Here is a 72089-nt window from a genome sequence, read left to right as displayed (position 1 = left end):
TGACTATGGTGTGGTACTTTATATAATTATGAAAATCCAGAATGAGGTTCTCGTTGACCTCATGTATGCCTATCCCTAATGTATTGTCTGCTGGTTTGCAGCTGTCTTGAGAATGGGACTGGTTTGATTTTGATAGATGAAGTGTATCATAATTACTATACTAACATTACACATCTTCCATAAACGTAATGTATAGCTCAATCATTGATATACTACTAGATGAGGAGTTCCCATACAAGTGTCATTTTAAAAATGTACCACAGAAGAAGATATTACGAATATCGTCTTATAATATTTCCCTGTAGGTATAATGCGTTAAGACCGTTAACATGGATTCCCGAATTTCACCCGTATTTCCCTGGCTGTAAAACTAAATTTGCGTTCTTGGAATAGTGACCCTCAGGGTGCTGCAACCCAAAGCTTGCAAGCTACCAAAAATTCATGTCTGAGCGGACAGAGCAAGTCGTCATGAGCTGACTATTAAGGCCGGTCCGGACCAGCCGAGTGATTTAGTGAATTATTATTATTATTAAACTGGCGCTAGGGGCCGTTCAGGTCCATGGCCGACTGCACAACGTTTTTCCAGGCATCTCTGTCCAGCGCTCTCTCTTCCCAGTTGACTATCCCCAGCCTTTCCGCATCCCTTTGAATGTTGTCCGCCCATCTCCGTCGAGGGCGGCCAAGAGGTCGAGTGCCAGCTGGTGTGCCTTTGTAAATCCTATAGAGAGTTCTAGATCGTTCAGATCGTACAACGTGGCCCGCCCATCTGAGCCTTCTTGACCTCAGAATATTAGTGATTCTAGGTTGGTATCGGTCGAAGAGCTCAGCGTTTGTGAGGATGCGCCACCGGTGGTTCTCATTGACGGGTCCAAGTATTCTCCGGAGGATTCTGTTTTCAAACACTTGGAGCGCCTTTTCTTGTTTTTCTGTTAAACCCCACGTTTCACATCCATACATGACGATTGGCTTGATGACCACGTTATACACCCGGAATTTCGTTTTGATGGCCAGCATTTTGGACCTGAACAGACGACTCAGCGCGAAATACGCTGCATTTCCACTTCTCAGTCGGTCAGAGAGCTCTAGTGAATTAGTAACTGAAAAGTGTCCGAACACAGTGCATTAGTGAGTGACGCATCAAAATGAACAGAGCGTCGAGAGCGACGGATATTTCAAAGAGGACACCATTCGCGCGACACGAGAGTGCTGCCGTCTGTCGTTACTTCAAAAATAATTCAAATGACACTGTGCAAAAACGGCGTTGTTGAATTAAATCGATTTATGCTCGATGAATACTTATTTACATAGGATACCTACCTATTATATTTTTGTGGTTGCATAAATTTTTGTATGCTTACCTATGTATTTTTGTAGTTTGTTTAGGTAATAAATAGGTACTTTATGCACAATATTAAATCCACATCAGACATCTGTCGAGCCGCCAAAGAAATGTTTTGCACATTCCCAATTGTAGAAATATTTTTTTAACAATACCTACCCTTATCCAATGCATCAGGTGAAAGATCGTTTTCTATTTTAAAGCGTGTAAAAAATTATTTGAGAAGTACTATGGGAGAAGAAAGATTTAATAGTATGGCCATTTGACTTGATCCGCCCCTGATTTTATGCTCCATTGTACTTACTGACTACAAAAAATAAACAGAATGATAAATGAATAATTATAAATTATAATTATTCTAATGAACACTAGGATAATGTGTACCTACCTACATCTTTACCTACTTTCAATAACAACAAGTTTTCTGTGAAATATTTCCATTATTTATCAAAGTTTTAATCAACAAATTATCCACTTTATTAAATCACTGGCACAGTCCGAACAAGGCATTAGTTAGAGTAAGATGCAAGCTAGATCGGGCTTACTCATAATTATTGCCAGGTCGTTTTCGAGACAAATATTAAGTGAGCTTATATCGAGATAAGTCCGCTGATAATAAAACAGTAAGTTTTAACACTGGCCGAGTCGCTGAAAATCGGGCGTCATTTTAAGAAGCATATGATTAATCCAGTAGTGTATAAATGAGCTCGATGCTACCTACATAAGACATTTTTTGGAAATCGATGTTACCACCGTTTTTTGCACGAAGAAATAGTTTGACTTTGATAACTGACGAATAACAGGAATGTATATTTATAACAAAAACACTGATAGGTTATAAATTTGATTTGTGATTTTTTTATAATAATTCAATACGAAACGAGAAAGACCTTATAATTATGTTGCTTTGGAGGCAATCTGAAATCTGATTTTGACAGCTGAACAGTGGGATCACTCGTTTGAGAAATGCGTGTACAAAAAGATATGCTGAAGCTTTGTATCTTAAGATGGCGCTGGCACTGTTCACAATATTATGTATGGATGCAATATCGCAAGTAATTTTAAAGTACGCACACGTATAAACTGTTAAAGTTCATTGAAATTAGATCATTCAAAATATTCTGCGGAATGACAAAACCACAGACTTACTTTGTCGCCATGCCAGCATGTGACGTCTTCTGCTACCTATCTACAAACAATAATGTTATCTCAAAAGTACTTTCTGAAAGATCATCATCAGTGACAGACATCACATTCAAATACTGCAGGTCAATGCGCCCACTCACACTAAACCAGATAAATAGGTAAGTGAAATAGTTGTAGGAAGCGTGTATAACCGAGACGAGAAAAAATATCTACCTATTTAAATTTAGTCACAAAGCTGTGATAGGATACATAGCCGATGGAAGAAAATATCGCATAATATACAATTACCTGCTGTACTGGTCCGTTATCTGAATGCGAACATCCAGGCGTTGGATCTTCATCATGGAAAGGGTGTATTGCATCTGCAACGAACTCGCGTTTAACGTCAACCAGCTGGAGGTCAATCTCGGGATTAATTTCAGCGAGTCGCGTTGCTGGATACTGAAGGAAACATTATGCATTTTTGTAATCATATAAAAAAACAATTTTGAGCTCGCGTACCCATTTTATAACAATGCTTACTTATATAATTGAGGTAGGTAGCTGTCTAAATGTATGTCAAAAGGTTTTTGAAAGAAAGTTTGACATCCTCGTATGTTCTTAAACAATTTGTAAAAAATATAAACTTATCGAAGGTATTCTGCTAAAATGATTATAAAAAATCGCAGGAAAGGACTTAATAAATAAAAACTAACCTCAAAATCACAACTGAAATCGTCTGTGTTCTCCTGCATTATATAGGTGAACGTGTCAGTGCTGTTTTGGTGGCTGGTTGTTACATCAAACTTGTCTTCAGTACCAGATTGGTCTCCATCACATTCTCGCTTCACTTCCATGTTTGCGTATCAACAATCGTATGCAATGTGCTAGAGACAACTTTCTGTTGTGTTGTATATAAGTGTTGCCGAAATACAGTTAATAATATTCCGTGTAGCTATTATCTGATAAACAATAATGTAAGTATTGAATTTTGTAGTTATTATGGGACAGATACTAATGTCAAGAACATCGACTACACGTAGAACTTTTATCGTAACTAAAACGTATGTCCTGTCTCTGGAGACTAGTAGAGTGTGGAGCCGTCACGAAAAAGATATCGTCAGTGTTAACATTATAGGAGAAAAAAATGAATTTGATTTATTTGTTATGAATATGATTGATGAAATGCTGACGATCATTTTCGTACCATTGTTTTGGTTAGACAACAAAACATACATATAATTGTGTCACCGTGTCAAGTGTATATTTTTATTATAGGTACCTAGTTTCCACGGGAATACTTTTCAGTATTGCGGCAACACTTTTCTAATATTACCTTGAAAGGATCCTGTCTGTCACTTAACACGTGGCTTCTGGAATATATAGGTACCCTTAGCATGGATGCAAAGCAACGATGTGATGGAGGACACTCCGATATAGAAGGCAAGCCTTTGTTTGACACGCTGAGTATCCATCCAAACAATGCGGTCGTTTCAAGTTGCAATTTCGAGGTTAGTTTTTGGAAACTAATTTTTTTTTACAATAACATTAGATTGAGAATAACAATGATTCGTTTTATATTATAAACTGTGGCTTTTTTACAAACTATGTAGGAACATAGTGTGATATTAATTGTTTCAAAAAAATACATGTTTATACAATTTGACAGCTACAATACATCTGTGATATTTAAGGGTTGGTTTGTTTATCTACTAATTCATGTTAAATATAAATATTATACAATGATATATGGTGATTACGTGACAAGAAACTGTTTTACCGTGTTTACAAAATGTAATAATGCTTTTTTCAGCACTTTAATATGGCGGACCTCTCTAATATAAAATCTGAGACAGATAATCATCCAGCTGTCGTCAAGCGCGAGATTATTGAAGATGTTTCACATCCATTATATGATGAAGATCCTCAACCGGGTTGTTCATATTCAGATTACAGGCCACATCATCAGGTACGTTCAATTGTACGTAGGTATATGTGCCGTTTTCTTCCCTTGATGCCGTCTTATATTGAAGGTTTGAATTTGCAATGCATCTTTGAAACTCATTTCACCATTATTAATTCGCTCCAACTTGTTTCATTTAGTGGTTTTAGCTCACACTGATATTTTAAAACAAAACCATGAGCATTTATTTATGATGATTTATACATCACAATCATTCGAATGTAAAGCAATAATTAAAACGATTATCTAAAATTGTGATCAATTGTATGGTGAATAAATGAAATTAATCGTCCGTGAGTTCTTTTTAGGTAAGTAGGTAATACAAGGTAAGCCTATTGTCTACAAAAAACTACTTGCAGCCATAAAATACAATAAACGGAAGCTATACCTACCTACTTGTGAAATGGGGTGGAAATAGACCAATTCTATTGTCAAAACTTTATGTAATAAATTCATGTTGTAAGCCTCAAATTTTACTAAATTATCTACCATGCTGCATGACAACATAAATTGAGGCGTTCCAGCTAAACAGTTTGACAAGTCAAAACTGGCGTACTGCGCATGCGTTATAAGTAAGCCGGAATAGTTTTAGCGCTTGGCCGTAGTCATGGGGCGTCTTCGACGCGGAATTGGCGCGGGGACGGGCACGGGTAGAGTGTCCGTAGTAGCCCGCGCGCGTCCAGTCGTGTTCAGCGTCAAATCAGGGATAGGAAACCATAAACACAGAAAAGTTTTTACTGGAAAACTCCTACTTGAAATGGCAAAACTTTGCACCAAAATATGGGGCCAATGAAATCAATATGGAAAGCACTAATTTAGCAGAAGAATTTTATAACTTATACAAGAAACTGCGGGAACAACCAGACAAGTTTTTCGAAAAAGAGTAACATGAGAAAATATTTGATTAGGTATATTCTAATTGATCTAAGTTTTTATCTATTCTTTTTGAGTAATTTTTTGCGATCCGACTATCGCCTTTTGGCATCTTCAAACACCACCAATGGTGAATATACACTGTCATCTGATACAGTTAATTCCTGTTTATTTGGTAAATTTATATTTATGAATTTAAATTCAAATTCCATCAAGTACCCTTGGTCGATTTTATAATTTGATTATATATTGGATAATATGTAAGTTAAAGTTTAAAAAAGACTTTTCGGTTCATATGGTGTGAATGTAGGTGTAGAATGTACGCTTCATAACTTTGCACCCCGGCTCTAGGATGGAAATGATGTACCTACTTAATATATTTTATTTTTATTATGTTTATATTTTTTTATTAAGGAAAACAAACAGTTACATAGACTACAAATATGTATAAAATAGACTAGAAAAAGATATTGCAACAAGCAAAGTTTCCATATAAATTATAATAATTATAGTTAATCATATTAAAATTTAAATACAGAGAAATTAGATAAAGAGATAAATGAGAAAGAATATTGAATAATTATAGACAAAAAAAAACATTTTTTTATGTACCTACCTTTATACATAATATATATTTATTTAGTACTACATATTATATTAATACAAGTGAATATATAATTTTTATATATATTTAATATAATTTTATGCGACGTAATAAGGCAAAGAGGCGTATCAGTGTAGTGAAAAGTGCAACGTTATAAAACGTATACCTACTTTACATCACTTCGCACTATCTATGCTTTGTGAAAATAATACCATAAATACACCAGACGCACGCGGTAAGCTCATGATGGTTTGAGACACCCGCAACTCGCTCGTTTCCCGCGTCGGTGCCCGTCCATTCAGTGCGGACACCTCTATGCGCGCAGTATGGGAAGAGCCCGCCGCATGTACGATCTTGCCTGCGTTGAGCTAGACGCGCCAAAACAACACGCGCGAACACCCGTCCCCGCGCATTGTCTACGGACACGTCGAGACGTGTTCATACGTTTGAGTTGCCCGCCCCGCCGCCGCCCCGCGCCCGCCTAACCACCACGGACGAGCACTTAGATTTAACGTTTAGTTCACTGTATCAGCAAAGTGCAAACCATTTTCTGACCGTCAAAAATGATTTGGTCTGAAACGTCAAACCACTTCTCACATCTGTCAAAGTAATAACTCTCCAGACAGGACCTAACCTAAAAATGATAGTCATTTATTATATTCCGTACCTATGTCATTTTCTCAACATAGTATTGCGTTACCTACCTATGAACATTATAATATTTTTAGGATTAAGAAAAACTGAGATTCTTCTGCATTTATATATTGCGCGATGTTCATATTAATATTTTAGTCAGTGGGAGTTCAGTAGAATTAGGTAGGTATATTATTGCGTAGTAACCGATACCTATTATGCATTAGTAACCATATGCGAACAATAAACCGATTTTGATCGTATTCTTCCATGATTACACCCAAATTGTCTATGCATAGAGTTCGATTCGATGTCATCACTTGTTAGGTATTTAGTAAAAGGTGGTGGGGTCGCTACTCGACTGAGAAATTACAACAAAATGGATTGACTCGACTAAATGATTTTACTAAAGTACTCGACTCAATTTGTCTGTTCGTACACGTTTAGTTACTAAATTACTCGCCACTCGACTAAACTACTCGCCTGACCTGAACCGGACTTAGAAAGATGTCTCCATGAGCGCAGCGACAAAATCAAATCTCATTGACGTGCATATTCAATCGTGAAGGCTCAACACCTGAAGGGAATTTTTTTAACGCAGCGGTACCTACGCAAACAAGAAGCAAAACGCAACAGTATCTTCAAAGGAGGTATAGTGCTTCCAACGGTGTCCAATAATGCAACAAAAATACTGAATGGACATTATTGATGGTCGAGTAAGAGCTCTCACAGACGGGATTCCGGTGTCGAGCCACCGAAGAATTCAGCCACTCGACATTCCAGTGGCTATGGCAGCCACTGCAGTGGCTATGGCAGCCACTGCAGTGGCTATAGCAGCCACTGAATTGAGTTGTCCCGGTGCAAAACTTGCTATCCCCAAATTTTTCGATTTTGAGGTTTTGGTACCCTTGGATTCTACTCGTCTCAGGCTACACGACAATATATGAAATGGGCTGCAAACCCATGTATAAACCTTATAAAATTATGTTTAAAAAATCCAGTCGGTTTTCCAAACTTTATTTCTGATCTAGAAATCAAAACTATATTAGGTACTGCTATATTTCTGATAATCTCGGTTGCAAAACGTGAAATATTTTTTCATTTGCAAAACAAGTTAAATAAGCTAAAATCAGGGACGTGAAAAACCTTCTCAGGTTACATTTTTGTGGAGAGTGGGCCAAGAATCAAGGTCTTGATTTTTATAAGAAGGTGTTCGAATAACAGGAAGCAGTGAGTTGTGAAGAATCTAACGAAGCATCTCATTTCGAACTCATGGATGATGAAGATGAACCACCCCTATAATATTATGTTTTTAAATATATTATTTAATCACCTACTACTAACTGTTCATTATACTTTTAATTTTATTCTTTTTAGTGCGATAACTACCTACGTATCTTTAAGAATTTTAATGAACCTATGATGTTTTTAATTTGAATTATTATTGTTTTATTGCCAACTATTAAAATTTTGTAATAAAACAATCATTTTCTACATGTGTATATCAATTGTATTTTATCATTTATCCAATGCTTGTTAATATTAACAAAACGATAGTATTATTAGACTTTTAGTAAAAAAGATTTTATTTTGGATTTTGGATGATAGGATTTGCAACCGAACATATTTGCAAGAAGAGCTGTCATGTTTGCAAATTTTCAACCATAATATCTATTTATTTAATTTCTTTTATTTTGTTAACTGTCAATTCATGGTGGAACTGCATTGTATTGTTTTTATTTAATAAAATGCATTTTTTTGTAGTTCTTATTCCACTTTTAATCAATAGATTACGACCCGTTTTGTCCGCCTCAGAAAATGTCCCTCTGAGGCGGACGAAACTGGTCCTAATATATTGATTAAAAATGGAATAAGTACTACAAAAAAATAATTGCGTTTTATTAAATAAAAGCAACAATCCATTTATTTTAAGGCCCGATTACAAAATACTTTTGTGTACCAACGAAATATTTTTTTTTTAATTTTCTAAGTAAAAGAAGTGTCAAAATTTGTTTTTTTATCATTTTGCCAAAAATCTGTTCAAACCCAGTTAGCAAGTTTTGCATCTGGATGACTCATCATATACGCGGCACTTCAATTAATAAAAAAACATATTATTATTACAGTAGCTCATAAAAAAACACATTATTATTATTATAGTAGGTAAGCGGCATACATCTTTGTTAGCGGCAAAATATCAGATTTCATTTTTGTTTGTTGGTAATTTTATTATGCAATAGTGAACTATTTATACAAATGGTTTAGAATACCTACGTTTTTTAATAATTATCAATAGTTTTTGCGTAGATAGGTACCTATCAGGACCACAATGAAAATATATAATGATCGCTGTCATAATAAATTGTTGGAGAAAATACTTATTCCACTTTTAATCAATAAATTAGGACCGGTTTCATCCGCCTCAGAGGGACATTTTCAACTGAATACATTTTTGAAAAAACAATATTTATCATTCTGTCGCTAAGAAATGTCGTATAAACATACATATTATTACTTATTATTATATGGTATATATATCGGAATATCAACGCCTATAATTATTCGCTACCGGCTAAACGATCAAAATTCATAAATATGATTACGGATTTAGCTCGAAAATATTCCTATTATTATTGTGTTTAGAATTATCATCGATAAATTCCAATTTACTAATAAATTAATACAATGGCATAATCATCAAAAGATCACTTATCTGTGATTTATTTTAAAACTGCTGGGAGGTATTTAGGTAACTACTTATATCTATTGGTAGTAAGTTCTCACATATGTACTTGTTATTTTTCACTTATTAGATCACATGTATTAATGTGACTATTCTTCAATAATTTGTCCAAATACTAAACTATACTAATACCAGAAAATTCCTCGGTATCCATAAAGTCTCTTGTACTATAACCACCAGTGGCGCACCCATGGGGGGGGCAAGGGAACTTGGCACTGTGGGGGGCCCGGCGTGTCGGGTTGACCAGATAAGTGAGAAAAACACACATCATAAATTGGCTGTAATAGTAAAAAAAATATACTTAATGGCCATGAACATTTTTATAATTGTGCAATATATTTTCTATATACTTGACAGCATTTAGCAGACATAGCTTGTATTTAAAATCGCCAATAATTCACTAGCCTGAGGGCCCGTTTCAGGATGTGGGGGCCATGGTGTAGACAAAAGACCGATAAACGAGAAATTAGGCTGTGTTGTGTTGAGTAGGTTTGTGTATAAGTTAAATGCACTAATACTTTTTTTTGTCCATTTTCAATTAAGTAATATTTTGGAACCTCAATATTAAAAAACCAAAAATCGACGATAAGAATTCAGCGAAAAGAACGACTACACCCACTACAGTCAGTAGGTCATACGCATTTGTTTTTATTGAACTAAGACTACAATTTACAGATGGTGTTGGTTAGTTTATAAAAATCAATTGCACCCTGCCCGCACCAAACCATAATAGTTTTGGTATACTTTCGGCGATACGGCTAAATACATACTTATTACACATATTGTTGGTTCATTTTTTAAATTTATTTAACTCTGCCTAACATAATAAAAAAATATTATCCTATCTATAAAATATCCAAAGTGATGTTCATATACCTAATTTAATCGCATAATTTTAGATATGTTTAGAAAGACGAGTATTTTTTGACTATAATTTATTATGGCTTGGTTTTCGCAGGGTTTCATTGAATTTTAAAAACTACCACACCATCTGTAAATTGTAGTATTTTTATTGAAAACAGAATGATATAATTTTTTTTTTCAGAATGTTGATCAGTAGAAAAAATATTTTCATTCATGCATTTTATTCTGATGAAATTCATATGTAGCTAAAAAACATGCCTATTAATATTAATTATGCGCCAATGATAAATAAAAATTTACAAAATAAATAATAGCACTCATGTAGCGCCGAGGAGTTCAATGACTAGACAATAGGTAATGCAATAACAATAATTACACGACAAAGTATGGCAAATACATTGATAGAAAAACTTGTTAGTATTTATTTCTTTATATACCTAGTTAAGTAGGTATTTTGAAGATGCTCGGGCTCTGATCTATTTGATTATAAACTATTGTCAATAATGAATTTCATCAAATCGATCGTAAGAAATATTCTCACCAACACCATCTGTAAATTGTAGTCTTTTTATTGAAAACAGAATAATATAAATTTTTTTTTTAGAATCTTGGTCAGTGCAAAAAACTGTTTTCATGTATGCATTTTATTTTGAAGAAATTCCTATTTAGCTTAAAAACATGCCTATTAATATTAATTATGTGTCAATGATAAAATTCAATTTCAATAATAATAATAGCACACGTGTCGCCGCATCAAAGCGGTCTTTGTATTAATTAATATTATTATTACGATCGCCGGAGTTTCGGCTGAGGCAATGAATAAAAAAAGGTAATAAAAACCGTGCTCGCAAATAATAATGAGTTCGAGCGGCTTGACATTGTGGCGGGCAAAGGAAAAGTGTGCGATTCTCATAAACACGAGTATCTTCCGTCTGAACGCTCCCATTTAGTTATGTGTAAATTCGGAATCTCCGCCACACAGGTGGCTTAAAAAAAGTGCGATACGGGTGTCTTCCGTCTGAACGCTCCCATTTAGTTATGTGTAAATGCGGAATCGAGCCACGCCGGTGGCTCGACACCGGAATCCCGTCTGAAAGCGGGCTAAGAGTTTGCGCTATATTTTTGTCTATGCTCACATGACAGCTAGTTGGGGTTGACATTAGATTTTCCAACCTGTTAATGAATATATCTGCCAATGGTTTCGATATCCGGAATCGTTTCACAAACGCCTCGTCTGTCATTTTGAATGGATCCGTCCGGTTACCAAATCTTAACAAGTATAATTTCAGCGTGAATGACTTCCATTTTGGGTAGGTACGTGTAAGATAACCTAAAATGTAGTAATGACATTAACATATTATTTTATCAGTACTTATTAGTTATCGCTGAATTCTTAAAACGATTGATTGTTGTACGTAGATAATTAATCCTTAAAGAAGCTACTTACTTCAATATTTACCTCATAATAGTGTTATTACTATATTCAGTACCTACGAAAATGTGAACGGAACTTCCGATGTATTTTACAAACCTAATATTAATAAAATATGTATGTTTCTGTATAACAAAACACAATAAATACTTAATTGAGAATTTAAATACAAAACAACACTTCTTCCAACGGTAATATGTAAATGAAAAAAAACAATAAATAAAAAGCCTTTCAACGTTACGTTCCTACTTTTAATCTGTCAAAATTAGCGCCTTAAGGGGGGACATGCTCGTCGAAGGTCAAAATTGAGTTTTTATTGTATATTCAAACCATGATCCTGGACACTCCTTAAACGTTGTAGATGATCTATTTATATACTTTTGAAGCCTTATTATCCTTTATAGTTATTTTAAACATTTGATGACTGCATGAAGTATTTTTGTTACATAAAATAGTATTCTTTTAAACCTCTCGCTCTAATGTTTTAGAATATAGTCATATTTCGGTACATAACTGTGCAGTGGTGTTAAGATTTTTTACATTTCTTAATTTTTAAACGCATTTATAAAACCATTAGTATAATTTATTACGAGATAATTTTTGTAAAATATTCACGATAAAAAATTATTTTGATAATCTCTGTGATCCCAAATTTGACAAGAATTAGGCATTTTATTATTCAAAAAATCGGCAAGATTAACACATTTGAAGATGATTCTAAAGATATTTATTATAAGCTATGTCTTTGACCATTCAAGTGTGATAAAAATCTTATGAATAATGATTGCTTTATAATAATTATTGACCTAAGAATAAGGTAGTGTTTTTTTGAAATACGCCATTTCTTTTGTCATTCCCCAGTGGTTAAGCTACAACATACGGCCGTAGCCATAAATTGACAAACTATAATTGAAGTAAAGAGTAAAATGATATTGACGCGCGTGTTTGAACATGTACCGTTTAAAAAAAAATAAAAAAAAATTCGGTTAGGTACATGTTCAAACACGCGCGTTAACATAATTTTACTCCCTACTTTAATTATAGTTTGTCATTTTATGGCTACGGCCGTATGTTGTAGCTTAACCACTGGGGAATGACAAAAGAAATGGCGTATTTCAAAAAAACACTACCTTATTCTTAGGTCAATAATTATTATAAAGCAATCATTATTCATAAGATTTTTATCACACTTGAATGGTCAAAGACATAGCTTATAATAAATATCTTTAGAATCATCTTCAAATGTGTTAATCTTGCCGATTTTTTGAATAATAAAATGCCTAATTCTTGTCAAATTTGGGATCACAGAGATTATCAAAATAATTTTTTATCGTGAATATTTTACAAAAATTATCTCGTAATAAATTATACTAATGGTTTTATAAATGCGTTTAAAAATTAAGAAATGTAAAAAATCTTAACACCACTGCACAGTTCTGTACCGAAATATGACTATATTCTAAAACATTAGAGCGAGAGGTTTAAAAGAATACTATTTTATGTAACAAAAATACTTCAGGCAGTCATCAAATGTTTAAAATAACTATAAAGGATAATAAGGCTTCAAAATTATATAAATAGATTATCTACAACGTTTAAGGAGTGTCCAGGATCATGGTTTGAAAATACAATAAAAACTCAATTTTGACCATCGACGAGCATGTCCCCCCTTAACCGTCGAAGTTTATGAAGCCCAAAAGCCTCCGCCACTTTCAGACGCGTTTGTCGAAATCTAATTAGAAATTAAATTTCTCATACATTCTAATCACTTTCTCATACAATGACTTCGATACTGTTTTGTCCAAAAATTGCCCTTATAGGTGGTCATAGTCCAGAAACTTTGGATTCTTTATGTTGGTTGATTTTTTTATATTGTTAGTATAAATGTTTTGATTGATTTATGTTTGTATTTTATTTCTTAACAGACTCCGCTAATAAACTGCGACATGGATTGTAATATGATTGCACCTGATATCTTCGAGAGACAATCTGCAGTCTTTTGGTGAAATTGAAGTGCAAGAAATGGCCATCAAAAAGGAAATAGCGATTGCGTCTGCGAAAGAAGTCCATCTGAGGTTGAACAGAGCTTCATTTTTTGTTAGAAATTTTGTTTGCAACGTGTGTTGTAATTTTTTTTCATCAGCGCACATTTTAAAGTGCCATAAACGTATGCACGATGCGTCGTTGACTTTCGATGAAGTGGCTTTTCCATGCGACCAAAGCAGTCACTTGTATGAACAGTTTGATGCGTCGACGTTTGCAAGTGATTCACAGGTAACTCATATAATATACATGCTCATTTGATTATTGTTGTTCGGTATATAATGTATTATATATGCTAATATGCAACATAAATAGTACACACAAAATTTTGTCAGTCATACATATTTGTTTTCATTAGATTAAGGTGACCATAATTTACTGATGTGTTGGTTAGTTTTTAAAATTCAACAAAACCCCGCGAAGCCAATGATAAATAATAGTCCAAAATTATTCGTATATCTAGAAAATATCTAAAATCATGTTATTAAATCATACAGATCTTTGGATACCTATTTTATAGATCGAAGAATATTTTTTATTACCTAGTTATGATTTGGTAAAGGCAAGGCTTAATTAATTTTAAAGCCATCTGTGAAATGTACTCCTAATTCAACTAAAACAAATAAGTATAATCGAAAAAGTGTGCACTATTTTGTCGGATTGCCCATAACATTGGAATGTCGTTCGGTGATTATACATTCACCTGCCAAATAAAGTCAAATATTGGCGACCAATTATTGAAGAAAGAGCTCTGGGAGACCTTCTTTGGCTTATCGTAATGATGATACTATTACTTAATATTTATAATGTTATTTTCAGAAGCGCGAAAACGGTCTGATTAATATTAAGTATGAGAATAATGATGAGGCAGCCATCATCAAAGAAGAATTAGTTGAGAATACAATTCAACAAATCAATGATAAATTAACTGAACCTGGCTGCTCTAATCTTCAATACAAGCCATTAGACCAGGTATGTTTAAAAACAAATGCGGCTTTGTCCGATAGGCTGACGTCAAATTCAGGGCGCCCAGTTCGGACTACTTTTGTTAAAGCACTGCTGGTCTTATTGTACGGGAAATGTTAGGTTCTTAGGCATTAAATGCTGCTGACTTCACGAATCCATTTCTCAAAATCAATTTATATGCAAATCTTGATTCAAATAAAGCGATAGTAGCAGTAGCTATATGGCACTTCCTGTTGAAATCACTGTTCTTTCGAATGATTCCATATTTAAAACAAAATAATAATCATGGCTCGACAAGGATATCCATTAACCTACGTGAGCTTTGGCCCCACTTTTGAAGAATTGTGCGGCGATGCCACCAGCATGTTACCCGCACCAAATGATGCATTTTTGTGGATGTAATGAATTATAGGAAGTCTTCTGGATTGGTATTTTTCCGTGTAGGAAATTTTCCTTATTAACACACCTTTTAAGCAAAAATGAGCGTCATTGCTAAATGCATTTTTTTATTAATAATCATGTCCTTTCTTTTTCGTACAAGGTTGTTGTTATTGCATGCTTGCATGCAGCGTATATTTTTAGTGTGGATAAGTGATTGTACCCCTTACCCTAATCTCTGGCAGACTAGACAAATAAAAGGTAATGGAAATTTGTGTTAAAATAACTCATTATCGTTAAACAACCAATAACTTTAGACAAAAGCAAAGTGTGCCGCAAAAGTGGTCAAGCCAAGCGTTATTAATTTATTTGCACATTAATAATAGTGATAATATTTTAAAGAATCATTTTCAAAATTTACGATATATTGAAACCAACAGTAAAGGTTTCTACTGGGAATTATTGGCCACATTTTCTCCCATACGGAATAGTACCTGTCTTTAATAATCTATTTAATCTGATTTATGTAATATTAAAATACTTTCAATGATCGAGGTTGCTTGATGAATTTTGAATATAATTTTCTAGCTCTGCCTTTCAGCATGGCAGGCACCTGTGCACACTCTCCAACGACACACTAAAACAGAACAACATATAATTATTGTTCTCGAAGATGATGTATACATACATATAAGTGCATTGTTTTGACCCACTTATGGATCTTTCCGTAACAATATTTCACTCTCACTTCGCTCTTTAATATTGTCAGAAAGTGCTGAAAAACAAAAGCGTCAAAAAAACAAATTGAATATTATAACTGATTATAATTTATAATATTGATATCGATTACTACGATTTTTCTAGGTTTCTACCAAGGGATTTTTCACGAAGCATCACGATACAGTTGAGAGTCAACAATCCTCAGGTGATGGCATCCAGGATAGAAAAATACAGTATTCAGAAGTGACGATAGATGAGAATAGCATTAAACAAGAAATCTTAGAACTCCGACTTATTCTTAGAAGAGTAAACCATTTCTCACGAAATTTGATTTGCTGCATTTGTAACGCAGTTTTCGAATGCGAAAATGCTCTAAAAACTCACAAAATGGTGCACATGGACGTGATTCCTGATCAAAATCAGAGCGTATTAGTCTCGCAACATAGTAATGTCAAAGTACATTCAAAGACAATTACTGGTGAAAAACCTCATAAATGCAATGTATGCTCATATAGATGCTCGACATCTTGTCATCTTAAAAGACATAAAATGACACATACTGGTGAAAAACCTTATAAATGCAAACTATGTTCATATAGATGTACGACATCTAGTAATCTTAAAGACCATATAATGAACCATACTGGTGAAAAACCTTATAAATGCAATGTATGTTCATATAGATCCTCGACATCTGGTCGTCTTAAAAAACATAAAATGACACATACCGGTGAAAAACCTTATAAATGCAATGTATGTTCGTATAGGTGCTTGAAATCTAGTTATCTTAAAACACATAAAATGACACATACTAATGAAAAACCTTATAAATGCAAACTATGTTCATTTATATGTACGACATCTAGTAATCTTAAAAACCATATAATGACCCATACTGGTGAAAAACCTTATAAATGCAATGAATGTCCATATAGATCCTCAACATCTGGTAGTCTTAAAAGACATAAAATGAAACATACCGGTGAAAAACCTTATAAATGCAATATATGTTCATATAGATCCTCGGCATCTGGTCATCTTAAAAAACATAAAATGACACATACCGGTGAAAAACCTTATTAATGCAATGTATGTTCATATAGATGCTTGCAACTTCGTCATCTTATAAAACATGAATCGAGACATGTTGGTGAATAACCTTTTTAAAAAAATATAAATAAGCATTCTCTCACATTGTGTCTGCGTAAAGTGTTCAACCCATGCGTGCTACCAACGCTCACGTAAGTGTCTGAAACATGAACTCTTAATGTAAGATAAAATTTAAAAAATGAATAGCTTGCGCAACTTGACATGAAAAGGTGCTTCTTGGGCACAACGGTAAAGATTGCAAAAAAAAACTAATGGACAAGGAAGCACACAAAAAAACGCGATGTGATCGAGCTCGCTAAACAGATGAAATGGAAATAGACTAGAGATGTCTTGTCAGTGAGTGGACAACCGCTGGACAAATGGCGTCCTACAGTGGTACCCAAAGAGCGGAGCACTGAATGCCCACAGGTACACCTTTAAGCCCACTGGATTAATAATGTTTGGAGAATGCACGTGACAATAAAAAAACTAGGTACCGAGTAGGCTAAAGGTAGCTTTACTGGGTTTCGAGAAAAAAACTTCAACAAGCTTCCAGCCAAATAGATTCTGGCTTCCTGGAAAGTAGTTACATACCATCTATCTATGGAGTGCACACTGGAGACCTACGAAATGTTCGTGTGGTTTGTAATTATGCTTAGAGACTTCAGAGCGACATGTTGTTATGTTCAAAATGACCATAACTAACATTCATACCTCTGGCAACCCCGTCGAATATTTATGGTCACGTCATGAAGCGTACGCGATTGCACAGATGTCGCTGTTAGAATTTCCGGCCGCAACGGACGTCGCGAGGTGCGAAAGAAGCAACGAGGCTTTTTGATTATGTCTCTCATCCAGTATAGTCGTGCTCTGCTTTGGTTTTACCTAACCTTTATAATGGACGTTACTTAAAAGAGCACGATCGCAGCCGCAGTGCTGGAAGCCTCTGTTTCGTTCCAAGTTTGGTATTTTAAAACTATTATTATTTGATTCACTACTCTTCCAATGTTTCGTTTAAAACTTAGCTGCGTGCCTATATTATAGTATTTCCTTAATAACCTTTTAATGTAATATTCTTGTTTTTGCTATAATATAGTTTCGGTCAAGTACATAAATTGCTCTTTCATTTATTATTCCCCCTTTCTTCCACACTGTTAATAATTATAATCTTCCACGGTTGCAAGACCGTGTGGCGCCCAGGTACATCTTTAACCATAGACTGCACGTGCCTTCAGCCGTGTAATCCTTTGTTTTTCTAATTCATTTTTACAGTTGTCAGTTGCGAGGTTACGGAAGTAATTATTGTTCAGCTTGAAAAGGATGCCGGTAACTCATGGCCCTTGCTTATGTCTCATGCTCGCTTTTACTTTATACTTTATACTCTAATTCTAAATCCCATTTAGAATACTCCTTCTTTTATTTTGTGATTGTGACGACATAGTTCGCAATCAAAAAATACTATTATATCAATGTATTCTTGAAGGCGCAGTGTCGTGTCTAGCTAACAAGGGAAAACAATTTAAACATATTGAATTATGTCAATTATATATTGGAATTTCTTTTAATGTGTTTACTGTTTATAAATGGCGGAACTCCATTGTGTTGCAAGGGATGGTGTGATGAGGGGTAGGTGATGAATAAAATCAGAAGGTTTTGATGCGTATAAAAGTAATTCCCCAAATTTATTATCCCTTAACACAAATTACAGATTCAATTTACAGCTTGAATAATACAAAGTTCATAAATTAGATTACGACGATAGTGTTTGTGATAAAAGTTATTTTAACGTTGAAGCGAGCGGCGTGTTATTAAGACGAGCGAATTTAAGGTACTGAGTTCTTGTTGGATTGCCACGTCTGTTTTTATATTGAAAGTAGACAAAGGAAATGCTATCCACAGCGTGGGTAAATTTATTGTTTTGTTCCCACATTGCGGATAGATTCCTGGGATTTTGTCTGCGAAATTTGATTAAGGTACAAACGTTATCAGTCCAACAATGGATTTCACACGACACAATGACAGGAATGCACTGTTTACTCGTTCATTCCTGTGATGGACAACTGACACCCGGCACTTAAGCATTTCTTCAGCCGGCGGGAGGTGATCATATGTCCGTTCTCACGGCAGTGTTTTGCTGATTATTAAAAATATTGAATTATTAAAATGTTGTAATTTTTAGGTTTTAACTGCTATCTACACATTGCACTGTCTGCGGACTACTTCCACCCTCATACCCCCCTTCCAGCGAAATGCGGCACGCAAATCGCGATGAAAGTAGGTAGAGGTGGTCGCTTGAAGGTCCAATCAGATCTGTCTCGGTGGATGCTGCGGTGGTCTGCATCCCGGGACGTCTGCTCTCATGTCCTTGATGACTCTCTTGGTGATGTGCTTTTTGCAATTTGTCCATAGCAGGTAGCTGGAAACTGCGGCAATGATGACGATAATCAAGGCAAGCGTTGCCCACGACAGTTGGCCTGTCGACGTGTCGTTGACAATTGCTCCGCCCGACGCAGTCTGTGCGACGATGATCTCTTCCTTTGTCTGTTGTGCACCCATTTTCGTATGCTGGTGTCTCTTGGTGATGATGATGGTAAAATACTGAATAATCCAGTTGGGTTATCCGCATTTATTGTGAATAAATTGTTTATGCCTGCATTTTAAATATTGCGTACACCACTGACCTACATTCTAGGTCGATGTGTGTTCTTGCTTTCGCTAACGTTGCTGTTTTGAAATCGGAAACTCCGCGTGCTGTTTTGAAACACGACCCCGATTGCATTGTTCGGCTCGTGCCTGATGTTGTTGACCGATATTTGTCCTATTGACCTAGAGACGGTCTGGAAAATGGACACGTCTGCCGTATCGGGTAACACGAGCTCCCACGGTGTCAGGATTTTTCTCAGGCTGTTCCATTGTTTTATTTTCCTTGAGAATGTACGCTGGTTTTAAACGGTCGATAGAAACGGTGACGTTTTTTCCTCTCTTGCAAATGACATATGTTCGCGAATTGCGCGTGATGACCTCATATGGTCCGGTAAATGGAGATCTTAGCGGAGTTTTGACTGTATCATCGCGTAAGAAGACATGTGTCGATTTGTTAAGGTCTTTGAAAATGAAAACGCGTTTCTCGCCGTGTTGCTGGCTTTTTACAGGTTGCAGTTGTTGGAAATGTTTTTTTAGGATCGTGACGTAGTTGCTCGGGTCTTGGTTTGTGCTGGTTTGATGGCACAAAAATTCCCCTGGTAGGCGTAAGGGTTCGCCGTACACAAGCTCAGCTGCTGTCGTCTTTAAATCTTCTCTCCAAGCTGCTCTGATTCCCATTAACACTGTCGGCAATGTTTCAGTCCATCTCTCATTCTCGTGGCATTTTATAGCGGCTTTTAATTGACGATGCAGTCTTTCGACCATACCGTTTGCGGCTGGGTGATATGCTGTCGTGTGAATCCTCGCCGTACCAGTCAGACGATTTAATTGTCTGAAAAGGTTCGACTCAAATTGTTTGCCTTGATCCGTTGTCACTCTCAAAGGCGTTCCAAAACGGGCGATCCAACCATTGTAGAATGTACGGGCGATCGTTTCCGCTTCTTGGTCCTTAATCGGAAATGCTTCCGGCCACCGCGTGAATCTGTCAACGCAGGTGAGGCAATATCTGCAGCTTTCAGACATAGGAAGGATGACGATGTCGATGTGGACATGCTCAAATCGTCCTGAAGGTGCAAAGTTTCCGAGTGGTGCTGATATGTGACGTGTGATCTTGTTCTTCTGGCATTGAAGACAGTTGCGGGCCCAATTTCGACAATCCGTTTTAATCGACGGCCAAACAAATCGTTGTGTGACAAGTTTGACGGTCGCATTAATTCCGGGATGTGAAAGTCTGTGGATATGATTAAAAGCTGCTTGTCGGTGCGGTTTGGTTATGAAAGGTCTTGCGATAGGTGTTGACAAGTCACAGAATACTTTTATGTCTGTGTCGGGAATAAGTACTTGTTTCAACTGAAGTACCGATCCGTCACGTAAAAATGTACTCATTTCGTTGTCAGTTTCCTGGTCGGCTGCGAGGTTGGCATAATTCAGTGTGTCTTCAACGACTTCTATCCTAGACAAGGCATCAGCGACGATGTTGTCTTTTCCAGCGACGTGACGTATGTCGGTCGTGAATTGTCCGATGAAATCGAGGTGTCTGAATTGTCTTGGTGAGCACTTGTCCGATTTTTGTTGGAATGCGAACGTAATGGGCTTGTGGTCGGTAAATATGGTGAACGTGTGAGCTTCTATCATGTGTCGAAAATGTTTGACAGCTAGATAGATAGCTAAAAGCTCGCGGTCGTAAGCGCCATATTTTCTCTCCGCTGGACTTAGCTTCTTTGAAAAGAATGCCAGCGGTTCCCATTGATCGTCAACTCGTTGTTGAAGTGCTGCGCCAACGGAAGTATCGGATGCGTCACTAATTATCGCTAAGTGAGTCCCCTCACTTTTCGGATGTTTCAATAGCGTTGCTTCCGCCAAACTCTTCTTGCATTCCTCGAAGGCCTTGATTGCTTCTGGTGTCCAGATGATAGGTTCTTTCTTGGAAGTTTTTCCTTGCAGGAGTGAGTTCAGTGGAGCTTGCGTTTCTGCGGCCTTGGGGACGAATCTCCTATAGAAATTCAAAATTCCCAAGAACCGTCGTAGTCCTTTTTGAGTGTCTGGGCGGGTGTATTCGCGAATAGCGCTGACACGATCTGGAAGTGGTCGAGTTCCGGTGCTGGAAACCAGGTAGCCAAGGAATTTTACTTCCTCTACTCCGAAGTGGCACTTCGTGGAGTTGACAACCAGGCCGTACTCCTGTAGGCGTTTGAACAAAATTTCCAGGTGTTGAAGATGCTCTTGTTCTGTTGTGGAGGCTACCAGGATGTCGTCTATGTAGGCGTAGCAGAAGTCCAGACCCTGCAGAACCTCGTCAATGAAGCGCTGAAAAGTCTGGGCCGCATTCCTCAAGCCGAAAGACATAAATGGAAACTCGAATAATCCAAAGGGTGTTGTGATGGCAGTCTTCGGAATGTCCTCTTCAGCCACTGGGATTTGGTTGTATGCTCTCACCAGGTCGATCGTGGAGAAAACTTTCCTATCACGCAATGTTTGTGTGAAGTCTTGGATATGACGCACGGGGTACCTGTCAGGTACGGTTCGAGCGTTTAATCCGCGGTAATCACCACATGGCCTCCATTGATCTTCAGATTTGGGCACCAGGTGGAGGGGTGACGCCCAAGAACTTTCAGATGGTCGTGCTATTCCAAGTCTGGTCATGGTTTCGAATTCCTTTTTGGCGATGTGAAGTTTGTCGGGAGCTAGGCGTCTAGGACGTTGAGCTACAGAAGGTCCTTCGGTGGTTCGTATGTGATGTCTCGTGTTGTGGATGACTTCTCTACCAGCTCCATCTGGGCGCGTGAGATCCGGAAACTGCTGCAGTAATCCATGATAAAGGGATTTACCTGCGACAGTTTTGACAGTTGCTATCTCAGTGCTGCTGTGGCGTCCAGAGGTTGTAAGTTGAGTCGTCTGATCCAACAGTCTGCGATTCTTGACATCGACTAATAATCCGAAATGGATTAGGAAGTCAACACCAATAATGGGCTTGGTGACATCTGCAATCACGAATTTCCAGGTGAATTCTCTTCGTAACCCCAAATTCAGCGTCAGTGAGATACTGCCATACGTAGCAATGACAGATCCGTTTGCTGCTGAAAGTTCGTACTGTGATTTTGGTCGGCGCCCCTGTACTTTCGTGCGTGGGAAAACGCAAAGGTCCGCTCCGGTGTCGATAAGGAATTGTATTTTCGTGGCGTGGTCGGTGACGAAGAGGCGGCTGGAGGTAGGGCTGTAATCGCTGGCCGCGCTTAGCGACTGCCCGTGGCGTTTCCCTTGTTGAAGGTGCATGGTGTGACGCACTTCTCCGCATCTTGGCCGAATCTACGATGATACCAACACATGCCAGGTTTGCTGTGGCTTTGGTCTCGCGGTCGGGAATGGTTCCTCCTTTGGCTGGCTGATCGTGACTGGTGACGTGGCCTTGATGGTCGGTTTCCTCTTGCGAGCTCTTTGGAGAGCTCCTCGCGAAGAGTTGAGATTTCCTCCCGCAAGGTGATCACCAGCTTGCTGATGCCGCACAGGTCTTCCATCGTGGTTTCAGCAATGGATGCCTTTGATGTGGAATCTGCCATGGCGTCAGCTAGGTCTGCAACCTTGTTGAGATCCGCGTCCTTCTGTGTCGCCAGTACCAATTGCATGGTATGTGGTAAGCGACCCATCCAAAGCGTGCGTAGGATGTCATCAGTAACGGCTGCTCCTGCGAGAGAACGTAGGTGGCGCAAGAACTGTGATGGTTTGCGATCACCAACTTCCTCGTGCTCCAGTAGTCGTCTGGTCTTCTGCTCCTGGGTAGAGCTCAGCCTTCTCGTCAGCTCCGTCCTGAGGTGCTCGTAGGCTCCTTCACGAGGTGGGTTAAGGATGATGTCTCGAACCTCTGACGCGTAACGAGATTCCAAAGCTCCCAGGATGTATCCAAATTTGGTCGCGTCAGTCGTGACGCCAGCTGCTTCGAAGCTTCGCTCCACCATGCAGAACCACATTTCCGGGTCTTCTGGACAGAATGGTGGGATCCTCACTGCCACGCGGCTGATCTGAGGTGTGGTCTGCTGGGCTGGTGCTGGTGTTGTCGTTTCTCCTCCGGCATTGCTGCCATACCCGCTGGAGAACTGTCCATTGGGCATCTTGACAAGGCAAGTGAATTTAAGAAAATTAACGCGGGAAAACGGATGTTGAAAACTGCGCGGGAAAACGAGCTCCAACGAAAAAATAATTCTCTCACAAACACAGTAAAATAGTAGTTAATAAAAAAATTAAACGAAGTCTGTAAAATGAAAATGAATGAATTGAATTTTACTTTACGGGTCACCACTGTTGCAAGGGATGGTGTGATGAGGGGTAGGTGATGAATAAAATCAGAAGGTTTTGATGCGTATAAAAGTAATTCCCCAAATTTATTATCCCTTAACACAAATTACAGATTCAATTTACAGCTTGAATAATACAAAGTTCATAAATTAGATTACGACGATAGTGTTTGTGATAAAAGTTATTTTAACGTTGAAGCGAGCGGCGTGTTATTAAGACGAGCGAATTTAAGGTACTGAGTTCTTGTTGGATTGCCACGTCTGTTTTTATATTGAAAGTAGACAAAGGAAATGCTATCCACAGCGTGGGTAAATTTATTGTTTTGTTCCCACATTGCGGATAGATTCCTGGGATTTTGTCTGCGAAATTTGATTAAGGTACAAACGTTATCAGTCCAACAATGGATTTCACACGACACAATGACAGGAATGCACTGTTTACTCGTTCATTCCTGTGATGGACAACTGACACCCGGCACTTAAGCATTTCTTCAGCCGGCGGGAGGTGATCATATGTCCGTTCTCACGGCAGTGTTTTGCTGATTATTAAAAATATTGAATTATTAAAATGTTGTAATTTTTAGGTTTTAACTGCTATCTACACATTGCACTGTCTGCGGACTACTTCCACCCTCAATTGTATTATTGATTTAATAAATCGAAAAATTATAAGTACTAATTTTACTTTTACTTTTTAATAAATTTGGACCGGTTTCGTCTGCTTCAGAAAGACATTATCAACTTTCGAATTGTCTCTTTGAGGCGGAAGTTGATAAAGCACTAAAAAAATTCCGTTTTATTAAATTAACCAATAATATATATAGGAATATTATATACCTAATTAATTTTTAGGTAGATTATCGGGTGTAACACTTTTTTTTCAAGATGCCTTTATGGATACCTCGCATTTACTATCGAGGTTTCTTAAGGACTTTGGCACGCAAACTACTCTACTTGATGCTAGTCAAATGAAAATTGTGCCGGCTGAGAGCATATGCCTTATTGAAAACTATTATTCTACCCGCATCGGATATTGCTAATTTGAATTCGGCCAGGGCCTATGAAACCACCTTGCAAAAGCCCTGGGAAATGCTTTGTAGCGCACGGCGGTGGTGATGCTGATGAATATTTTGTCTTATTCATTGGGAACTGAGGACTGCGATTTGTAGCCGAGTTTTTTCCCGTGGTAAAAGAAATGTCGCATATGACTGTTATTCTGAGCATATACTTATCCTATCTTATACGATTGCATTCTCTGGATCTGAAAGGCATGAATCATCGTTACATGTCGCCATTTATTGTTTTTATCCTTTTTATTACATCAATAGAGAAATTAAAAGGGCATCTCGTTTGTCACGGTCTCCGAAAGGTCTCGAATGTCTGCTTTTGCCATCTGTAATAAACAGTTCAGGTTGTGCCGCTCCTTGCTAAAACTTTGACAATCTAGGAGTAAATGTAGGACGTCCTGGTCGCTTGGACACTTTCCATAAGATTTTATTTTTAACCGGTGCAGATACCTGAGATCGCATGACTCCGTAGCCTGTAAGAATCTGAGTCATCTCAAAACACAGCCCCTTATGCACCCTGACGTCTCGTGCTGCTGGAATCGAAGGTAAAAACTTTCGGGTCAACTCCCTTGTCGATGAGTTTATGTATCGTGAGTTCCATTCGTGTTTCACCTTATCTGAAATTGTAATTTTCGCGTAGCTCAGAGGAAATTCGTCATAAGCTATCGCGGTCTTGGGTTCAGAGGCACCATGCCGAGCCAATTTGTCAGCTCATTCATTTTCTTCTATCCCGGTGTGTCCCCTTATACACTTGAAGTGCACCTGGGGGTGCTGCCGTCTCTGTATTGCGGACTCGCTGTGAATAGAAAAGGCAATCGAATTAGTAGACAAAAGATCTCCAATTGCTTGGATTGAGCTTTTGGTGTCCGAATAAATACAAATACTATGGTTTTCGGTGAACTTTCGTTTTATTGGATCTGAGCCTGCCCACTCTAGTGTGAGTTAGATGACATAGAGTTCGGCCTGCATTACCGTACAATAGCTAGCGAGGCGGTACTTACGAGCCGCTATCTCACCGCCATTAATGTATGCCATAAACCCTGCTCCAGTACCTCCATCAATTTTGCTCCCATCGTGAAAATCGGCATGTTATTGCATTCGTTGCTTTCCAACGTTGCAGGTTAAGAAAACACTTCAGAAAATAGTCTAGCTGGGTGTGGCAGCTTTCTATAGTTCATCGGTTTTTCCTAAAGCCTATCGTCTGGCAGAAAACCTGCGAGGCCCTCCTCGCCCTTAGCTCTGTTAGTGAGAGCGACTTGTTTTAAACGTAAATCTTGAGCTAGATGCTCCTGCTAGAGCATGCATTGATATTTAGTGAAGCCGTGCGGTAAACTATGCATATTCGTATCGCTAGTGCACGCTGAACCGTATTGAGTTTTTTTGCTGTTTTTTCCGTTTGGCAGCTTCATACCATATGCTGGCCGCATACTTGATCATAGGCTCAATAGCACAAGTGTAGAGAATTCCAAGAGCTTCAGAAGATATACCCCAATGGGGTTTGACCTTTCTTGCTATTTGAGCGAAGTCATTGCTGCTCTTTTGCAGTTGCTGTCCGCGTGCTTCGACCAATTTAGTTTGTCATCGATTACTACCCCTTAAAGTTTAAAATCCTTAGAAAAAGATAGAGGTTACCCATTCATCACCAGCGAAGGCGGAGAGACGCGCCTCCTAGTAAAGAATAAGGCCCAACACTATGGAATATCGCCTTAGACAGTCTATTAACAATACTCTTACCCCACAATACACACATACAAGCCTTTGCTGACGATGTGTTAATATTGATAGCAGCAAAAGACACCGACGAACTGGAATTAAAAACCAATAGCGTGCTTCAAAAAGTAAACTCATGGGGTGAAGACGTAAAACTAACCTTCTCAGATATTAAGACAAATATAATGTTTATCAACAAAAGGAAAATACGAACACCAGAAATCCAGTGGAAAGGAAAACCGAAAGAGTTGGTCGATTCCTTTAAAATTCTTGGCATAATACTAGACAGGCACATCAATTGGGCGAAACACGTCGACTACATATGTAAGAAAGCAGCTCAAATGGGAAAATTCTTTTTAAAAACAGCAAGAGCCACTTGGGGGGCGTCTCCTGAAGTTTTAAAAATTATATATCATGGAGCTGTGGAGCCAACCTTAACTTACGCGGCATCGGTCTGGAATAAAGCAACTCACAGAAAGTCGATCCAAAAAAGACTGAATTCCGCGCAAAGACCTTTCGCAATATCAATTTGCAAGGGATATCGCACAATATCGCTAACGTCAGCACAAGTCCTGGCAGGAATAGCGCCAATAGATATAAAAATACAAGAACTTACAGGAATATACCAAGTTAAAACAAGCCACATACTTCCCCGACACTTACCTACAGACAGAACATACGAAAACAAAATACACTACACACAACTTCCACATCCTGGTAACAGACATCTAGAAAATATAGAACACATAGGAACAGTCGACAAAGACACTAAAACAAAATACCACATCACAGGATTGGAGATCTACACAGATGGCAGTCTAATCGATAACAAAGTAGGGGCAGCTTTTGTAGCCTACGAAAATGGAACATTAATAATCCTCCGAAAATTTAAGCTCGAAAGCTACTGCACTGTTTTCCAAGCAGAAATATTTGCTATCAAAGAATCTCTCGAATGGACACTCAAAAGATTAAAGTTCCACAGACACGACTATGTAAACATATTCTCAGATAGCCAATCCAGTCTGGTAGCTCTCCAAAACCCATCATCGACACACCCACTTGTAAGAGACATTTTAACACTGTCAACACAGCTTCGAATGATAGGAACAAACCCCAGATTCTTCTGGATAAGAAGTCACACAGGGATAGCCGAAAACGAGGAAGCTGATAAATACGCCAAACAAGCCACAACAGACAAAAGACCTTTAACCTATACACACTTCCCTCTGAGTTACGCAAAACAAAAACTAAACGAAGATACCATAGAGCTATGGAACCACAGATACACAACATCCGCCACAGGATCAATAACGCAGAAATTTATTCCAAACATAAACTGTGCCATCACTCTTGCCAGGAACTTAAAAATATCACACGAACTCACACAGATACTAACAGGCCACGGATCGGTGCGAGCTTATCTAAAAAGATTTAAATTGAGGGATGACGACTGTTGTCCATGTGACGGCAACACATCTCAAACTGTATGGCATGTCATCAACGACTGCCCTATACTAGAAAGGGAGCGATGGACTCTCAGGACTCGATGTAGACAACATAATCACGAAATTGACCTCCAAAAGCCTCACGAAGCACTAAGCAATAGAACAACACAAGAACACTACACAAAATATTTAATCCTGGCCATAAAGAAAATTAAAGATATAAATGGAGGCACCTAATTAGCCCCACATCAATGCAACTAACCCACCCAACCACCTTGTACGAAAAAGCAAGGGTATGGTTATTATAAAAAAAAAAAAAGAATAAGGCCTTCATTTTCTCCGCGGAGAAACACAGTTTGACTTTCCTTTCCCAGGCCTCGACGCTCTCCAACACGCTGTAAGTTATGGTTTCTAGAGAACCAAGTTCTTTGGATTCCACAATCAGCAATACATCATCAGCAAAGGCCTGTGCGTGTACACCTTCAGGAAACAGCATAGAGAGAAGATCGTCGAGAACTATATTCCACAGGACAGGGCTGCAAGACGAACCTTGTATGCATCCCTTTGATGTCTCTTTGGTATGTCTTTGGTCTTTGGTCTCTATGGCTCCAGCATATTCAACGAAAACTTCTCGGTCAGGTAGATAGTTTTTGATGAACCTGAAAATGTTAGCGGGACAATTTTTAGATTTTAACTGTTGAAGAAGATATGGCCACCATACGTTTTCAAACGCGCCTTTGATATCAAGTGACACCGCCACTACGAATTGACCATCGCGGTTAGCTCCCCTGAGTCTATTAATTGCTGCATAAGGCGCGTATTCAGTACTTGTCATGTTATTTACACATGACACACTTTATTCATATGGCAACGAAACGCAAAGAACGACTTGAGTACGCATGCGCACGACGATAGTTTCAAGACAGTACGTTAAACTATTTCCGGCGCTAAAGAAGCAAAAGCGGCTTTTTAACATGAAGGCGAGGCAGGATTCAGTCTCTCAGTTTTTATCGTTCGAACGAAGCAGACGTCTCTCTTAAGTTCCGAGCCAATGGAACCGGGGCAGATGGCCTTGATTTCATGACGTTTTGGAGACGTTGATTATGGCCAACCGAAGGACGTCTCCCTCAGGCCAAGAGATCGAAGGAAGCTCATGGACCCGACACAATCGAGGACGGCGAAGAAGCTGAAGAGCATATTTGTATTAGTATTTATTGTTATTTCATCACGTTACAGTCCACTGATCTAGCATTTTATTTGTATTCTAAATTGTCTCAATATTATTCTGCGTTAGGCGCTCGTAATTGACTACATTATTATTCACCTTTATACACTTTCGCCCGCAAACAAATTTTATATCTTAATTATACTTCTGTTCAAATTCTTTACACGCGTTTTATTTTAATTACCCTTATCATTGTCTCTATGCATTTCATAGAGTGGCGCTCAAACCTCATTGCTTTTTGTGTATTCTATTATTACAGGAACATACACAATGAGTAAAGTAACCGGACAGATAACTGAGGTTTTAGAGGTAATGTCAAACCACCCACGACCCTGCATACTTCCCCAGTCTTATGTTCTACCGCATTCCTTTCCCGTCTCCACGATCCCCGTACCCAGGCGCACCTGCCTATATATTTCCCCTCCAATTCCCTTCTTATCCATACATTCATACCCACCCTACCTACTCCTACCTTTTTCCTAGTATGACATTGGCGCCCAACGTAGTCGCCAAATTGTCACGTATATTTCGTGAACGGGGTTTATCTCTAAAAGCGAGACATATATCAAGTATCAAGTAATATAAAAGCTAATGCTGGTAGTGGGCGCCAGCTCCTGGATCTGAAACGATAATGATTTGGGAGACTAGGAGCAAAATAAAAGATAGGGTTAATTTCAACAAAAGAAGTTATATTGTCGCATTAAGTTTGACAACTGGGTTTACATGTTATGACAAAAGAATCTACACGGCGGATCAAACACTATCTAGCGAGAAACAGGGTACGCTGACAATCTTGTGGAAGGGTTTAATAAATAATTATACAAAAATGGAACGAATACAGCTTACGGTTATTCGAGTTTCTGAGGTGAATCCGCATGCGAACGCGGGCAATGATTAGCCTTGCTATTATGTACACGTCGGAATGCCATTTCTTGTTGAGCGGACCGAAATTATGAAATGCCCACTATGCACGTCCGAACTCGATCGTGGTTCCACACGTAAGCCTCGTGTCACCAGCCTCTCGTTTTCTTAATCGTTTCTTTTAATTGATTTCCGCACAATTCGCCAATCACACACAAAACAAACAATCTAATATCCTTCGCAAGCCGCCATCTTGCCTGGCCCTCCATTCTTGTGTTACCAGCGTAAAGACTTATATTCGTTTCAGTGTGTCAGGTTGTAAAATAACATACTCTTTTGAGAAGTAAAACTGTACTGGTATTCGTTGAGCAGGTGTTTAGTCTGAAGTTTCCAGGAATCTCGATTAATAAATATTTTTTCGAGTACTTTGCCGAACACGGGCAGCAATCCGATGGGCCGATATGACGAGACGTTAGCGTAAGTAGTCCTTTCCCGGTTTGGGAATACCCACCACTCTAGCTACTTTCCAGATTGTCGGAAAATGAACAATTCGCAAACAAGCATTATAAAGAACGACTACTATGCTAGGCACTGTTAAGAATGAATTGAGACAGATATCCGCCGTGAAGCTGTTATGTCCCAGAGCTTTAGCTGGATTGAACAGCCTCATTGTCCTGTCGTCATCTTCCTTTGAAGGAATCGAGGCGGCATTTCAGATCAATGTCTGTTGCTCCGTTTCGAAAAAAAACGATTAAAACCAAATAAGTTTCCATTGTTCTTTATTTATATATAAAATATAATACATATTGTCACTAAATACAGTTTTTAGCCAAGCTATGGTCATACTCAGCAGGTTGGTACCTTCCACTTTTCAAAGGACTACAAATCATTCTCATTCAACTCATCCAAAACAAAAACTTCCGTCGGCTGACATTTTATTTAGACAGAACCAAGTCCAATGTCTGTGTACATAACTATTATTACCATAACTAGGCAAACTCTTAATATTTAAGAGGAGCATGCATAGAACATTAAATAACAACAATATTTTACAGGCATAAACGAAAATACGATGACAGTTGTACATTTTTTTGTATTTAGTGACGTCACACGTATTACGATACAATTTAGAGGTCTTTACCTAGCAGTGCATCTATTTTATACACTAGACTGATATCAGAATTACAAGAAATTGGATGTAATTGTTACAATACGTGCTATGTTTTAACAGCACCTCTCTGTATTCAATTTTATAGCGGGATAGAGAGTTTTAACTGTTTAGAAGGCTAACTTATTGTAATTGTTACAAAACATGCTAATGCTTCGATGTGAAAATGAAAAACTACCCTCGATAGCAAAATTGTGTACAGATTAGATGTGTAAAGGCACTTAGCGCAAAATACGAAGCTTGCACACATTTATATTGTTATTAAAGTCGATGTTTTTTAAATGAATATAAAAAGTATTAAAACTATGCATTAGCTAACTGCAGCACATTGCGTACATCAATCTGCTTTTTTGTAAACATATAGCACATTGAGATCTATAGCGTCGTAACTGCAATTATCATGATATTGAATAATTTGAGTTTGAATATAAAATAATTACTACAATTGCAGTAGACCGCAGAAAATTGTACCATGTTAGAATAACTTTATGTACTTTATCCTACTGTAGTTCCTAAATATATAAATATATTTTTTTAAATTATATTGTGGATTTTTGCAGTTGCGGCCATATAGTTTGAGATTTGACGAACAAACTTCCAGATGTGGCTTCAAAGTTTTAATAAAAAAAACAAAATGCACCTTTTTCATATTAATTTTTATTAAAATTAGTATTTTATATTAAAATTCTAATATTATAGAAATAAAAAAAATAATAAAAATAATATAAAAAAGAGAAATTAAAAAAAAAATAGCTTAATCATCAGAAGGATTTGAAATATAATTTATTTCAATGTCGGACAATTAAAAAAAATCGGTGTGTGTACGCACGATAGAAGTTATACTTCTTTGGCGTAACAAAACAAAAACAAAACTTGTGGTAACCTAGATTCTTCGACTAGCTCTTAATTATCATGTTAAATTACACACGTAAGAAAACGGGCCGCTTTTTGAAGCGCCGTTAGTTTATTTCTATAAATTTTAAGTTGCATTACTAAATTATATAATTATTTATCGTTGTTTTTATTTTCAAAGTACCAACTGTCACTGTGACGTTTAAAAGTTTGTTTAGGTAAGGAATTGCTAATGGCCGACAATAATAGATTTGCTGCCTAGGTAACGGTACATTTCTAAACCATAATATTATACTGTATAATCGATCACAATTGCAGTATCGTACTGTGGCGTGAAGGTAGTACATTCGGCTGACAACCGAACAATCGGTGGCACGAATCCAATCGAGTGCGTTTTTTTTCGTGTGATAAAATAAATTATGTGTTACATGTCACACGTCAAAAATAAACTCTGATCTGATTTTCCAAACGCGCCAAAAGAAGTATAACTTCAAAAATATATGTGCGTATGTATTTACTCGATCAGAATGCAATTCATCTGCAAATACGGCGGTCTAGCACAATAAATATTGTAGATACCAAAGATTACATATTTTTTAGGCAAAAGGGACATGTAGTCTCCCAGTTGCCAGTCAACATTGCTGGCAATCTAAAGATGGCGGAGCACTGCACTGCACAGTGCACACAGAGAAATACTCCTGCCTGTACAATTACAGGCTGCCAGAATATTCCCGTAAAGATATTATGGAAAAAGCTGAGGATGAAGTAGGGAAGACAATGGGCTTGACAGTTTGAGGTTATGAGATTATTGGGTTTCAGTAGACTGGTGTGCGAAGCATGTCACTGACCAGTTTATGAATTCCATCAGCAACCAGTTTGTCGGATTTTAGTTTCTGCGTGAGAGGATGGCCTTAGTCTAAGCTCAAGCAATTCAACCTTGGCGTGTTAGGAAAATACTCGCCAACACGCCAGTGTTGCCATAATATAATTTATAAAAACATCACTTGTAAAATTATAACATTGGAATAAATATTCGATATCTGGCAACACTACGACACGCACACTGTAACCCATATTTTCGAATAACCCAGGAAAGGGTCGCGGAGGAAGCGTGAAGGGGGCGAGGCAAGTGCATGAAAAAGTTCGTCATGTTTTGAAGGACAAACACATGCAATAGCTCCATCTATATTTTTCTATAATCAAAGGCGTCCGTAAAGTATAGTAGGATATGTCACCTAGCACGTAGTTCCCAAGCAAGGCACTTGACTATGTGGCCTTAGCCTTAAACATTCACCCCAACCTAACCTTAATCTAGTATAGTTAATATAGAAGGTATTTGCATTAAATTTGTTTGCCGTTGGCTTCCACTAAACAGACAAGAACCGTGATTACTTTTGCAATACTTATTTCGTAAAATCGAATGAAAAAGCTTTGTATAATTACATAGTGTTTGTTCCGTTCGATTTTAAAACAATATTGTCTTCAATTTGTTGTTCACTATGTAGATTAGTCGTGCTTAGTTACTGCGCATTTAAAACAGAATTTTGAATACCCTCGCCTAAACAAATTAGAAATCTGCTTACCTCTTTTATGTGGATACTATCGTGGTCCTCGATGTTTTCCTGTTTGACTGACACGTCAAATCGACCCTTGCTGTTGAAGTGATTTACGTCAATCGATAGGTATGCACCGTCGCTGATTACCTCCGCAGTTTCGTCATGTGATAATTCACCGGTTTCTTCTTCCATTTTATGCGGTATTTGATATTAAAATCTGTCAATAGCTTCACGACCTCAGGCTAACGTGTTACACTGGCAAATACGCTATGGTTTCGAGCATAGACATCAGGACTTCGATTAAAAAAAATAATTGTCTATGCCCTCTGGGGAAAATAAAAAGAGTTCGACGGTATCGTTATGGGGAAAATACAATATTCTTTCAAAACATATTATTCTAAAACATTAGTTAGTTATTGTCAGTTTACATAAAGCCAAAGCAAAGAAATTTTGAAAATAGCCGATTATACTGCATTATTTGCTAGGTTAGGTTAGGTTTGGTTTCCATTCTTTAATTTAATATTATTTATTTTCGCCTTATACCTTACTCACTGTCATTAAAAACAAGCTACTAACACCCCCCCCCTAATTAGCCATAAGTAGGGCTAGCCCAGTCTATTATTGGAGGTGCTTTAATGTAATTTGCAATATTATGTGATTATTATGTGTTGTCATTTTTTTGGGATACTAGGGTAATAATATGTGATAGTTTTAATTAGTGGCAGTAATCAAACATACTATTTAACTGATAGGTATTATAGTTATATTTTCTTCCACAGGCTACTTATTTTTATAAAAGTGACAGACATTGCTTAAATTTTTATTTGTAAATTATTATAAATAGGTAGGTAGGTAAATACTTATATAATTAATTATATAATTTTATGCCTATTTATATTTCTTTAAGAAACAAGACATTGTGGACATAAAAAATCTAAATTCAAGACGTACACAACATGAGAACTACATTATAACAAAATATTACCCTCACAAAAGAGAAGAAGAGAAGGAATAGAAAGTTATTATTAGTATTAGTAGGAAAATAAAATTTATAATTATAAGTAATTACCTACAATTTTATACAGAACAATAAAATAAAATTTCGAATACAAAATACATAGCACTTCACCGAAAAAGTCTACGTCTTTGGGGTGCGCATTGACTAGTCTAGCACCACTCGCTAATTGTTAATGGTAGGCTTGACACGAGGAAACGGTTCTAATCCGGAGGACGCTTAGACTTGCTTAGGGCCCCTTTATCATCTTTAAAAGAGACATTAATCGACCTTTAGGTAGCAGCTACCTACCAAACAAATGGAACCCCAGGTCAATCAACCACGACAAAATACATGTCCAAGACGTGCTTGCTTCCTGTTGCTTGAACCTCGTTTGTATTAGGCCTTTCAATGTTCAGACTTGCCTTAAGACGGTCAATATGACATATTAAACAATTTCGGAGCTCGCGATCTATGTGACTTTTGGCATCGCAACAAATTAATGAGATACCTAATGAAATAAGAAAAATAACACTTTTTAAAATATACTTAACCAAATCATTGTGCAGTAGGTACCTAGTTCTTAGATAAATTTGACCCCATAATAATACAATAAAATGGGTGGGTTCATTGGCATCATGGGAGATGCAGTACAATAGTGCAAAACAATGTTGTCATGAGACTTAAAGCTGTCAAGTGATTATCTGTCTTGCAATTTACCAAAAGATTAGATAATTAAGTAAAGTAGGTAATATAATAATAATGAAAGATTAACAAAATAGATGTACTTTTAAACTCTAATGGATTTAAATTTTATACTATTCCATTTGAGTCATTATTGTGCTCTCAGTTCTAGTCATACAGCCTTATTAATCACCAGCCCGTCCCATTGTTTGACAGTTTACAATTATTATGTGGATTACAATTATTGATGTGGATGTGAACAGTGTATAATATGTATGAGAGAGAAACAAGGTCGCGAATAACGGATTCAAATTTGAAGAATTCTCTGCTGCTCTCAGTAACAAATTCAACACCAAACATTGAAAGACAAGCGAAACCAAACGCTCAAAAGTTCTCAGTGCTCCATCCCGATAAGAGCTCTTTCTCTCTTATCACATCCAACAACAGCTGTAGTCCAGAATTATCTTCACCAAAGGAGGCTCTTCGGCAGCTGCTGTAGCACCATACGCTTGATCCACGATAGCGATCATCCTCTCGTCCAAGAGATCATTTCTGATTATTGTCGAGTGATGCTCCAATAAACGTGTTTTTTAAACTAGAATAAATAAATAAATTTAATTGCGTGATTGAGTTATTCCATTTCCTCCCCTAAGCGAAGCAGATCTTACCCCTATCCCTATTTTCGAGCTCTAACCGTGAACGTAAGAAGATAGAAAAGGTACTTGAGTTGTATGGCGCATAATATGAACTCGTCTGTGAAGAAAATTGACGCATGGTATTCAAAAGGTTGGCTACCCCTGCCATATATTATCATAAACAATAGTAAATCGTGAAAACATAGATCATTAGTAATTATAAACAATAAAAATAATACATTCAAGAGGTGTCAATAGTCTATTCTGGCTCATTACTGCATCTTCTTTGCTCTGACGGCAGAATATGGCAATAACTATATGGGTTACAATGATGAACGTCATATTGATGTAGTTTCCTTGTGCGAACCGGTGCTACTTATTATGAATGGGATAGGGTGAATAAAAACGATTAAAGCCAAATAAGTTTCCGATTTTCTTTATATATATATAAAATATAATACATATTGTCACTAAAAACAGTTTTTAACCAAGCTATCGTCATAATCAGGAGGTACTTTCCACCTTCAAATGGCTGAAAATGTTGGGTTTATTCATTCAAAACAAAAACTTCCGTCAGCTGACAGTTTATTTGTATTCCAATCTCTTTGGACATACCTAACTATTATTACCATAACAAGGCAAACTTTTAATAATTAACAAGAGCATGCATAAAACATTAAATAACACCAATTTACAGGCATAAACGTAAATACGTTGACAGTTGTACATTTTTTTGTACACACACACATCTATTCTATACACAAGACTACTGTCGGCCGCTATCGATAACTATCGAGGGTAGTTTTTAATTTTTTTGTATCGAAGTATTAGCACTTATTGTAACAATTACAAGAAATTGGTTGTAATTGTTACAATGCGTGCTTTGTTTTAACATCACCTCTCTTTTTTTAAATTTTATAGCGGAATAGCCAGTATTGACTGTTTAGACGGCTAACTTATTGTAATTGTTACAAAACGTTCTAATACTTCGATATAAAAATGAAAAACTACCCCCGATAGCAATCTTGTGTACAGAATAGATGTGTAAAGGCACCTAACGCAAAAATACGAAACTTGCACACATTTAAATTGTTATAAAAATCGATGTTTTTTATCAAATAAATATAAAAAGAATTAAAACTATGCATTTGCCAAAAAGTGCAACATAGAAAACTTAATAAACTAAATTTTAATAATACCTAAATTTTACCAACCTAATAATAAGATGGGGTCCTTTGACAAATTTACATTTTTGTACAATTGTAAGTTTACTTTAGACTTAAAATATTTATTTTTCAATGTTTTCATATACATATTTATTAATTAATACAGTTAAAATATTGTAAATTATAGAAAAAATGTATATCGCCACCCTGCGAATCCAAACCAAAACAGAATATACTTTGTCAAACAATACTCATATAATATAAATTTTCTAAAATTATGCCATATTCATACGTAAAATAAGATATTTTATAGATAGAATAATATTTGTTACTATTATAGTTTTGTTTGAGCAGAGCATAACAATTTAAAAAAAAATAACAAACAACGTGACACGAGTGGTATGTATTTTTAATTCAACTAAAATAAATAAATATGAATGAAAGAGTGTCCAACATATTGCCGGATCGCCCAAACAAAGCTATGAACTAGCTAACACCCACGATGGACGCGCAGCTTAAGCGTCGGCAGTCCCAAGTTCAAATCCTTAGTCTGGCATGTACACATATTATTTTTCAATTTTTGTAGGGTCAGAGTATGGACTTAATAGGTTGAGCAAGTGGCTGACACCCATTTCTCGTAAAAACAAAATCTGTTGGAGGCCCATGTCTTAACAAAAAAAAAAACTAGCTTACGGTAGTGGATTTTGGTACACTTCAATTTAACGTCCACTTACACAAACCCAAAATACACCAAACAACAAACGAGATTTCTTAGAGCAAGTGGGTTTGAAGTTTTCAAAAACTGTATTTAGCACAGAGTCAATAATTAATATTGTATGGTTTAAAATATTATTACATACGGTTACATAATAATATTATGTCGCTATAGAATGGGCTACAAAAATATTAATTGTTTACGTTATCGGTTGATGATAAAAATGACGTACGCACGTTCGGTCCCTTCTCGACTGACCATTATTTCAAAGTCTTTACTACAGATACTTTATCCTAGCTAAGTAGTGAACGGGTAGCCAATGCCTTTATTGGTATAATATATTATATTGAAATAATGTATAAATAAATACGTTGTTGTGAAATATGCTACCAGAAGTTATGCATGAGTAATTATATCATACTCAAATGGCCTTGTCTGAATACGCCAATTAGGATGGCCCTAATACAACGGATAAATTTCTACCCACCTGACAATTTGACCCTTGCCTGGCGCAACAAATAACGGTCAGTCATTCATCAACTGTGCGCATATAAACACTTACCTAAACTAAAACGTCAAGTTCACGCACCGGATGACCCAATGAACAATACCGAACGAGACTGATATTACGACCTGGATTGACAACCAGGCCATGGAGCAAACCTCAATAGCATAAAAGGTCAGTGCCTGGCATCCTAGACATATCCTCCCCTCCCTACATTCAAATCATTCCTTCACAGTATACAGTTCACTGAAAAGCAAAGCCAGTGTCTTTAATTTTAGAGTTTTTACAGACAATTTGCATGCGTATAAGAATTTACACGAATTGGCTTTTTACCGGAATGGGTCCATCATTTAATTTCATCTTATTAAAATATATGCATGGGTAATTGCATTTATCATAAAAATTATGTGAATGACTTTTCACTAGAATTAGTTCTTTTATGCAATTTCATGCTACCAAACGTTGTGGATGCGTAACTACACTTATCTCATTAAAATGGCTTTTCAACAGAATGAGTCAATTTTTACGATATTAAAACACTGGACGTTGTGCGTGAGTAATTACATAAATATGAGATTTAAATGGCTTCTCACCAGAATGAGTCTTTTTATGCCATTTCATGCCACCAGATCAAATGCATGAGTAAATATTACATAAATCACATTTAAAAAGCTTATCACCAAAATGAGTCTTTTTGTGTATTTTCATGCTACTAAACGTTATACATGAGTAATTACATTGATCACATTATGACTTTTCGCCAGTATGTGTCTTTTCATGCTACCAGACGTCGTGCATGAGTAATTGCATTCATCACATTTAAATGGCTTTTCACCAGAATGGGTCATTTTGTGTGTTTTCATGTGACCTGACTGTCTGCATGAGTAATTGCATTTATCACATTTAAATGGCGTTTTGCCCGAATGAGTCATTTTATGTTTTATCATGTTACCTGACGTCGTGCATGAGTAATTGCATTTATCACAGTTAAATGGCTTTTCACCAGAATGAGTCATTTTGTGTGTTTTCATGTCACTTGAACGTCTGCATGAGTATTTGCACTTGACACATGTAAATGGCTTTTCACCGGAATGAGTCATTTTATGTATTTTCATGGTACCAGAAGTCGTGCACGAGTAATTGCATATAACACATTTAAATGGCGTTTCGCCCGAATGAGTCATTTTATGTATTTTCATGGTACCTGACTGTCTGCATGAGTGAGAATTACATTTATCACAGTTAAATGGCTTTTCACCAGAATGAGTCATTTTGTGTGTTTTCATGTAACTTGAACGTCTGCATGAGTAATTGCATTTATCACATTTAAAGGGTTTTTCCCCAGAATGACTCATTATATGTGTTTTCATGACATCTGATCGTTTGCATGAATAGTTGCATTTATCACATTTAAATGGCTTTTCACCAGAATGACTCATTTCGTGTCTTTTCAAGTTACCTGAATATCTGCACGAGTAATTGCATATATCACATTTAAATAGCTTGTCACAAGAATGTGTCATTTTGTGTGTTTTCATGTGACTATATTGTTTGCATGAGTAATTGCATTTATTACAGTTAAATGGCTTTTCACCAGAATAAGTCATTTTTAGTGACTTCATGACGTGACCAGGACGACATCTTGAAAAATGACTATCGTCACATTTAACCAGCCTTGCAACGGAATCAATCGTTTTCGCAATTGGGTTTTTGTGTATCGCTTTGTGATGCAACATTAGGTCGAACGATGAAAAAAAATCAAAACAGATACTGCACACAAAATTTTCTTTATGAAATGATTTTTTTTCCAGTTGTATAACAGCCACTAATAATTCTGTGTTTAACATATTATTAGATTGAAAAATATCACGTTTAATATTGCGACAATCGACATCTTTGAACCTTTCTATATATTCCTTGAGTTCTTGCTTAATATCTTGTTCCTCAATGTGTAGGTCTTTGCTAGACGCTTGTGCTTCAGTCACGTCCCAGGACGATATGAGGCTCGCAACATTGGCCGGAACAGTGCTTCTAGCGATAATCTAAAAATACATTTAAAAGTATGAATAAATTATCAGAATTTTGGTCATTGAAGAATTTGATTTTGGTCATTGAGAATATGGGTCATTGTTCCCATTATGCACCATGTCAGTCGTAGCGATTCTAAACATGCACAAAATACTTCCGGCGAATTATGGAGATTTAGTGAATATACTTTCATTAACGAGATTTTTCATAGAGCGGATCACAATCAAAAATAAAATAATACCTATTACATGTAAAAATATATATCCTATTAAAATTCTATTAAAAAAGGTTTAAATATTACAATGAGAGATTCTATCTTTCACCGTGTATCTAGACGAATGCATATCTTTTATTATTTGAATATATTATTTTTGCTTGTTTTCAAATTTTTCAAAAAGGTCGTGGGAGTATTTTAACCACGCTTCTTTTATAGATTTCAGAATTACTACTACTAGCTCCACCAAGTTTTTGCTTCTAATTTGGTACAGGCATTTGTGTTGGTACCATTTAAATTGTTTATTACTGTTTTACTTAGCTTGGTTTTTTACACACAAAATGACACTAGAATTCGCTGCGATCAGATGAGGCATTCTCTCGCTACAGAGGTCTCAAGCATTGTAAATCGATCAAAATCAGAAGTTCGCGGAGCGGTTTCCACCGCCGCCTGATGAGGTGAGTGCGATAATATTACGTGTCACGCATAAAGCATTAGGAGCGATTTGTTCAATTATATATTTACGATAAACGTAAATTCTTGAAGAGAATTTGCCTATTATTAATTTGTATATAATACGATCTGTCATTTATGCACGAGTTTCGTCGGTTCCGTTTGCGCATCGATTGGTAAATACCACTGGTAAAAATAGTATTAAAAATTCTATAAAATACGCATAGCTATGTTGTCATTATTTTTTAATAGTGTATTTGTATCACTTTTTTGGATTTTTCTTTATTATTATATTAGGTAATATTTTTTTCTCTTCAATATAAAACATTCGCGTGCCATAGGTTCACCATCACTGTTATAGAATAATGATTGGTCAGCAGTGGGAGGCCCAGGAGAGGTAAGACCACTCGTTGTCGGAAAGTTTCCGAATGCTTAGGCTTGTACTTGAGTCGGCGTTGCGCGGAGTGATCGATCGATTAAAACCGATTGTGGTACTGGGTGGTGTAAATTGGTACCTACATAAGCTTTGTTTTTACTTCGATTTTTGGAGTCCCGAACATACTTCAATTTAAATCAAGCACAATCTTAAAAAGCTTGACATAATCATAATTATGAATAGTAACTTATATCATTTTCTAAAACGCGTTTTCTATCAGAAACCGTGTTTTTTCAGATCATTAATTCCATCGTGTACAAATAACTATTGTAAGGTCTCTTAAGACGTTCTATAAACCTACTCGATATATGTGAGAACGTGAATAGTGTGGTAAAGTATATAATTATGAAAATCGAGAATGTGGTTCTCGTTGACCTCGTGTATGCCCATCCCTAATCTATTGTCTGCAGGTTCGCAGCTGCCTTGAAAATGGGATTGGATTGATTTTGATAGATGGGGTACTTCATAATTACTACACTAACATTAACGCATCTTCCACAAACGTAATGTATAGCTCAATGCTAAAGAAGACATTTTTCGGAAATCGATGTTACCACCGTTTTTTGCACGAAGAAATAGATTGACTTTGATAACTGATGAATAACAGGAATGTATATTTATAACAAAAACAATGATAGGTTATAAATCTGATTTGCGATTTTTTTATAATAATTCAATACGAAACGAGAAACACCTTATAATTATGTTGTTTTGGAGGCAATCTGAAATCTGATTTTGACAGCTGAGCAGTGGGATCACTCGTTTGAGAGATGCGTGTACAAATATGTACAAATGTGTACAGATATGCTCAAGCTCTGTATCTTAAGATGGCGCTGGCCTGTTCACAATATTATGTATGGATGCAATATCGCAAGGAAAGTAAACGCACACGTATAAACTGTTAAAATTCATTGAAATTAGAGCATTCAAAATATTCTGCAGAATGACGAATCCACAGACTTACTTTGTCGCCATGCTAGCATGTGACGTCTTCTGCTACCTAGGTACCTACAAACAATAATGTTATGACAGAAGTACTTTCTGAAAGAAGAGATCGATTGGTCATCATCAGCGACAGACATCACATTCAAATACTGTAGGTCAATGCGCCCACTCACATTAAACCAAATACATTGGTAAGTGAAATAGTTGTAGGAAGCGTGTACAACCGAGACGAGGAAAATATCTACCTATTTAAATTTAGTCACAAAGCTGTGATAGGATACATAGCCGATGGAAGAAAATATCGCATAATATACAATTACCTGCTGTACTGGTCCGTTATCTGAATGCGAACATCCAGGTGTTGGATCTTCATCATGGTGTTTTGCGTCTGCAGCGAACTCGCGTTTAACGTCAACCAGATGGAGGTCAATCTCGGGATTATTTTCAGCGAGACGCGTTGCCGGGTTCTGAAAGAAAAGTTATACATTTTTGTACTCATATATAAAAAAAAATTTTGAGCTCGCGTACCATTTTATAACAATGCTTACTTATATAATTGAGGTAGGTAGCTGTCTAAACGAAGGTCAAAAGGTTTTTGTAAGAAAGTTTGACATTCTCGTATGTTCTTAAACAATTTGTAAAAAATATAAACCTATCGTAGGTATTCTGCTAAAATAATTATAAAAAATCGCAGGAATGGACTTAATAAATAAAAACTAACCTCAAAATCGCAAATGAAATCGTCTGTGTTCTCCTGCTTTATATAGGTGAGCGTGTCAGTGCTGTTTTGGTGGCTAGTTGTTACATCAAACTTGTCTTCAGTACCAGATTGGTCTCCATCACATTGTCGCTTGACTTCCATGTTTGCGTATCAACAATCGTATGCAATGTGCTAGAGACAACTTGACAACTTTCTGTTCTGATGTATATAAGTGTTGCCGAAATACAGTTAATAATATTTCGTGTAGCTATTATCTGATAAACAACAATGTACTTATTGAATTTTGTAGGTATTATGGTACAGATATTAATGTCAAGAACACCGACTACACGTAGAACTTTTATCGTAACTAAAACGCGTGTCCTGTCGCTGGAGCCTAGTAGAGAGTGGAGCCGTCACAAAAAAGATATCGTCAGTGTTGACATTATAGGAGAAAAAAACCCTATTTCATTTATTTGTTATTATATACCGAGATGCGCTGTTCTCGTTATGATTGAGAAAATGCTGACGATCATTTTCGTACCATTGTTTAGTTTAGACAACAAAACATACATATTATTAAATTGTGTCAACGTGTCAAGTGTGTATTTTAATTATAGTTAGTTTTCACGGAAAGACTTTTCAGTATTGCGGCAACACTTTTCTAACATTACTTTGAAAGGATCCTGTCTATCACGTAACGCGTTGCTTCTGGAATATATACCCTTAACATGGATGTAAAGCAAGAATGTGATGGAGAACACTCTGATATTGAAGGCAAGCCTTTTGACACGCTGACTAACCATCTGAACAACCCGGACCCTCGCACTCGTGTAACGCAAGAGAATGCGGACGTTTCAAGTTGCAATTTTGAGGTTAGTTTTTGGAAACTAAATTATTTTAAAATAACATTAGATTGAGAATTATAATTAGTTTAGTATTATAAACTGTGGCTTTTTTACAAACTATGTAGTTGGAAGGAAGTTGTCACCTTGGACGATTGTCGTCAGCTCCAACTTGATATAGATAATACATTAGATTGGGGCAGGCGTAACAAACTAGAATTCAATATTGATAAATGCAATCTTTTCTCGTTTACCAGAGCCTTAAAAGTGTTGTTTTTCCAATACTCGATGCATGGCAGAGTTCTTTCACGAATATCATCTGTAAGGGATCTTAACATTACGTTTGTGAGTAAACTGACATTTATTAGCCATATAGTTACCATTTGTAACAAAGCGCTTAGAATGTTGGGCTTCGTCATGCGTACTTCCCGGGTCTTTTCGGATGTTAAGCCTCAATTACATTGAGCTTCTTTACGAGCTGTGTGTTGGCGAATTTATAATCTGCCTGGAAAGTCGCCCAGTGTAATCATCGAACAAGCTAACATGTTCGATGATTACACTGGGCGACTTTACAGGCAGATTATAAATTCGCCATCAAACAGCTCGTAAAGAAGCTCAATGTAATTGAGGCTTTACGGTGTTAAAACTTTTATTTAATTCTTTAGTTCGAAGCAGACTTGAGAGTGGGTCTATTGTTTGGGCACCGCATCAGTTGAAGTATAGCCTTATGGTGGAGAGGGTTCAGAAGAAATTCTTGAGACTCCTTTATTTGAGGTTGTACGGATACTATCCGTGGCTTTATCCAACCGACTTTCTCTTAGGCATGCTTACATATTGCAGTTTGCAATTTAGAAGAAATCTTTATTAATTTGGCTACTAGAAGCAAAACGCAACAGTATCTTCAAAGGAGGTAGGTATAGTGCTTCGAACGGTGTCCAATAATGCAACAAAAATACCGAATGGACATTTATGGTCGCGTAATAGTTTGCATTATATTTTTGTCTGTGCTCACATGACAGCTAGTTGGGGTTGACATTAGATTTTCCAACTTGGAAATGAATATATCTGCCAATGGTTTCGATAACCGGAATCGTTTCACAAACGCCTCGTCTGTCATTTTGAATGGATCCGTCCGGTTACCAAATCTTAACAACAAAATTTCAGCGGGAATCACTTCCATTTTGGGTACGTGTACAATAACTTAAAATGTGATAATGACATTAACATATTATTTAGTCAGTACTTATTAGTTATCGCTGGATTCTTTAAACGATTGATTGTTAATACTAATTAATTCTTAAAGAAGCTACTTACTTCATTATTTACCTCATAATAGTGTTATTATAATAATCAGTACCTACGAAAATGTGAACGGAACTTCCGATGTATTTTACAAACCTACTATTAATAAAATATGTATGTTTCTTTATAACAAAACACAATAAATACTTAATTTAGAATTAAAATACAAAACAACACTTCCAACGGTAATATTATGTAAAAGACAAAAAACAATAAATAAAGAGCCTTTCAACATTACGTTCCGACATTTAATCTGTCAAAATTAGCGCCTAAACTGTCACTGCCACTTTCAGTTGCGGTTGTCAAAATCTATTTAGAAATTAAATTTCTCATAAATTTTAATCACTTTCTCATACAATGACCAGCGCTCGAAATAGAAAAGTTTACGAACCGGAGCGCTCGACAAATTTTTTGAAGATATTTACATAGTCATCAAGTCGTATGTGTATTTCATAAAAATAAGTGTGTCAGATTTTCTATTCTATGGCCTATCTAGCTCAGACTGTCAACGTATTTTTTCCACGAGACGGAGCGATAATTTTACAAATTTCACGAGCCGGAACGGCGCTCCGGTGCGTTCCGTTCCATTTCGAGCCCTGACAATGACTTCGATACTCATTCGTTTAAAAATTGCCTTTCTAGGTGGTCATAGTCCAGAAACTTTGCATTCTTTATGTTGGTTGATTTTTTATATTGTTAGTATAAATGTTTTGATTGATTTATGTTTGTATTTTATTTCTTGACAGACCCCGCTCGTAAACCGCGACATGGATTCTATGATTGCACCTGATATCTTTGAGAGACAATCTGCACAGTCGTTTGGTGAAATTGAAGTGCAAGAAATGGTCATCAAAAAAGAAATAGCGATTGCTTCTGCGAAAGAAGTCCGTCTGAGGTTGAACAGATCTTCATTTTACGTTAGAAATTTTGTTTGCAACGTGTGTTGTAATTTTTTTTCATCCGCGCTCATTTTGAAGTACCATAAACGTATGCACGATGAGTCGCTGACTTTTGATGAAGTGGCTTTTCCATGCGAACAAAGCAGTCACTTGTATGAAAAGTTTGATGCGTCGACGTTTGCAAGTGATTCACAGGTAACTCATATAATATACATGCTCATTTGATTATTGTTGTTTGGTATATAATGTATTATATATTATCATCTGAAACGTATATGAATAACATACTACTTTGTATATTTTTATTTGTAATCATAATAGGTATCATCTAGTGGCGAAGGGTGTACATAGGCTGCTAATATGCAACATAAATAGTACACACAAAACTTTATCAGTCATACTTATTTGTTTTCATTAGATTAAGGTGACCATAATAATCATACAGATCTTTGGATATTTTATAGATCGAAGAATATTTTTTTATAGTTATGGTTTGGTATAGGCAAAGCTTAATGAATTTTAAAGCCATCTGTGAAATGTACTCCTAATTCAACTAAAACAAATAAGTATAATCGAAAGAGTGTTTACTATTTTGTCGGATTGCCCATAACATTGGAATGTCGTTCGGTGATTATACATTCACCTGCCAAATAAAGTCAAATATTGGCGACCAATTATTGAAGAAAGAGCTCTGGGAGACCTTCTCTGGCTTATCGTAATGATGATACTGTGACTTATTATTTATAATGTTGATACCGCCACGTTTATACGTGTATGGAGGACCCCTTAAGGGCAAAGTACGAGCGAAGATATGGATGCCACATTCATGTTTCTTGTATTCCGCCAAGCTAAATTCCTTCTATCGCCGTTCTTTGCATAAGATGCTTATATTAATTAACTGAAAATGTTCAAATTAGCAGATACGCGAGATAGAGGCTGATCACACAAGATTGATAATAATTCGAAACAAAATGTAATGAGTACGTAGTTAAAGGACACAGCGCGGGAATTTAAATTTAAATTTTTACAAAATTTTTAACAATGATACTTAGGTAAAACCTTGGGTCGTTATTAAGGCAAGAGAAAGCGGGTTTTTTTTTAATAATATACCTGCGCAGGTAAAGAAACTCTCGGTAACCCAGGGGTGTAAAACTTTACGAGTGAATTGTTTTATTGTGTTGCCCCAGTGGGAGGTATTGTTTTTATTAACATTTGATTTTGATATCTCTTGCAACTAACTAATAATTTATTGATTGTTATAGATTACATTCTTTACGTGAATTTTCGTTGTGGATTACCCATGTTAATTTTTATAACTCCCAATTGAAGCCGACGGCCAATCTGTATCAATTGTAGTAATGATAACTATTATTGTAGGTATTTCAAAATTAGTAACACTGTTGGTGAAAAGTGAAATTAAATTTATGTACCTATGTCGACAAGTATCTCGAATTATGTATCGCGGAATTTCCTTGCGAAAGTGTTCTTCTGATAAATATTTTTAAATGTAATAGGTATTATTTTATTATTTTTTTTTGTTCGTAATCCACTATATGTAAAACCTCGTGAACGAAAGTGTGTTCGCGGAGTTTTCAGTCCAGGATTTTTTTTTACCCCTGCCAAGTGCAGTCGGTAGCCGCAAGCGGATAAGCGGTTGGATTAACCCGCGAAAGGCCTCCTGGGGAATTCCTAAAATTGACGAATAAAAATTTCTTCGCCTGATCTGACCGGCCAATCAGAGAGGTGGAGACTCTCGCCTAATCCATCTAAGGATACGAGGGGTCGAAAAAGGGAAAAGAAAAGGGGTACCACCGAGATCGTTGGATAGGATGGGCTGTGTGCCCCCGCGTACCATTTTCTAGGGTTTTCGCCGACTGTGAAAAATAATTTGAGAGTTCGCGTGATACGTACGTGGAAGGATTCGATCCTTATTTTTTAATTGCCATAGTCTGCGGTGCTCATTAATAACAAATTTAGGGCTGTGGCGAAATTATTAATGTGTATCATTGTGTTGTGTATGTAACTTTTGTTGTTGTGAACCCTAATTAATAATAAAACTTTCGGCAACGATTTGTGCTACGAACAACGTGCGTTCATCATTTTTCCATCCTGTCAATCCTGCATTTACCCCCAACTGTCAAGACCTACCGTACACTGAACGTGCTCTACCGAACTAAAAACCAGCTACTATTGACCGCCTTGAACTATTCTGAGCTAGTCGAAGGGTGGAAGCTGGTCGTGTAGCTCACGCGTTCTGCCGACGGCACGCTACGAGGGCGTCATTAACGCCCGGTTGACCGGAGAGTCGAGCTCTGAGGTCGGATCGGCCGTGCGGCCCCGACTCCCCTCCCTACCCGGACTTCCGGGGTGTCAATGTTATTTTCAGAAGTGCGAAAACGGTCTGATGAATATTAAGTATGAGAATAATGATGAGGCAGCCATCATCAAAGAAGAATTAGTTGAGAATGCAATTCACCAAATGAATGATAAATTAACTCAACCTGGCTGCTCTAATCTGCAATACAAGCCATTAGACCAGGTATGTTTAAAAACAAATGCGGTTTTGTCCGAAAGGCCGAAGTCAAATTCTGGGCGCCCAGTTCGGACTACTTTTGTTAAAGCACTGCTGGTCTTATTGTACGGGAAATGTTGGGTTCTAAGGCATTAAATGCTGCTGACTTCACGAATCCATTTCTCAAAATCAATTACTCTCCAAATCTTGATTCAAATAAAGCGATGTTTGCGGTAGCTGTATGGCACTTCCTGTTAAAATAACTGTTCTTTCGAATGATTCCATATTTAAAACCAAGTAATAATCATGGCTTGACAAGGATATCCATTGACCTAAACGTGAGCTTTGGCGCCATTTTTGAAAAATTGTGCGGCGATGCCACCAGCGTGTAAACCGCACCAAATGATGCATTTTTGTGGATGTAATGAATTATAGTAAGTCTTCTAGATTGGCATTTTTCCGTGTAGGAAATTTTCCTTATTAACACACCCGTTAAGCAAAAATGAGCGTCATCGCTAAATGCATTTTTTTATTAATAATCATGTCCTTTCTTTTTCGTACAATTGTTGTTATTGCATGCTTGCATGCAGCGTATATTTTTAGTGTGGATAAGTGATTGTACCCCTTACCCTAATCTCTTGCAGACTAGACAAATAAAAGGTAATGGAAATTTGTGTTAAAATAACTCTTTATCGTTAAACATCCAATAATTTTAGACAAAAGCAAAGTGTGCCGCAAAAGTGGTCAAGCCAAACGTTATTAATTTATTTGCACATTAATAATAGTGATAATATTTTAAATAATCATGTTCCAAATTTACGATATATTGAAACCAACAGTAAAGGTATCTACTGGGAATTATTGGCCACATTTTCTTCCATACGGAATCGTACCTGTCGTTAATAATCTATTTAATCTGATTTATGTAATATTAAAATACTGTCAATGATCGAGGTTGCTTGATGAAATTTGAATATAATTTTCTAGCTTTGCCTTTCATCATGGCAGGCACTGTGCACACTCTCCAACGACACACTAAAACAGAACAAGATATAATTATTGTTCTCGAAGATGATGTATACCAGTGTCGAAGGCTCCATACTAAGCGATTATTTAAAGCTTACCTTCTATTTTCAAGTATTCAATTTTAATAAATAAATATCTATATTGTCTAGGACAGGGTTATAATAAAAATATTGAAGGATGATTAAAAAAAATAATAACTATTGTGTTCGATCACATATAATTTATAAATTGTTATTAAAAATAAATATTGTATTAATTCGCGATTATTAGTTAGGTGACTTTAGTCATAGACAAACATAACATGCTATTCACAGTTCATGTCATTTTGAAATTTCAAAGCGGTGATAAAGGTTTATTTTATAATACAAAATTCAGCGTGTTACTGTGTTTTGAATGTGGATAAATTATCTCATATTGTACCGAAATCATTCGCCCGTGCTTTAAATATATAAGTATTTATTAAATTGTGTAGTGTCCCCATAGAAAATGTGCGAACGATTGCATTTAAAAATTATCAAAGCTTGACCTTCCAAGGGTTCATTTAGATTTGAATACAGCAAAAAAACTTATATTAGACATTTTCACAACAATTTATATGATAAATATTTGTTTTTAACTGGCAGTTATACATTAAACAAACTTTTTTCTTGGCGATGCGTATAGTTTGGTAAAGAAAAGTATGCGTGGAATTCTACTGCCATAAGTGATTTAAATAATTTGACCTATGACCATTTGAAACCTATGACCAGTGTGTCGTTGTCATTAGTGTGCACCTATTCATCAGTAGTAATATCGTAAGTATTATCTTCTTATTTCCCGTAAGTTACCTGACAAGTGTGCTCTTTTTCTCTGATCTCCACAGCTTACCTCTTTCCAAAAGTCAACCTTCGCCACTGATGTATACATACATATAAGTGCATTGTTTTGACCCACTTATGGGTCTTTCCGTAACAATATCTCACTCTCACTTCGCTATTTAAAAATGTCTGAAGTGCTGAAAAACAAAATCGTCAAAAAAATAAATTGAATATTGCTATCGATTATTACGATTTTTCTAGGTTTTAACCAAGGGATTTTTCACGAAGCATCACGATACAGTTGAGAGTCAACAATCCTCAGACGATGGCATCCAGGATAAAACGATACAGTATTCAGAAGTGACGATAGATGAAAATAGCATTAAACAAGAAATCTTAGAACGAGGTGCTCCGAAGAAAATTCGACTTATTCTTAGAAGAGTAAACTATTTCTCACGTAATTTGATTTGCTGCATTTGTAACGCAGTTTTCGGATGCGAAAATGCTCTAAAAACTCACAAAATGGTGCACATGGACGTGATTCCTGATCAAAATCACAGCGTATTAGTCTCGCAACATAGTAATGTCAAAATAAATTCAAAGACAATTACTGGTGAAAAACCTTATAAATGCCAACTATGTTTATATAGATCTACGACATCTAGTAATTGTAAAAGACATAAAATGACACATACAGGTGAAAAACCTTATAAATGCAAACTATGTTTATATAGATCCTCGACATCTTGTTATCTTAAAAAACATAAAATTACACATACTGGTGAAAAACCTTATAAATGTAATGTATGTTCATATATATGCTCGCGATTTAGTAGTCTTAATGAACATAAAACGAGACATAGTAATGAAAAACCTTATAAATGCAATGTATGTTTATATAGGTCCTCGACATCTCGTAAGCTTAAAAGACATAAAATGACACATACTGGTGAAAAACCTTATAAATGCAATAAATGTCCATATAGATCCTCAACATCTGGTCATCTTAAAAGACATGAAATGACACATACTGGTGAAAAACCTTATAAATGCAATGAATGTACATTTAGATCCTCGACATCTGGTCATCTTAAAAGTCATAAAATGTCGCATACCGGTGAAAAACCTTATAAATGCAATGTATGTCCATATAGATCCTCGAGATCTTATTATCTTAAAACACATAAAATGACACATACTGGTGAAAAACCTTTTAAATGCAATGTATGTTCATATAGAAGCTCGCAACTTGGTAATCTTATAAAACATGAAATGAGACATGTTGGTGAATAACCTTTTTTAAACAATATTATTCATATTATGCAGGTGATACTTTTCGCATTCCTGAAAAGTATTCTTAAGTGACCTACCTCACATTGTGTCTGCGTAAAGTGTTCAACCCATGTGTGCTTCCAACGCTCACGTAAGTGTCTGAAACATGAACTTCTAATGTAATGTAGAATTTAAATAAAATGGATAGCTTGCGCAACTTGACATGAAAAGGTGCTTCTTGGGCACAACGGTAAATATTGCAAAAAAACTAATGGACAAGGAAACAGACAAAAATACGCGATGTGATCGAGCTCGCTAAACAGATGAAATGGTAATAGACTAGAGATGTCTATCAGTGAGTGGACAACCGCTGGACAAATGGCGTCCTACAGTGGTACCCAAAGAGCGGAGCACTAATTGCCCACAGGTACACCTTTAAGCCCGCTGGATTCATAATGTTTGGAGAATCCACGTGACAGCAAAAAAACTAGGTACCGAGTAGGCTGGAGGTAGATTTACTGGATTTCGAGAAAAAAACTTCAACAAGCTTCCAGCCAAATAGATTCTGGCTTTCTGGAAAGTAGTTACATACCATCTATTTATAGAGTGCACACTGGAGACCTACGAAATGTTGGTATGGCTTGGAATTATGCTAAGAGACTTTAGAGCGACATGTATTCTTGAGGGCGCATTTTTGTATCTAGCTAACAAGGGAAAACAATTTAAAAATAATGAATTATGTCAATTACACATTGGAATTTCTTTTAATGTGTTTACTGTCAATAAATGGTGGAACTGCATTGTATTATTGATTTAATGAAACGCAAAATTATAAGTACTTATTTTAATTTTACTTTTTAATAAATCTGGACCGGTTTCGTCTGCTTCAGAAAAAGCCATCAACTTATCAACCTTAGAATCGTCTCTCTGAGGCGGAAGTTGATAATAAAAAAATTGCGTTTTATTAAACTAACCAATAATATACATAGGAATATTATATAATTAATTTTTAGGTACATTATCGGGAGTAACACTTTTTTTTTCTAGATGCCTTTATGGATACCTCGCATTTACTATCGAGGTTTCTTAAGGACTTTGGCACGCAAAATACTCTACTTGATGCTAGTCAAATGAAAATTGTGCCGGCTGAGAGAATATGCCTTATTGAAAACTGTTATTCTACCCGCATCGGGTATTGCTAATTTGAATTCGGTCAGGACCTATGAAACCGCCTTGCAAAAACCCTGTAAAATTCTTTGTAGCGCAAGGCGGTAGTGATGCTGATGAATATTTTGTCGTATTCATTGGGAACTGAGGACTGCGATTTGTAGCCGAGTTTTTTCCCGAGGTAAAGAAATGTCGCATAGGACTGATATTCTGAGCATATACTTATCTTATCTTATATGATTGCATTCACTGGATCTGAAAGGCATGAATCATCGTAACATGTCGCTATTTATTGTTTTTTCCTTTTTATTACATCAATACAGAAATTAAAAAGTGCATCTCGTTTGTCATGGTCTCCGGAAGGTCTCGAATGTCCGCTTTTGCCATCTGTAATAAACAGTTCAGGTTGTGCCGCTCCTTGCTAAAACTTTGACAATCTAGGAGTAAATGTAGGACGTCCTGGTCGCTTGGACACTTTCCATAAGATTTTATTTTTAACCGGTGCAGATACCTGAGATCGCATGACTCCGTAGCCTGTAAGAATCTGAGTCATCTCAAAACACAGCCCCTTATGCACCCTGACGTCTCGTGCTGCTGGAATCGAAGGTAAAAACTTTCGGGTCAACTCCCTTGTCGATGAGTTTATGTATCGTGAGTTCCATTCGTGTTTCACCTTATCTGAAATTGTAATTTTCGCGTAGCTCAGAGGAAATTCGTCATAAGCTATCGCGGTCTTGGGTTCAGAGGCACCATGCCGAGCCAATTTGTCAGCTCATTCATTTTCTTCTATCCCGGTGTGTCCCCTTATCCACTTAAAGTGCACCTCGGGGTGCTGCCGTCTCAGTATTGCGGACTCGCTGTGAATAGAAAAGGCAATCGAATTAGTAGACAAAAGATCTCCAATTGCTTGGATTGAGCTTTTGGTGTCCGAATAAATACAAATACTATGGTTTTCGGTGAACTTTCGTTTTATTGGATCTGAGCCTGCCCACTCTAGTGTGAGTTAGATGACATAGAGTTCGGCCTGCATTACCGTACAATAGCTAGCGAGGCGGTACTTACGAGCCGCTATCTCACCGCCATTAATGTATGCCATAAACCCTGCTCCAGTACCTCCATCAATTTTGCTCCCATCGTGAAAATCGGCATGTTATTGCATTCGTTGCTTTCCAACGTTGCAGGTTAGGAAAACACTTCAGAAAATAGTCTAGCTGGGTGTGGCAGCTTTCTATAGTTCATCGGTTTTTCCTAAAGCCTATCGTCTGGCAGAAAACCTGCGAGGCCCTCCTCGCCCTTAGCTCTGTTAGTGAGAGCGACTTGTTTTAAACGTAAATCTTGAGCTAGATGCTCCTGCTAGAGCATGCATTGATATTTAGTGAAGCCGTGCGGTAAACTATGCATATTCGTATCGCTAGTGCACGCTGAACCGTATTGAGTTTTTTTGCTGTTTTTTCCGTTTGGCAGCTTCATACCATATGCTGGCCGCATACTTGATCATAGGCTCAATAGCACAAGTGTAGAGAATTCCAAGAGCTTCAGAAGATATACCCCAATGGGGTTTGACCTTTCTTGCTATTTGAGCGAAGTCATTGCTGCTCTTTTGCAGTTGCTGTCCGCGTGCTTCGACCAATTTAGTTTGTCATCGATTACTACCCCTTAAAGTTTAAAATCCTTAGAAAAAGATAGAGGTTACCCATTCATCACCAGCGAAGGCGGAGAGACGCGCCTCCTAGTAAAGAATAAGGCCTTCATTTTCTCCGCGGAGAAACACAGTTTGACTTTCCTTTCCCAGGCCTCGACGCTCTCCAACACGCTGTAAGTTATGGTTTCTAGAGAACCAAGTTCTTTGGATTCCACAATCAGCAATACATCATCAGCAAAGGCCTGTGCGTGTACACCTTCAGGAAACAGCATAGAGAGAAGATCGTCGAGAACTATATTCCACAGGACAGGGCTGCAAGACGAACCTTGTATGCATCCCTTTGATGTCTCTTTGGTATGTCTTTGGTCTCTATGGCTCCAGCATATTCAAAGAAAACTTCTCGGTCAGGTAGATAGTTTTTGATGAACCTGAAAATGTTAGCGGGACAATTTTTAGATTTTAACTGTTGAAGAAGATATGGCCACCATACGTTTTCAAACGCGCCTTTGATATCAAGTGACACCGCCACTACGAATTGACCATCGCGGTTAGCTCCCCTGAGTCTATTAATTGCTGCATAAGGCGCGTATTCAGTACTTGTCATGTTATTTACACATGACACACTTTATTCATATGGCAACGAAACGCAAAGAACGACTTGAGTACGCATGCGCACGACGATAGTTTCAAGACAGTACGTTAAACTATTTCCGGCGCTAAAGAAGCAAAAGCGGCTTTTTAACATGAAGGCGAGGCAGGATTCAGTCTCTCAGTTTTTATCGTTCGAACGAAGCAGCGTCTCTCTTAAGTTCCGAGCCAATGGAACCGGGGCAGATGGCCTTGATTTCATGACGTTTTGGAGACGTTGATTATGGCCAACCGAAGGACGTCTCCCTCAGGCCAAGAGATCGAAGGAAGCTCATGGACCCGACACAATCGAGGACGGCGAAGAAGCTGAAGAGCATATTTGTATTAGTATTTATTGTTATTTCATCACGTTACAGTCCACTGATCTAGCATTTTATTTGTATTCTAAATTGTCTCAATATTATTCTGCGTTAGGCGCTCGTAATTGACTACATTATTATTCACCTTTATACACTTTCGCCCGCAAACAAATTTTATATCTTAATTATACTTCTGTTCAAATTCTTTACACGCGTTTTATTTTAATTACCCTTATCATTGTCTCTATGCATTTCATAGAGTGGCGCTCAAACCTCATTGCTTTTTGTGTATTCTATTATTACAGGAACATACACAATGAGTAAAGTAACCGGACAGATAACTGAGGTTTTAGAGGTAATGTCAAACCACCCACGACCCTGCATACTTCCCCAGTCTTATGTTCTACCGCATTCCTTTCCCGTCTCCACGATCCCCGTACCCAGGCGCACCTGCCTATATATTTCCCCTCCAATTCCCTTCTTATCCATACATTCATACCCACCCTACCTACTCCTACCTTTTTCCTAGTATGACATTGGCGCCCAACGTAGTCGCCAAATTGTCACGTATATTTCGTGAACGGGGTTTATCTCTAAAAGCGAGACATATATCAAGTATCAAGTAATATAAAAGCTAATGCTGGTAGTGGGCGCCAGCTCCTGGATCTGAAACGATAATGATTTGGGAGACTAGGAGCAAAATAAAAGATAGGGTTAATTTCAACAAAAGAAGTTATATTGTCGCATTAAGTTTGACAACTGGGTTTACATGTTATGACAAAAGAATCTACACGGCGGATCAAACACTATCTAGCGAGAAACAGGGTACGCTGACAATCTTGTGGAAGGGTTTAATAAATAATTATACAAAAATGGAACGAATACAGCTTACGGTTATCCGAGTTTCTGAGGTGAATCCGCATGCGAACGCGGGCAATGATTAGCCTTGCTATTATGTACACGTCGGAATGCCATTTCTTGTTGAGCGGACCGAAATTATGAAATGCCCACTATGCACGTCCGAACTCGATCGTGGTTCCACACGTAAGCCTCGTGTCACCAGCCTCTCGTTTTCTTAATCGTTTCTTTTAATTGATTTCCGCACAATTCGCCAATCACACACAAAACAAACAATCTAATATCCTTCGCAAGCCGCCATCTTGCCTGGCCCTCCATTCTTGTGTTACCAGCGTAAAGACTTATATTCGTTTCAGTGTGTCAGGTTGTAAAATAACATACTCTTTTGAGAAGTAAAACTGTACTGGTATTCGTTGAGCAGGTGTTTAGTCTGAAGTTTCCAGGAATCTCGATTAATAAATATTTTTTCGAGTACTTTGCCGAACACGGGCAGCAATCCGATGGGCCGATATGACGAGACGTTAGCGTAAGTAGTCCTTTCCCGGTTTGGGAATACCCACCACTCTAGCTACTTTCCAGATTGTCGGAAAATGAACAATTCGCAAACAAGCATTATAAAGAACGACTACTATGCTAGGCACTGTTAAGAATGAATTGAGACAGATATCCGCCGTGAAGCTGTTATGTCCCAGAGCTTTAGCTGGATTGAACAGCCTCATTGTCCTGTCGTCATCTTCCTTTGAAGGAATCGAGGCGGCATTTCAGATCAATGTCTGTTGCTCCGTTTCGAAAAAAAACGATTAAAACCAAATAAGTTTCCATTGTTCTTTATTTATATATAAAATATAATACATATTGTCACTAAATACAGTTTTTAGCCAAGCTATGGTCATACTCAGCAGGTTGGTACCTTCCACTTTTCAAAGGACTACAAATCATTCTCATTCAACTCATCCAAAACAAAAACTTCCGTCGGCTGACATTTTATTTAGACAGAACCAAGTCCAATGTCTGTGTACATAACTATTATTACCATAACTAGGCAAACTCTTAATATTTAAGAGGAGCATGCATAGAACATTAAATAACAACAATATTTTACAGGCATAAACGAAAATACGATGACAGTTGTACATTTTTTTGTATTTAGTGACGTCACACGTATTACGATACAATTTAGAGGTCTTTACCTAGCAGTGCATCTATTTTATACACTAGACTGATATCAGAATTACAAGAAATTGGATGTAATTGTTACAATACGTGCTATGTTTTAACAGCACCTCTCTGTATTCAATTTTATAGCGGGATAGAGAGTTTTAACTGTTTAGAAGGCTAACTTATTGTAATTGTTACAAAACATGCTAATGCTTCGATGTGAAAATGAAAAACTACCCTCGATAGCAAAATTGTGTACAGATTAGATGTGTAAAGGCACTTAGCGCAAAATACGAAGCTTGCACACATTTATATTGTTATTAAAGTCGATGTTTTTTAAATGAATATAAAAAGTATTAAAACTATGCATTAGCTAACTGCAGCACATTGCGTACATCAATCTGCTTTTTTGTAAACATATAGCACATTGAGATCTATAGCGTCGTAACTGCAATTATCATGATATTGAATAATTTGAGTTTGAATATAAAATAATTACTACAATTGCAGTAGACCGCAGAAAATTGTACCATGTTAGAATAACTTTATGTACTTTATCCTACTGTAGTTCCTAAATATATAAATATATTTTTTTAAATTATATTGTGGATTTTTGCAGTTGCGGCCATATAGTTTGAGATTTGACGAACAAACTTCCAGATGTGGCTTCAAAGTTTTAATAAAAAAAACAAAATGCACCTTTTTCATATTAATTTTTATTAAAATTAGTATTTTATATTAAAATTCTAATATTATAGAAATAAAAAAAATAATAAAAATAATATAAAAAAGAGAAATTAAAAAAAAAATAGCTTAATCATCAGAAGGATTTGAAATATAATTTATTTCAATGTCGGACAATTAAAAAAAATCGGTGTGTGTACGCACGATAGAAGTTATACTTCTTTGGCGTAACAAAACAAAAACAAAACTTGTGGTAACCTAGATTCTTCGACTAGCTCTTAATTATCATGTTAAATTACACACGTAAGAAAACGGGCCGCTTTTTGAAGCGCCGTTAGTTTATTTCTATAAATTTTAAGTTGCATTACTAAATTATATAATTATTTATCGTTGTTTTTATTTTCAAAGTACCAACTGTCACTGTGACGTTTAAAAGTTTGTTTAGGTAAGGAATTGCTAATGGCCGACAATAATAGATTTGCTGCCTAGGTAACGGTACATTTCTAAACCATAATATTATACTGTATAATCGATCACAATTGCAGTATCGTACTGTGGCGTGAAGGTAGTACATTCGGCTGACAACCGAACAATCGGTGGCACGAATCCAATCGAGTGCGTTTTTTTTCGTGTGATAAAATAAATTATGTGTTACATGTCACACGTCAAAAATAAACTCTGATCTGATTTTCCAAACGCGCCAAAAGAAGTATAACTTCAAAAATATATGTGCGTATGTATTTACTCGATCAGAATGCAATTCATCTGCAAATACGGCGGTCTAGCACAATAAATATTGTAGATACCAAAGATTACATATTTTTTAGGCAAAAGGGACATGTAGTCTCCCAGTTGCCAGTCAACATTGCTGGCAATCTAAAGATGGCGGAGCACTGCACTGCACAGTGCACACAGAGAAATACTCCTGCCTGTACAATTACAGGCTGCCAGAATATTCCCGTAAAGATATTATGGAAAAAGCTGAGGATGAAGTAGGGAAGACAATGGGCTTGACAGTTTGAGGTTATGAGATTATTGGGTTTCAGTAGACTGGTGTGCGAAGCATGTCACTGACCAGTTTATGAATTCCATCAGCAACCAGTTTGTCGGATTTTAGTTTCTGCGTGAGAGGATGGCCTTAGTCTAAGCTCAAGCAATTCAACCTTGGCGTGTTAGGAAAATACTCGCCAACACGCCAGTGTTGCCATAATATAATTTATAAAAACATCACTTGTAAAATTATAACATTGGAATAAATATTCGATATCTGGCAACACTACGACACGCACACTGTAACCCATATTTTCGAATAACCCAGGAAAGGGTCGCGGAGGAAGCGTGAAGGGGGCGAGGCAAGTGCATGAAAAAGTTCGTCATGTTTTGAAGGACAAACACATGCAATAGCTCCATCTATATTTTTCTATAATCAAAGGCGTCCGTAAAGTATAGTAGGATATGTCACCTAGCACGTAGTTCCCAAGCAAGGCACTTGACTATGTGGCCTTAGCCTTAAACATTCACCCCAACCTAACCTTAATCTAGTATAGTTAATATAGAAGGTATTTGCATTAAATTTGTTTGCCGTTGGCTTCCACTAAACAGACAAGAACCGTGATTACTTTTGCAATACTTATTTCGTAAAATCGAATGAAAAAGCTTTGTATAATTACATAGTGTTTGTTCCGTTCGATTTTAAAACAATATTGTCTTCAATTTGTTGTTCACTATGTAGATTAGTCGTGCTTAGTTACTGCGCATTTAAAACAGAATTTTGAATATCCTCGCCTAAACAAATTAGAAATCTGCTTACCTCTTTTATGTGGATACTATCGTGGTCCTCGATGTTTTCCTGTTTGACTGACACGTCAAATCGACCCTTGCTGTTGAAGTGATTTACGTCAATCGATAGGTATGCACCGTCGCTGATTACCTCCGCAGTTTCGTCATGTGATAATTCACCGGTTTCTTCTTCCATTTTATGCGGTATTTGATATTAAAATCTGTCAATAGCTTCACGACCTCAGGCTAACGTGTTACACTGGCAAATACGCTATGGTTTCGAGCATAGACATCAGGACTTCGATTAAAAAAAATAATTGTCTATGCCCTCTGGGGAAAATAAAAAGAGTTCGACGGTATCGTTATGGGGAAAATACAATATTCTTTCAAAACATATTATTCTAAAACATTAGTTAGTTATTGTCAGTTTACATAAAGCCAAAGCAAAGAAATTTTGAAAATAGCCGATTATACTGCATTATTTGCTAGGTTAGGTTAGGTTTGGTTTCCATTCTTTAATTTAATATTATTTATTTTCGCCTTATACCTTACTCACTGTCATTAAAAACAAGCTACTAACACCCCCCCCCCTAATTAGCCATAAGTAGGGCTAGCCCAGTCTATTATTGGAGGTGCTTTAATGTAATTTGCAATATTATGTGATTATTATGTGTTTTCATTTTTTTGGGATACTAGGGTAATAATATGTGATAGTTTTAATTAGTGGCAGTAATCAAACATACTATTTAACTGATAGGTATTATAGTTATATTTTCTTCCACAGGCTACTTATTTTTATAAAAGTGACAGACATTGCTTAAATTTTTATTTGTAAATTATTATAAATAGGTAGGTAGGTAAATACTTATATAATTAATTATATAATTTTATGCCTATTTATATTTCTTTAAGAAACAAGACATTGTGGACATAAAAAATCTAAATTCAAGACGTACACAACATGAGAACTACATTATAACAAAATATTACCCTCACAAAAGAGAAGAAGAGAAGGAATAGAAAGTTATTATTAGTATTAGTAGGAAAATAAAATTTATAATTATAAGTAATTACCTACAATTTTATACAGAACAATAAAATAAAATTTCGAATACAAAATACATAGCACTTCACCGAAAAAGTCTACGTCTTTGGGGTGCGCATTGACTAGTCTAGCACCACTCGCTAATTGTTAATGGTAGGCTTGACACGAGGAAACGGTTCTAATCCGGAGGACGCTTAGACTTGCTTAGGGCCCCTTTATCATCTTTAAAAGAGACATTAATCGACCTTTAGGTAGCAGCTACCTACCAAACAAATGGAACCCCAGGTCAATCAACCACGACAAAATACATGTCCAAGACGTGCTTGCTTCCTGTTGCTTGAACCTCGTTTGTATTAGGCCTTTCAATGTTCAGACTTGCCTTAAGACGGTCAATATGACATATTAAACAATTTCGGAGCTCGCGATCTATGTGACTTTTGGCATCGCAACAAATTAATGAGATACCTAATGAAATAAGAAAAATAACACTTTTTAAAATATACTTAACCAAATCATTGTGCAGTAGGTACCTAGTTCTTAGATAAATTTGACCCCATAATAATACAATAAAATGGGTGGGTTCATTGGCATCATGGGAGATGCAGTACAATAGTGCAAAACAATGTTGTCATGAGACTTAAAGCTGTCAAGTGATTATCTGTCTTGCAATTTACCAAAAGATTAGATAATTAAGTAAAGTAGGTAATATAATAATAATGAAAGATTAACAAAATAGATGTACTTTTAAACTCTAATGGATTTAAATTTTATACTATTCCATTTGAGTCATTATTGTGCTCTCAGTTCTAGTCATACAGCCTTATTAATCACCAGCCCGTCCCATTGTTTGACAGTTTACAATTATTATGTGGATTACAATTATTGATGTGGATGTGAACAGTGTATAATATGTATGAGAGAGAAACAAGGTCGCGAATAACGGATTCAAATTTGAAGAATTCTCTGCTGCTCTCAGTAACAAATTCAACACCAAACATTGAAAGACAAGCGAAACCAAACGCTCAAAAGTTCTCAGTGCTCCATCCCGATAAGAGCTCTTTCTCTCTTATCACATCCAACAACAGCTGTAGTCCAGAATTATCTTCACCAAAGGAGGCTCTTCGGCAGCTGCTGTAGCACCATACGCTTGATCCACGATAGCGATCATCCTCTCGTCCAAGAGATCATTTCTGATTATTGTCGATTGATGCTCCAATAAACGTGTTTTTTAAACTAGAATAAATAAATAAATTTAATTGCGTGATTGAGTTATTCCATTTCCTCCCCTAAGCGAAGCAGATCTTACCCCTATCCCTATTTTCGAGCTCTAACCGTGAACGTAAGAAGATAGAAAAGGTACTTGAGTTGTATGGCGCATAATATGAACTCGTCTGTGAAGAAAATTGACGCATGGTATTCAAAAGGTTGGCTACCCCTGCCATATATTATCATAAACAATAGTAAATCGTGAAAACATAGATCATTAGTAATTATAAACAATAAAAATAATACATTCAAGAGGTGTCAATAGTCTATTCTGGCTCATTACTGCATCTTCTTTGCTCTGACGGCAGAATATGGCAATAACTATATGGGTTACAATGATGAACGTCATATTGATGTAGTTTCCTTGTGCGAACCGGTGCTACTTATTATGAATGGGATAGGGTGAATAAAAACGATTAAAGCCAAATAAGTTTCCGATTTTCTTTATATATATATAAAATATAATACATATTGTCACTAAAAACAGTTTTTAACCAAGCTATCGTCATAATCAGGAGGTACTTTCCACCTTCAAATGGCTGAAAATGTTGGGTTTATTCATTCAAAACAAAAACTTCCGTCAGCTGACAGTTTATTTGTATTCCAATCTCTTTGGACATACCTAACTATTATTACCATAACAAGGCAAACTTTTAATAATTAACAAGAGCATGCATAAAACATTAAATAACACCAATTTACAGGCATAAACGTAAATACGTTGACAGTTGTACATTTTTTTGTACACACACACATCTATTCTATACACAAGACTACTGTCGGCCGCTATCGATAACTATCGAGGGTAGTTTTTAATTTTTTTGTATCGAAGTATTAGCACTTATTGTAACAATTACAAGAAATTGGTTGTAATTGTTACAATGCGTGCTTTGTTTTAACATCACCTCTCTTTTTTTAAATTGTATAGCGGAATAGCCAGTATTGACTGTTTAGACGGCTAACTTATTGTAATTGTTACAAAACGTTCTAATACTTCGATATAAAAATGAAAAACTACCCCCGATAGCAATCTTGTGTACAGAATAGATGTGTAAAGGCACCTAACGCAAAAATACGAAACTTGCACACATTTAAATTGTTATAAAAATCGATGTTTTTTATCAAATAAATATAAAAAGAATTAAAACTATGCATTTGCCAAAAAGTGCAACATAGAAAACTTAATAAACTAAATTTTAATAATACCTAAATTTTACCAACCTAATAATAAGATGGGGTCCTTTGACAAATTTACATTTTTGTACAATTGTAAGTTTACTTTAGACTTAAAATATTTATTTTTCAATGTTTTCATATACATATTTATTAATTAATACAGTTAAAATATTGTAAATTATAGAAAAAATGTATATCGCCACCCTGCGAATCCAAACCAAAACAGAATATACTTTGTCAAACAATACTCATATAATATAAATTTTCTAAAATTATGCCATATTCATACGTAAAATAAGATATTTTATAGATAGAATAATATTTGTTACTATTATAGTTTTGTTTGAGCAGAGCATAACAATTTAAAAAAAAATAACAAACAACGTGACACGAGTGGTATGTATTTTTAATTCAACTAAAATAAATAAATATGAATGAAAGAGTGTCCAACATATTGCCGGATCGCCCAAACAAAGCTATGAACTAGCTAACACCCACGATGGACGCGCAGCTTAAGCGTCGGCAGTCCCAAGTTCAAATCCTTAGTCTGGCATGTACACATATTATTTTTCAATTTTTGTAGGGTCAGAGTATGGACTTAATAGGTTGAGCAAGTGGCTGACACCCATTTCTCGTAAAAACAAAATCTGTTGGAGGCCCATGTCTTAACAAAAAAAAAAACTAGCTTACGGTAGTGGATTTTGGTACACTTCAATTTAACGTCCACTTACACAAACCCAAAATACACCAAACAACAAACGAGATTTCTTAGAGCAAGTGGGTTTGAAGTTTTCAAAAACTGTATTTAGCACAGAGTCAATAATTAATATTGTATGGTTTAAAATATTATTACATACGGTTACATAATAATATTATGTCGCTATAGAATGGGCTACAAAAATATTAATTGTTTACGTTATCGGTTGATGATAAAAATGACGTACGCACGTTCGGTCCCTTCTCGACTGACCATTATTTCAAAGTCTTTACTACAGATACTTTATCCTAGCTAAGTAGTGAACGGGTAGCCAATGCCTTTATTGGTATAATATATTATATTGAAATAATGTATAAATAAATACGTTGTTGTGAAATATGCTACCAGAAGTTATGCATGAGTAATTATATCATACTCAAATGGCCTTGTCTGAATACGCCAATTAGGATGGCCCTAATACAACGGATAAATTTCTACCCACCTGACAATTTGACCCTTGCCTGGCGCAACAAATAACGGTCAGTCATTCATCAACTGTGCGCATATAAACACTTACCTAAACTAAAACGTCAAGTTCACGCACCGGATGACCCAATGAACAATACCGAACGAGACTGATATTACGACCTGGATTGACAACCAGGCCATGGAGCAAACCTCAATAGCATAAAAGGTCAGTGCCTGGCATCCTAGACATATCCTCCCCTCCCTACATTCAAATCATTCCTTCACAGTATACAGTTCACTGAAAAGCAAAGCCAGTGTCTTTAATTTTAGAGTTTTTACAGACAATTTGCATGCGTATAAGAATTTACACGAATTGGCTTTTTACCGGAATGGGTCCATCATTTAATTTCATCTTATTAAAATATATGCATGGGTAATTGCATTTATCATAAAAATTATGTGAATGACTTTTCACTAGAATTAGTTCTTTTATGCAATTTCATGCTACCAAACGTTGTGGATGCGTAACTACACTTATCTCATTAAAATGGCTTTTCAACAGAATGAGTCAATTTTTACGATATTAAAACACTGGACGTTGTGCGTGAGTAATTACATAAATATGAGATTTAAATGGCTTCTCACCAGAATGAGTCTTTTTATGCCATTTCATGCCACCAGATCAAATGCATGAGTAAATATTACATAAATCACATTTAAAAAGCTTATCACCAAAATGAGTCTTTTTGTGTATTTTCATGCTACTAAACGTTATACATGAGTAATTACATTGATCACATTATGACTTTTCGCCAGTATGTGTCTTTTCATGCTACCAGACGTCGTGCATGAGTAATTGCATTCATCACATTTAAATGGCTTTTCACCAGAATGGGTCATTTTGTGTGTTTTCATGTGACCTGACTGTCTGCATGAGTAATTGCATTTATCACATTTAAATGGCGTTTTGCCCGAATGAGTCATTTTATGTTTTATCATGTTACCTGACGTCGTGCATGAGTAATTGCATTTATCACAGTTAAATGGCTTTTCACCAGAATGAGTCATTTTGTGTGTTTTCATGTCACTTGAACGTCTGCATGAGTATTTGCACTTGACACATGTAAATGGCTTTTCACCGGAATGAGTCATTTTATGTATTTTCATGGTACCAGAAGTCGTGCACGAGTAATTGCATATAACACATTTAAATGGCGTTTCGCCCGAATGAGTCATTTTATGTATTTTCATGGTACCTGACTGTCTGCATGAGTGAGAATTACATTTATCACAGTTAAATGGCTTTTCACCAGAATGAGTCATTTTGTGTGTTTTCATGTAACTTGAACGTCTGCATGAGTAATTGCATTTATCACATTTAAAGGGTTTTTCCCCAGAATGACTCATTATATGTGTTTTCATGACATCTGATCGTTTGCATGAATAGTTGCATTTATCACATTTAAATGGCTTTTCACCAGAATGACTCATTTCGTGTCTTTTCAAGTTACCTGAATATCTGCACGAGTAATTGCATATATCACATTTAAATAGCTTGTCACAAGAATGTGTCATTTTGTGTGTTTTCATGTGACTATATTGTTTGCATGAGTAATTGCATTTATTACAGTTAAATGGCTTTTCACCAGAATAAGTCATTTTTAGTGACTTCATGACGTGACCAGGACGACATCTTGAAAAATGACTATCGTCACATTTAACCAGCCTTGCAACGGAATCAATCGTTTTCGCAATTGGGTTTTTGTGTATCGCTTTGTGATGCAACATTAGGTCGAACGATGAAAAAAAATCAAAACAGATACTGCACACAAAATTTTCTTTATGAAATGATTTTTTTTCCAGTTGTATAACAGCCACTAATAATTCTGTGTTTAACATATTATTAGATTGAAAAATATCACGTTTAATATTGCGACAATCGACATCTTTGAACCTTTCTATATATTCCTTGAGTTCTTGCTTAATATCTTGTTCCTCAATGTGTAGGTCTTTGCTAGACGCTTGTGCTTCAGTCACGTCCCAGGACGATATGAGGCTCGCAACATTGGCCGGAACAGTGCTTCTAGCGATAATCTAAAAATACATTTAAAAGTATGAATAAATTATCAGAATTTTGGTCATTGAAGAATTTGATTTTGGTCATTGAGAATATGGGTCATTGTTCCCATTATGCACCATGTCAGTCGTAGCGATTCTAAACATGCACAAAATACTTCCGGCGAATTATGGAGATTTAGTGAATATACTTTCATTAACGAGATTTTTCATAGAGCGGATCACAATCAAAAATAAAATAATACCTATTACATGTAAAAATATATATCCTATTAAAATTCTATTAAAAAAGGTTTAAATATTACAATGAGAGATTCTATCTTTCACCGTGTATCTAGACGAATGCATATCTTTTATTATTTGAATATATTATTTTTGCTTGTTTTCAAATTTTTCAAAAAGGTCGTGGGAGTATTTTAACCACGCTTCTTTTATAGATTTCAGAATTACTACTACTAGCTCCACCAAGTTTTTGCTTCTAATTTGGTACAGGCATTTGTGTTGGTACCATTTAAATTGTTTATTACTGTTTTACTTAGCTTGGTTTTTTACACACAAAATGACACTAGAATTCGCTGCGATCAGATGAGGCATTCTCTCGCTACAGAGGTCTCAAGCATTGTAAATCGATCAAAATCAGAAGTTCGCGGAGCGGTTTCCACCGCCGCCTGATGAGGTGAGTGCGATAATATTACGTGTCACGCATAAAGCATTAGGAGCGATTTGTTCAATTATATATTTACGATAAACGTAAATTCTTGAAGAGAATTTGCCTATTATTAATTTGTATATAATACGATCTGTCATTTATGCACGAGTTTCGTCGGTTCCGTTTGCGCATCGATTGGTAAATACCACTGGTAAAAATAGTATTAAAAATTCTATAAAATACGCATAGCTATGTTGTCATTATTTTTTAATAGTGTATTTGTATCACTTTTTTGGATTTTTCTTTATTATTATATTAGGTAATATTTTTTTCTCTTCAATATAAAACATTCGCGTGCCATAGGTTCACCATCACTGTTATAGAATAATGATTGGTCAGCAGTGGGAGGCCCAGGAGAGGTAAGACCACTCGTTGTCGGAAAGTTTCCGAATGCTTAGGCTTGTACTTGAGTCGGCGTTGCGCGGAGTGATCGATCGATTAAAACCGATTGTGGTACTGGGTGGTGTAAATTGGTACCTACATAAGCTTTGTTTTTACTTCGATTTTTGGAGTCCCGAACATACTTCAATTTAAATCAAGCACAATCTTAAAAAGCTTGACATAATCATAATTATGAATAGTAACTTATATCATTTTCTAAAACGCGTTTTCTATCAGAAACCGTGTTTTTTCAGATCATTAATTCCATCGTGTACAAATAACTATTGTAAGGTCTCTTAAGACGTTCTATAAACCTACTCGATATATGTGAGAACGTGAATAGTGTGGTAAAGTATATAATTATGAAAATCGAGAATGTGGTTCTCGTTGACCTCGTGTATGCCCATCCCTAATCTATTGTCTGCAGGTTCGCAGCTGCCTTGAAAATGGGATTGGATTGATTTTGATAGATGGGGTACTTCATAATTACTACACTAACATTAACGCATCTTCCACAAACGTAATGTATAGCTCAATGCTAAAGAAGACATTTTTCGGAAATCGATGTTACCACCGTTTTTTGCACGAAGAAATAGATTGACTTTGATAACTGATGAATAACAGGAATGTATATTTATAACAAAAACAATGATAGGTTATAAATCTGATTTGCGATTTTTTTATAATAATTCAATACGAAACGAGAAACACCTTATAATTATGTTGTTTTGGAGGCAATCTGAAATCTGATTTTGACAGCTGAGCAGTGGGATCACTCGTTTGAGAGATGCGTGTACAAATATGTACAAATGTGTACAGATATGCTCAAGCTCTGTATCTTAAGATGGCGCTGGCCTGTTCACAATATTATGTATGGATGCAATATCGCAAGGAAAGTAAACGCACACGTATAAACTGTTAAAATTCATTGAAATTAGAGCATTCAAAATATTCTGCAGAATGACGAATCCACAGACTTACTTTGTCGCCATGCTAGCATGTGACGTCTTCTGCTACCTAGGTACCTACAAACAATAATGTTATGACAGAAGTACTTTCTGAAAGAAGAGATCGATTGGTCATCATCAGCGACAGACATCACATTCAAATACTGTAGGTCAATGCGCCCACTCACATTAAACCAAATACATTGGTAAGTGAAATAGTTGTAGGAAGCGTGTACAACCGAGACGAGGAAAATATCTACCTATTTAAATTTAGTCACAAAGCTGTGATAGGATACATAGCCGATGGAAGAAAATATCGCATAATATACAATTACCTGCTGTACTGGTCCGTTATCTGAATGCGAACATCCAGGTGTTGGATCTTCATCATGGTGTTTTGCGTCTGCAGCGAACTCGCGTTTAACGTCAACCAGATGGAGGTCAATCTCGGGATTATTTTCAGCGAGACGCGTTGCCGGGTTCTGAAAGAAAAGTTATACATTTTTGTACTCATATATAAAAAAAAATTTTGAGCTCGCGTACCATTTTATAACAATGCTTACTTATATAATTGAGGTAGGTAGCTGTCTAAACGAAGGTCAAAAGGTTTTTGTAAGAAAGTTTGACATTCTCGTATGTTCTTAAACAATTTGTAAAAAATATAAACCTATCGTAGGTATTCTGCTAAAATAATTATAAAAAATCGCAGGAATGGACTTAATAAATAAAAACTAACCTCAAAATCGCAAATGAAATCGTCTGTGTTCTCCTGCTTTATATAGGTGAGCGTGTCAGTGCTGTTTTGGTGGCTAGTTGTTACATCAAACTTGTCTTCAGTACCAGATTGGTCTCCATCACATTGTCGCTTGACTTCCATGTTTGCGTATCAACAATCGTATGCAATGTGCTAGAGACAACTTGACAACTTTCTGTTCTGATGTATATAAGTGTTGCCGAAATACAGTTAATAATATTTCGTGTAGCTATTATCTGATAAACAACAATGTACTTATTGAATTTTGTAGGTATTATGGTACAGATATTAATGTCAAGAACACCGACTACACGTAGAACTTTTATCGTAACTAAAACGCGTGTCCTGTCGCTGGAGCCTAGTAGAGAGTGGAGCCGTCACAAAAAAGATATCGTCAGTGTTGACATTATAGGAGAAAAAAACCCTATTTCATTTATTTGTTATTATATACCGAGATGCGCTGTTCTCGTTATGATTGAGAAAATGCTGACGATCATTTTCGTACCATTGTTTAGTTTAGACAACAAAACATACATATTATTAAATTGTGTCAACGTGTCAAGTGTGTATTTTAATTATAGTTAGTTTTCACGGAAAGACTTTTCAGTATTGCGGCAACACTTTTCTAACATTACTTTGAAAGGATCCTGTCTATCACGTAACGCGTTGCTTCTGGAATATATACCCTTAACATGGATGTAAAGCAAAAATGTGATGGAGAACACTCTGATATTGAAGGCAAGCCTTTTGACACGCTGACTAACCATCTGAACAACCCGGACCCTCGCACTCGTGTAACGCAAGAGAATGCGGACGTTTCAAGTTGCAATTTTGAGGTTAGTTTTTGGAAACTAAATTATTTTAAAATAACATTAGATTGAGAATTATAATTAGTTTAGTATTATAAACTGTGGCTTTTTTACAAACTATGTAGTTGGAAGGAAGTTGTCACCTTGGACGATTGTCGTCAGCTCCAACTTGATATAGATAATACATTAGATTGGGGCAGGCGTAACAAACTAGAATTCAATATTGATAAATGCAATCTTTTCTCGTTTACCAGAGCCTTAAAAGTGTTGTTTTTCCAATACTCGATGCATGGCAGAGTTCTTTCACGAATATCATCTGTAAGGGATCTTAACATTACGTTTGTGAGTAAACTGACATTTATTAGCCATATAGTTACCATTTGTAACAAAGCGCTTAGAATGTTGGGCTTCGTCATGCGTACTTCCCGGGTCTTTTCGGATGTTAAGCCTCAATTACATTGAGCTTCTTTACGAGCTGTGTGTTGGCGAATTTATAATCTGCCTGGAAAGTCGCCCAGTGTAATCATCGAACAAGCTAACATGTTCGATGATTACACTGGGCGACTTTACAGGCAGATTATAAATTCGCCATCAAACAGCTCGTAAAGAAGCTCAATGTAATTGAGGCTTTACGGTGTTAAAACTTTTATTTAATTCTTTAGTTCGAAGCAGACTTGAGAGTGGGTCTATTGTTTGGGCACCGCATCAGTTGAAGTATAGCCTTATGGTGGAGAGGGTTCAGAAGAAATTCTTGAGACTCCTTTATTTGAGGTTGTACGGATACTATCCGTGGCTTTATCCAACCGACTTTCTCTTAGGCATGCTTACATATTGCAGTTTGCAATTTAGAAGAAATCTTTATTAATTTGGCTACTAGAAGCAAAACGCAACAGTATCTTCAAAGGAGGTAGGTATAGTGCTTCGAACGGTGTCCAATAATGCAACAAAAATACCGAATGGACATTTATGGTCGCGTAATAGTTTGCATTATATTTTTGTCTGTGCTCACATGACAGCTAGTTGGGGTTGACATTAGATTTTCCAACTTGGAAATGAATATATCTGCCAATGGTTTCGATAACCGGAATCGTTTCACAAACGCCTCGTCTGTCATTTTGAATGGATCCGTCCGGTTACCAAATCTTAACAACAAAATTTCAGCGGGAATCACTTCCATTTTGGGTACGTGTACAATAACTTAAAATGTGATAATGACATTAACATATTATTTAGTCAGTACTTATTAGTTATCGCTGGATTCTTTAAACGATTGATTGTTAATACTAATTAATTCTTAAAGAAGCTACTTACTTCATTATTTACCTCATAATAGTGTTATTATAATAATCAGTACCTACGAAAATGTGAACGGAACTTCCGATGTATTTTACAAACCTACTATTAATAAAATATGTATGTTTCTTTATAACAAAACACAATAAATACTTAATTTAGAATTAAAATACAAAACAACACTTCCAACGGTAATATTATGTAAAAGACAAAAAACAATAAATAAAGAGCCTTTCAACATTACGTTCCGACATTTAATCTGTCAAAATTAGCGCCTAAACTGTCACTGCCACTTTCAGTTGCGGTTGTCAAAATCTATTTAGAAATTAAATTTCTCATAAATTTTAATCACTTTCTCATACAATGACCAGCGCTCGAAATAGAAAAGTTTACGAACCGGAGCGCTCGACAAATTTTTTGAAGATATTTACATAGTCATCAAGTCGTATGTGTATTTCATAAAAATAAGTGTGTCAGATTTTCTATTCTATGGCCTATCTAGCTCAGACTGTCAACG

General features: G+C 36.5%; 3 protein-coding genes across 3 annotated transcripts; 1 reads left to right on the top strand and 2 right to left on the bottom strand.

Annotated features, from left to right (window-relative positions):
- The first annotated feature begins 3804 nt into the window (after positions 1–3804).
- Positions 3805–13850, top strand: LOC147077545 (uncharacterized). Its single transcript, XM_085940872.1, has 3 exons — positions 3805–3975; positions 4278–4433; positions 13502–13850. The coding sequence occupies exons 1-3, from the start codon at positions 3862–3864 to the stop codon at positions 13580–13582; spliced, it is 351 nt and encodes a 116-aa protein (XP_085796998.1). The 5' UTR covers positions 3805–3861; the 3' UTR covers positions 13583–13850.
- A 27448-nt stretch (positions 13851–41298) lies between these two features.
- On the bottom strand, positions 41299–43280 carry LOC147077544 (uncharacterized). The gene is made up of 2 exons (XM_085940880.1): positions 43085–43280; positions 41299–42830 (listed from the first exon to the last, which is right to left on the bottom strand). The coding sequence occupies exons 1-2, from the start codon at positions 43223–43225 to the stop codon at positions 42609–42611; spliced, it is 363 nt and encodes a 120-aa protein (XP_085797006.1). The 5' UTR covers positions 43226–43280; the 3' UTR covers positions 41299–42608.
- Positions 43281–67666: 24386 nt separating this feature from the next.
- LOC147077543 (uncharacterized) lies at positions 67667–69648 on the bottom strand. The gene is made up of 2 exons (XM_085940878.1): positions 69453–69648; positions 67667–69198 (listed from the first exon to the last, which is right to left on the bottom strand). Exons 1-2 carry the CDS (start codon positions 69591–69593, stop codon positions 68977–68979), a joined length of 363 nt encoding a protein of 120 aa, XP_085797004.1. The 5' UTR covers positions 69594–69648; the 3' UTR covers positions 67667–68976.
- Positions 69649–72089: the final 2441 nt, after the last annotated feature.

This window comes from Rhyacophila brunnea, unplaced genomic scaffold (assembly GCF_057557595.1).
Source record: "Rhyacophila brunnea isolate RB1 unplaced genomic scaffold, BYU_Rbru_1.0 scaffold_13, whole genome shotgun sequence".
Lineage (NCBI taxonomy): Eukaryota > Metazoa > Arthropoda > Insecta > Trichoptera > Rhyacophilidae > Rhyacophila > Rhyacophila brunnea.
This window is presented reverse-complemented; position numbering and strand designations above follow the sequence as displayed.

What these genes read in the sequence shown, in the direction of transcription:
- LOC147077545 (XM_085940872.1), top strand. Translation starts at nt 3,862, where the DNA reads ATGGATGCAAAGCAACGATGTGATGGAGGACACTCCGATATAGAAGGC. An exon ending in TTTCAAGTTGCAATTTCGAG is followed by an intron (nt 3,976 to 4,277) that starts GTTAGTTTTTGG and finishes TGCTTTTTTCAG; the next exon opens with CACTTTAATATGGCGGACCT. An exon ending in ATTACAGGCCACATCATCAG is followed by an intron (nt 4,434 to 13,501) that starts GTACGTTCAATT and finishes ATTTCTTAACAG; the next exon opens with ACTCCGCTAATAAACTGCGA.
- LOC147077544 (XM_085940880.1), bottom strand. Translation starts at nt 43,225, where the DNA reads ATGGAAGTCAAGCGACAATGTGATGGAGACCAATCTGGTACTGAAGAC. An exon ending in ATTTCATTTGCGATTTTGAG is followed by an intron (nt 42,831 to 43,084) that starts GTTAGTTTTTAT and finishes CTTTTCTTTCAG; the next exon opens with AACCCGGCAACGCGTCTCGC.
- LOC147077543 (XM_085940878.1), bottom strand. Translation starts at nt 69,593, where the DNA reads ATGGAAGTCAAGCGACAATGTGATGGAGACCAATCTGGTACTGAAGAC. An exon ending in ATTTCATTTGCGATTTTGAG is followed by an intron (nt 69,199 to 69,452) that starts GTTAGTTTTTAT and finishes CTTTTCTTTCAG; the next exon opens with AACCCGGCAACGCGTCTCGC.